This window comes from Nothobranchius furzeri, chromosome 11, assembly GCF_043380555.1.
Source record: "Nothobranchius furzeri strain GRZ-AD chromosome 11, NfurGRZ-RIMD1, whole genome shotgun sequence".
In the NCBI taxonomy this organism is placed as follows: Eukaryota; Metazoa; Chordata; class Actinopteri; order Cyprinodontiformes; family Nothobranchiidae; genus Nothobranchius; species Nothobranchius furzeri.
The window spans coordinates 40211934-40280848 of record NC_091751.1 but is presented as its reverse complement, the minus strand read 5'-3'; the positions used below and the strand labels follow the sequence as shown (position 1 = coordinate 40280848).

The 68915-nt window shown below is 42.3% G+C and overlaps 5 protein-coding genes across 5 annotated transcripts; 2 read left to right on the top strand and 3 right to left on the bottom strand.

Moving 5' to 3' along the window:
* Positions 1-9003: 9003 nt before the first annotated feature.
* On the bottom strand, positions 9004-26046 carry pip4p1a (phosphatidylinositol-4,5-bisphosphate 4-phosphatase 1a). The gene is made up of 7 exons (XM_015956075.3): positions 25831-26046; positions 22025-22218; positions 16134-16240; positions 14715-14820; positions 13077-13129; positions 11251-11341; positions 9004-9366 (listed from the first exon to the last, which is right to left on the bottom strand). Exons 1-7 carry the CDS (start codon positions 25946-25948, stop codon positions 9223-9225), a joined length of 813 nt encoding a protein of 270 aa, XP_015811561.1. The 5' UTR covers positions 25949-26046; the 3' UTR covers positions 9004-9222.
* A 3075-nt stretch (positions 26047-29121) lies between these two features.
* Positions 29122-31364, bottom strand: dnaaf6 (dynein axonemal assembly factor 6). Its single transcript, XM_015956074.3, has 6 exons — positions 31055-31364; positions 30875-30938; positions 30690-30792; positions 30395-30491; positions 30215-30300; positions 29122-29441 (listed from the first exon to the last, which is right to left on the bottom strand). Exons 1-6 carry the CDS (start codon positions 31142-31144, stop codon positions 29312-29314), a joined length of 570 nt encoding a protein of 189 aa, XP_015811560.1. The 5' UTR covers positions 31145-31364; the 3' UTR covers positions 29122-29311.
* LOC107383454 (MICOS complex subunit MIC26) lies at positions 31341-32554 on the top strand. The gene has a single exon (XM_015956073.3). The coding sequence runs from the start codon at positions 31539-31541 to the stop codon at positions 32151-32153; it is 615 nt and encodes a 204-aa protein (XP_015811559.1). The 5' UTR covers positions 31341-31538; the 3' UTR covers positions 32154-32554.
* Positions 32555-32619: 65 nt separating this feature from the next.
* eif3f (eukaryotic translation initiation factor 3, subunit F) lies at positions 32620-39595 on the bottom strand. Its single transcript, XM_015956072.3, has 8 exons — positions 39438-39595; positions 39153-39223; positions 33863-33942; positions 33537-33674; positions 33370-33461; positions 33152-33288; positions 32898-33011; positions 32620-32769 (listed from the first exon to the last, which is right to left on the bottom strand). The coding sequence occupies exons 1-8, from the start codon at positions 39547-39549 to the stop codon at positions 32692-32694; spliced, it is 822 nt and encodes a 273-aa protein (XP_015811558.1). The 5' UTR covers positions 39550-39595; the 3' UTR covers positions 32620-32691.
* A 599-nt stretch (positions 39596-40194) lies between these two features.
* Positions 40195-68571, top strand: kcnj9 (potassium inwardly rectifying channel subfamily J member 9). The gene is made up of 8 exons (XM_070541556.1): positions 40195-40352; positions 41723-42109; positions 43099-43312; positions 53846-54047; positions 55953-56145; positions 56783-56980; positions 63503-63633; positions 68171-68571. Exons 2-8 carry the CDS (start codon positions 41827-41829, stop codon positions 68435-68437), a joined length of 1488 nt encoding a protein of 495 aa, XP_070397657.1. The 5' UTR covers positions 40195-40352; positions 41723-41826; the 3' UTR covers positions 68438-68571.
* The last annotated feature ends 344 nt before the right edge of the window (positions 68572-68915 follow it).

Genomic DNA, 68915 nt, shown 5'->3' with positions numbered 1-68915 from the left:
TCTGTTTCAATGTAACCTTCCGTCCAACATGACTGAGACACTAGACTGTTTTGTGATTATTTCACTGTAAAATTCTTACATGCTGGACCTTTAATTTTGTGGGCATCATTCCCAACAATTACTCTAAATGCTATCAGATCACACACAATTTTTCATTATTTAGTGAGACATTTTCAGTGAAAACAATAGGCAAAACAACAAAATTTCCCATATTTCTCAGCTTGTGATGACTTGAGTTTAAAACTCTTGCATGGACAATGGTTGGTGAATGCCTTCCTTGTGATCTTGCAGCTCTGATTAGAGGTTTAATATCTTCCTCTATACCTCCTGATTGCTGCTACAGTTCTGTTTTAGCTTATTCTTAGTTTTTTTAAATCAAAATTAAGACAAAAATCTTTGTAACTTTTATTTCTACAGCAGTGTTTTTCTCCTTCTTTGATGCAAGTAGTGACAGCCCAGAGATCTGAAACTGAGAAAACCATTGTGTTCCCATTTTGTGTTATTACCACGCAGTTACGCTAATTAGAAACCAATGTATGCAGAATTTTCTTTCAGGTTTACTTATTTGCATGTTCGGAACCACAAGGAATTGCACTTTTGTTTTAAGGCCAATAAAATATATGTTTAACTCAGAACTCCTGCAGATATAGGGTATATATATATAGGATCCCGGCTTCCACACAGACCGCTCATGCGCTGGCTGGACCTCCGAACCGAACAGGTGGGACGGAATGTCGGACCGTCGGTAAAGACAGCTGGGATTTCTGCGCAGGTGTTTCCTTCTTCTGGACAGGAACTCGTGACTCCAGTTCACAGTGGAAACAAACAGCTGAGAGTCCATGAATCCTCTCAACACCTGCCACTAGGCCTGGCTATCATGCCCGGCCCAGCTCTCATCACCAGCTACCAGGCCAAGCTATCAGGATCCTTCTTCATCTGCTAGGCCTGGATCTATCAGAAACAACACCAGGAACTACCAGGTCCAACTCCAGGTGCTGTGCCTGGACCCAATTGAAATGTGCAGGATTTAACAGGGAGGTGGTGGATTGTGGTTGACTTGAACACATAAACTATAGTGGATGAGATGGCGCCGCCAAGGAAAATGGAAAAACTTGAGCAGGATATAGAGGAGATAAAAACATCAGTGAATTGAATACCTGGAGAAATGTCATCCTGGAGCAGACTGTTGGATGAAATTAAACAGCTCAAAAACATCATAGTGGAAAAAGACAAGCTTATTGAGAAGCTGGAACGAGTGGATGATCTTGAGCAATACTCTAGAATAGAGGATGTAGTAAACATCACTCGTATGCATGGGTGGTAGACTCAGATGGAGCTAGAGGAGAGAATGCACCACCAGAGGAACTACTAACATTGGAGCAGCTAGTCACAGACTTCTTCCATCAAAAAGGTGTCAACATTCAACAGGACTAAATATCAAATTGTCATACTATTCCATTTAAACGTGGTAAAAATAAAACCTAGACTATTATAATAAGATTCACAAGCAGGAAACACAAAAATGACTTACTGAGGCAGGCAAAAAAAATTGAAAGGAACAAATGTCTACATAAATGAACATCTAACAAAAAAAATGCTGGCATCGCTAGGGAAGCAAGCCTACTGATTATATTATTAATCATTATAATGATTAATAATAATTAATAATTAATGATGGGGCGACGGTGGCACAGGAGTTAAGTGCTCGCCCCGTAATCGGAAGGTTGCTGGTTCGAGTCCCGCTCAGTCTGTCGCTGTCGTTGTGTCCTTGGGCAAGACACTTAACCCACGTTGCCTGCTGGTGGTGGTCGGAGGGACCGGTGGCGCCAGTGCTCGGCAGCCTCGCCTCTGTCAGTGCGCCCCAGGGCAGCTGTGGCTACATTGTAGCTCATCCCCACCAGTGTGTGAATGTGTGTGTGAATGGGTGAATGACTGATTGTGTTGTAAAGCGCCTTGGGGGGTTCTAGGACTCTAGAAGGCGCTATATCAAATACAGGCCATTTACCATTTAATAAACCAACCAGAATCACATCTCACAGTGCTACGATCCTTGATGACATTTTCACAAACAAAAAGGATGATGTTATGAGGAGTGGGATACTGATGACAGATATTAGTGACCATTTACCTGTTTTTGCTATATTTAAATATAAACATTTGTTAAATAAAAATATTACTATAAATTACAAAAGAAATAAGTCCGTTAAAGCACTGGAAGCACTAAATAAATATCTTAATAAACAAAGCTGGAAAGAAGTATATGTCAAAGATGTCAACGCTGCATACACATCTTTTATGAAATTATTGATTGAATCATATAATAAAAATTGTAAGATAATAAAAAGTAATGGTAAAAGGAAAAGCCAGTCATGGATGAATAAAGGAATAAAAAATGCTTGTGCAAGAAAAATAAATTGTATAGGTGTTTCTTAAAATTGCAAACAAAAGAAGCTGAAGGCAAATATTAAAAATATACAAATAAATTAACAACGATAGTTAGGAAACAAAAAAAGAATTACTATGGTGAACTATTGAATAAGAATAAAGATAACATAAAAGCTACATGGGGAATAATAAATAGTGTGACAAATAATGATAAAACAAAATCAGTAATTCCTAATTACTTTGTCAAGGAGAATAAAGACATTCATAATGTTAAAGAAATCACTAATGAATTTAATGACTTTTTTGTAAATGTAGGTGTGAATTTGACAAGTAGCAAACCAATAATAGAAGACAAACTGAAGACAGTAGTTTAAAATGTTAATAGTATTTTCCTTGACGAGGTAGAAAAAGAAGAAATAAGGATCATCGTAAAAAGCTGTGGAAACAAGCAATCAACTGATTATGAGGACTTGGATATGATGACTGTAAAAGCTATAATGGAATCTGTTACTGATATGTTTACTTATATCTGTAATCTGTCACTTTCAACAGGAATTTTCCCTGACACAATGAAAATTGCTAAGGTGGTTCCATTGTTTAAGGATGGGGATAAACACAATTTCTCCAATTACAGGCCAGTGTCACTGCTTCCACAGTTTTCCAAAATAATAGAAAAAGTATTTGTATCAAGGTTGGATAAATTCATTGAAGAAAATAATATTTTAAATAATGAACAGTATGGTTTTAGGACCGAACATTCAACTGCAATGGCAATAATGGAACTAATAGACAAAATATCTACAGCAATAGACAATAAAAACTACTTCATCAGTATATTTGTTGACTTGAAGGAAGCTTTGATGTTATCGATCACTCGAGGTTACTTCAGAAATTACATCAGTAAGAGGTGTGGCGCATCAATGGGTTAGAAGTTATTTAAAGAATAGAAAACAATTTGTCCAACTGAACAGCACTAAATCAGAACTGCGGGAGATTAATTATGGTGTGCCACAAGGGTCGGTCCTTGGACCTAAACTGTTCATACTATTTATTAATGATCTTGTAAGTGTATCTAAGCTACTGTTTTATTTGCTGATGACACAGTATTGTTCTATTCAGGGTCAGATATTAATGAAGTAACTAGACTGATAAATGACGAACTGATAAAAGTTAACAACTGGTTTGACATAAACAGACTTTCACTGAATATTAAAAAAACAAATGTTATATTGTTTAATGACAGAGACAACAAGGACGTAACAATAAAACTAAATGGAATGGACATTCAAAGGGTGAAAGAAACGACATTTTTAGGAGTCATGTTTGATGAAGCTCTCACCTGGAAGTCACACATAGGTTATATCAGAGGTAAAATTGCCAAAGCCATTGCAGTACTACATAAAGTTAAGTTTTAACTGAACAGTTCTGGATTGCTGACATTGTATAACTCACTAATTGTTCCATACTTGACTTAATGTGCAGAAATATGGGGATCCACATGTAAAACTCCTACACAACCACTGTTTATTCTACAGAAAAGAGCATTGAGAATGATTAATAACAATCACTATAGAGATCCATCCAATCCGTTATTCATCAAACCTAAACTACTGAAATTTTATGATCTAGTGAATATGAAAATATTGCAAACAATGTACAAAGCTAAAACCAATACATTACCCACCAACATTCAGAAATAGTTTGAAAAAAAGAGTCGGTAATTATTTCTTAAAAGGAAGTGAAGTATTTAAAATAAACGAAATTTAGAACCAGAATGAAGGAGATGACTATCTCTGTAAATGGCGTGAGAATATGGAACAACCTTTGCAAAGACATAAAAGAATCAAAGTCACTAAATATATTTAAAAAATGTATCAAATCAAGTGTATTACAGAACTACAATAACCTAAATTCAGTTGGTGTCTGATTAGGTCTGTAAGTTACAAGAATATAAAATGAATCTATGTTTCGTTTTGTTTTGTTGTTTATTGAGAATTGTATGGAAGCATTAAAACATTTGGTTTGTAAATAGGGGCAGATTCATTCAAATTGTTTGGTGTTCATGTTTATGTATGTTTTTTTGTTGTTGTTTGTATATATATATATATATATATACATATGTATATATATATATATATATATATATATACATATGTATATATATATATATATATATATATATATATATATATATATATATATATATATATACATATTAACACTTTGAATGAAACAAATAAAATAAAGAAAAGAAGATGAAATATTAAAAGGCTCGGTATGTTTGTGCATTTGTTCTACTTTTCCTCTGGTGTTTATCTACCAGCAGGACTACATGAAGCAGGGTGGGAGGGGAGAAGCCATTAGATTTTACTGCAGATCTGAATCACTTCCATTAAATCTGCAGGATAAAGCGCTGGCCCTGGCAGGAAGCTGAGCAGCTCTCCGAGGGCCTTTCAGGTCGTTGCTTTCATTGTTTGTGTTGTGTTTGTGGAACTTCAATGCAGGAATCACTAAACTGATGCTCCACTGAAAGTGTCTTTGTTTAAGAGGTTTTAATACTCAAACGCATCTTCATCTACGGAAGTTTTAACAGGGAATTAGCCAAAGTTCAACCAGCTTCAGGTGAATTGCAGTCAGAGGAATTCAAAGTTGGATCATTTTTAGAACCAAACCAGTTATTTTCTATAGAATTGTTTAACTTTTTGACATTTAATCAAATGAAAATAAAATAGTCTCCCACCCTGGTTATGATCCAAGTTCTGTAAAATATTGTTAGAAAGCCCCAACCATCCCAATACGTCTTTTACACCCTCCATTTACTGAGCTGCAGTTTTTCCGTCATCGGAGATTCCCTCTGAATCCTGCCTCTAGCCTGGAAAATAAATGCCCTTCTTTTTAATGTTCATGATGCAAAATCCGTAAGCGGTCAAAGATAATTTATCGTCCTGCTGGTGTTTTAAAGAGTCATGTCTCCTTGCCGTAACGGCATTTAAAGAAGCAATTTGCCGCAAAGCAGTGAAGTTGTGTGCAAAAAGCATGAAACGGAAAGTGTTGCACTACCTGCTGTAACGGTTTGCTGCATAATAAAAACTCACAGAAGGGTCTGACTGCTATAATCTGATTTAGGAACAAATGCGGTGATTTAGATGAGATTTATCTTTTTTATGAGCGCTGCATCATCAGTGAAGCGTCTCAGAAAGGAAAGCAGAGAGAATAAAAGGTAGGAGCAGATTGGGCTCTAATCTGTAGCAAGGTATAGATGGATCATTTGGTAAATGGAAAATTGAGTCTATAAATTCACCCCAAAAGGGCCCCCAGGCAGTTTTGAGTGAAAGCGACTGTTGTGCTACAGAATGATGCTCTCTCACATAAAAACTAGAAGGCTTTTGGAGTCAGTTTTCCAGTTTTCCTCCCTTTCTTCCACTTTCTGGCCTTTTAGCCGCCCTGGTTTGTGCCACTCTCCAGGGAGCTGTGGTTTCTGAAAGGTTCCTCATTGTACTTAATCCCTCCATCTCTGTGTCCAGGCAAAAATATATCCGCATGAAAATCAAGAGGCTGAAAGGGGCCCAGCGGTGTGAGAAACGATGAGCTTCCTTTGAGCATCATAAAAAAAAAAGAGGATGAAACTAATTGAGCCCTACAGGTTCAGCAGAATCACACTTCCCTAGGCGGCAGCTTTTACGGCAAATAAATCACAGAAATGTTTTTTTTTTCTGATCTACGGATTAAAGTGTGTTAAAAGGAATATTTAATGCTCCCACATAAGTACATGACAAACTAATATTTTCCTTGTTTTTATTTAATGAATGACAAACCCTGATTTTCAGTGTTTAATAAAGTATTTGGAGCTACTTTACAACCTAGTGGAGTTATTACTGCCCTCTACATTCAGTGTGTTTGCTAACATTTTTACATTTTGGTTAAACTCCAAATCAACCCATGTTTTTGGTCATTTATTGTTCCAAAAGTACTAAATAATGAAAAATATCAACTTATGATTTTTATAAACTCACCCATCCAACTAACCAGCCCTCCATATCCATTCATTCATTAATCCTTCCATCCAACAAACCAGTCATTCATCCACCTATCCATCCTTCCATCCATTTATCCATAAATATCCATCAATGCATACCCATCCATCCAAACAGGGTCTCAGTAATTTGAGCAAAACTGTTCTTAGTTAATTTAATAGTAAAGTTTCTGTATTCGTGTTAACTTTCAGTTCAGGATTTTGTACAATTTGATTATTGGTTTTCAGAATTTTGTTACTGTATTTATTTTTTATCGTGACATAGGGCTGCACGATATTAGAAAAACCTGCGATATGCGATAACAGTGATTAATATTGTTATATTACTTGCGATAAATAAAAACTTAACTCACGAACAAAAAAATCTAAAACAAAGACTTAAAAAGACAACAACAAAAAAACTCAAAATTGAGAAAAACAAAAGATGTGAGGAAAGGGAAAAAGAAAATGAACAAGAAAAGGCGATCAGTGGATCCTGGGAAAAGCAGAATCAGCAGAAAGAGCAGAACTAAGCTAACTCAGGTGTTCGCTAACCAACAAAATTAAGTGCCGTCCGCCTCGGGGGCGGAAATCTAACCTATGAGAACCCACCCAATTAGTCAAATGGGTGAAGAGCTTTATTTGATTTGTTAAAAAAAAACATTATGCTTCTGTTTGACTGACAGAATGTATTATGTGTAGCAAACATTTGAGCTGACGTTGATTGCAATATTTATCTGTTCTTTGCGATATGCATATTGCGCATGTTGATATCGCGATAACGATATATTTACGATATATTGTGCAGCCCTATAGTGACATCAGATATTAAAGGTTCACATTAAGGTTGATTGTTTATATTTACATGTACAAAAACAATATATAAAAAAACTCCGGTTTTGTGCATCATGTCTTTATTTGAGTGTAAACAAACTCTGAAAAGAGCATCAGCCGTATTTTTGATTACTGGCATTAACATGATTTCATTTCATTTGCAGTCACTGATAAAACATGACCACTGCAGAAAAAAAGAAAAAGATCCGTTCATTATTACCTTCTAATTGCTCCTGCGTGTGCACATAGCTTCAGGCATCACATGGAAACGTTCAGACTTACTTACAGTCAGGTTAAAAAAACAGTAGTTAAATTGACCTTTTTTTCCTTTTTTGCAGTGTTTATAATAAATAACATGACAATTTCATACGAACATACGACCTTAGTTCAATCCAGCAGGATAACTGCCTCTCACCCTCGGTTAATGCAGTTTCTCACATCGGTTTAAGGTGCTGGGCACATGTCTGCAGGTGAGAATGGTAGCACTTGAAACAAATGTAATGGTGTGTGTGTGTGTGTGTGTGTGTGTGTGTGGGTGTGTGTGTGTGTGTGTGTGTGTGTGTGTGTGTGTGGACACGACCAGGCATCCAGAGGCTCATTGGGTTAGTAACAGATCAAACAGAAGAGATGCAAAATAAAACCTTATAAACAAATAAACTTACAATCGCAGCAGAAGCATGTAGCTGCAACAGAAATCATTTAGTCACTTTGTTCATTAACAACAAAAACATTCACAATCCAACAACAAAAAATACTGTACACAAATCATAGATCTCACCACAGCCAAAACCACAGACACCGAGGGAGCCTGTTTGTAGTGTTTGTTCGGGTTTATTTTGTCACGTCCAGCTCAGCCTCCATCTTCAACAGACCAAAAAACCTCAAACCCAAACGGAAGCAGTGCCAACAAATAAACAACTCCATTCAGGAGTTCTGATAGCAGCTGTAAATCTATGAAGAATTTCAAAATAAAAGCAGAAACTGGAGTTTGTGGCTTTAAATAGACCAACGTTAGAGTCTATCTTATATTATTTGGAATATTAAAGGTGATCCAAATGCAGACAGATCATCTGTACTCATCTCAGTAATAGGCATAGCTTTTTAAAACTTTGCTATTAATTATAGAGAAAAAAAAGACGAGAAAAAATAAAACTAGACGCCTAAACCTGTAGGCGGTTTGGGTTTATAGAAACGAGCTACAGATGAGGCTTCACAACAAAACACCTTTTAAGTCACTTCCTCCATCATGGAGACGAGGACCAACGTGTGAAGAAAGTGAGCTTTGAAGGTGGAGGCTGAGCGGCTATATAGAGCGTCTCCTCTTTGTTGTGTGGCTGTACATACGACTGTATGCTGAATCCTTCCATCACACCACCTTTTAAGGCTTTCAAGCTGATTTGGATCAAAGTCAGTCTTGGGAGAATAAACATTAAGTTAAAGGAAATCATAGCCTGCCTTCAAATATCTCTGAATTCCATTTTTCAGACACATTTCAACAGCTGCTTGGTCTCTCGACTCACAAAAGGAGGCTGAGATCTCTCCAGACGATCATTCTCTACTGGCATCGATTAAAAAGCTTTGTCTCACAGTTTAAGGACGTGAAATGCTGATTTGTTGCGTGAAATCTTGATGGAGTCCTTTCCAAATCAAAAATAAGTCGAGAACTAAGAATTGAAGCTTAGGAATGCAACAGACTGACAGAGATGCAGCAGCAGAGGAGTAAAGGAGGAAAAGAGGAGATAAAATGTTAAAATGGATCCCACACTGGCCACGAGATTAGAGTAGATCATCAGTACAGCAGGCTATAAGTGACTTCATAAGTAGATGTGTAGCAGTCGCAGCTGCCACCTTCAGGTTTGACTAAAAGGAAACGGGAACAGGAGGAGGAGAACATCTTGTTCCAGGATTTAGATTTAAATATATATATATTAATTCTTTTGATTTTTTTGAAGCCAACATTCCTCCTGCTGGGTGGGTTGGGAAGAGGGCTTTTATGTGAAGTTCTGGAGAGGCTGGCTGACCCGCATGCACAACCAGTAGAAGGCCCGGGCCAACATGACGAGAACCAGGAGCAGCATGACGGCCCACGAGGCGTAGATCCCCGGGTAGGTCTGAGCCTTCACCCATGTTCCAGCCTGCAACCATAACAAAGAGTTCAGACCTTCAAGCTGGAAACCGACACTGGGTGGGCGAGCTTTTGCTCTTCAGGCTCCACTCGGCTATGTGCTACCACTAGATATCAGACATGCTTACTCAGTTGAGGTTTACAGCGAAAATAAAAAACAATCATTTTAACAAAATCTTTGAGTGTTTTTATTCATTTTTTGTTGATTTTGTTTTGTTTGGACTTTGCTTTAACTAACAGTTGAATTCCTATTTCTTACATATGTTAATTGTTACGGTCTTTTACACTTTCATGATCGTTTTTCCATATTTTGCAGAACTTTGTCTAAATGCACAATATAAATAAAGTTATTATCATTATTAAATCTGGTTCTGTCATTAGTTTAGGGACAAGGACACGACAGCAACAGACGGAGCGGGGACTCAACACGGGACATAGACTCCTCTGCCACCGTCGCCCTATGTGATCTGGAAAAACTTGTTCAGGGTTGTTGTTTATAAAAAGCACTCTGCACCTCACCCAGATGAGTACTGATGCTCACCAGCTAGAACCAACAACAGTGAGGTGGAAGAGGAAGTTTAGCGTTAACCGTTTTTTCTACTTTTCCTCCTTTCTGTCCAAACCTTGTACATTTCTGAAGAAATGGTTTTGTTTGTTAAGCGTAAAAAGGCACCTAAACGAAATGTAATCTTGCTGAAACAGAATGAACGAGTCGCAGCATGGAAGCCATTCAGAACTGTAGCTGGAAGAAGAGCTAGCAGAGAGTCATGGAAACACATCATTTGTTCCTGTTTCTTTAGAGGAATATGAAAAACGAAGATAACCCAGTTTCACAAGGACAAAAGAGTTTTTGGGCCAACAAGAAGATTCCCAAAAAGCTATTAAGCAGAGACGGTGCATATTCAGATTAGTTTGCAATGAGCTCTCCAACATTCCCAAGACTAGTGGACAAAAGACGAGAGTAAGAGTAGAAAAAAACACAAGAATAAATAAAAAATAATTAAAAATAGTTTGTATTAGTTTTGCATCTTTTCATTTTTAATGATTAAATCAATTGAATATGGAAATTTAGAAAGACTAAACAATGAATCAGCTGATATTTAACAAAACATCTGAAAAGAAAAAATAAAAGACAATCGGAGAGAGAAAGTTTTTTTCTCCTTGGAGACAAAAGAAATGAGGGATGGCTCAAGACTTTTGCACAGCAGTTTACTGCAGCTGTTCATCTTTAGGAGCTTGTGTAATGCTAATATGTTTATAAATGTCTAAAGCATTTAATTCACAATATATTATTCTCAAAAGGATTAAAACCTCCTATAATAAACTATTTTCTTGAGCTTAGATTATTTAACTCTGTAAAATAAACATTAATGATCTACATAGAAACCCAGGAACGGGCTCTTGAGAAAATGTCTTTAAACAGGTCATCTGTAACCGTTCCACTGCTCACCTTATGCTGCTGAAATACCTCGTATGTCCACGACCCTAAAGCCCGTTATGGAGAGCCACTTAAACCATGAGCTATTTTAATTAGTCACTTTTTTAAGTTCATATGATTAAAAATATAATAAAGTGCAAACATTTGTCTTTAAACTGTTCTTATAATTAAAGCAGTGATATAGGTGAAACTAGATTAAGCTGTGGGACGTTTATTGCCAGTCACCGGTGCTATGCAATCATTTTTACATGGCACAGTAAATCTCTGCTCTTTGCAGAAGCTGATTTTTGTGTTCCTCTAGCGCCCTCCGCTGGACACTTAGCAGAAGTTTGGTTTTCATGATGATTTTAAGACTCCTGCAATCTTTATTTGCTGTTGAAATAAAAGTAAAACTGGTTTCTGCCATGTAGTTTCATCTGGATGAGAGTAGACGGTCCTGCAACAACGCCAACTCACCATCAGCCCAGCAGTGGAAACGCTGAATAGCAAGCAGAGTAGAAAACACCACAAGCTCCGCCTCCGGGGGTACCGCTGACCAATCGATGAGCTGCAGAAGGGAGGGAGGAAACCCAGTCTAAATGGAGATTTCACCATAGCACAATAGCACCAGATGTTTTAACACCAGGCATTTTCCCAATCAGGCAGGAAGCCCAGCTGTTGCCACTACCAAAGGCTTTGTTAGAGCCACCGTGAACAACTACAATCCCCAAACCTGTTCTTCTGCATGTCCAAACTACTTAGAATGAAACCAGCCATTAAAGACGGGATGGACGGTCTTTAGTTTCGTAATTGGAGACAATAAAAACTAGTCCTGATTGTGCTACGCAGCAACAACACTGTTAAATTCATGTTCCTGCAAAAACTCTTGACAAAATAACATGAAATCATTCTGAACGTTTAGATGTGAACAGCGTCACACATCAGCTCTGAAAAATACCTACAATGACATAAATAGCATTAATAAAAGTATTTTTGAGCTTGATTAGAAGAAACATTTAATTTTGAACGGAAAGAAAGAGAAAAACACTTTGCTGCATCTCCTCTGGGTCTCTGTTGCATTCTTTGAGGCATGGACTCCACAAAAGAAAAACAATGACTTTCATCCATCAGGTACCAGCTTGCTCATTTAGCAGCTGACAGATCAGCTTTGCAGGATGGAGCTTCATCGTGGACCACTTTTCCTATTTCTGTAATGAATCTTCAATCGCTCCGTTTCCTGGCCCTTTCACTGAGCTTTTCTTTCAGGAATAAAAGTTTGAACCCACTTTGCTTTGTGGAAACTGCCATTATAGCCATCTTTAAACATCTTCTCCACTGATGGAATGAGAAACTGTTTAAAGAATGCACCCGCTGCTGCAGACTGAGTAAAGTGCAATAGAAAATCGCTTTAATAGCTGCTAATATGGTTCCTTTACAGCAGATCATAAAGTCTGTGCACCATCTAAGAAGCTTTGTGATGCAGAAACTGACAGATTAAAAAAAGAAAATACAGAAAAGCTTTGAGAGGCGAGGAGAGATCTTGTCAAATTAAAATGAAGTTGAGCTTTGATTTTAGGTTACTACCTGCTCACTTTGAGTTAAAGCTTCAATCAATGCCAAATATTGCGAAGAAGAAAAAAAAAAGCCAGAATCATCTGTAACCCCGGCTTTCCACGGGAGCCGTCAGCAGCACGTTACTGCAGCAGCACGTCATAGCTGCTGATAGGAACCGCTGTGGTCAACAGAACCTTTTCCACTGGAGCCGTCAGCAGCGCGAGTCGGCCGCGTCTCAGGAGCAGCATGTCGCGGCCTTTACGCGCCGGTTCTATTTTCTACGTGCGACGCCTCTGAAACGGGTCAAGTTCGACATTTTTGGGGAAGAAAAGACAGGAAATCGGACGCGGAAATGGAGAGAAGCTACCGAGATTTTCAGAATAAAGAACGTACTGCCTTCCGGTTGCTTTACTTTAAAAAAGATTACTAACTGTGCGGCACCGTGAGAAGTTATCACCTAGCTAGCGGTCTCCTTTGTTTTTCAGGTCCGTATTGGCAATTATAAAACGGACAGAACATAAAACACAAACCATGTTGTAGTTTTCTCCTGCTTGTTGTTGTGTTTACTGACGAAGTCACTCGTGTGACTTCGTGCTCTGTCGGTGACAGCTGCTCCCCTGCTGCTTCACGTCTCGTGGGAAGGGCCAAGCAGCAGCTTACGCGAGCAAGACGTGCTGCTGCAGTAACGTGCTGCTGAGGGCTCCTGTGGAAACCCGGGGTAAGAAGGTCATTTCCTTAAAGCTACTTACACTTTCCTGCAGTGTGGGCATCTGGCCAGCGTCCGGTCTGTGAACTCTGTCCACTGGAATAATAAAAAAAAAAAAAAAGGGTTTAATTGGAGCCAAAAAGCTGCATGTTGTCCAGTCATCAGTGACCAAGTTGGAAATCGGTCAAAAGTGGTCAGTTTATGTTTAAAGTAACAGTAGTTTTTTTTTTTACTTGAAGCTAGAGCTTTAACATTGATCTCAATGATTTTGAGTGAGAAACTTGACCAGTTTCATTTTTAACACAGAGGAGCTGCTCAGTGCTACTTTGGTTTACAGGTTTTACACAAACTCTGTCTTTTGCCTTAAATTTACATATTTCCTATCAAAATTAAAAGCCAATGTGACACATGAATGTTAAACAGTCCAGTTTAGAAATGATTTAAGAGCCGTTGTTGCTGTTGAAGCTGCTTCATTATCGGTTTATGATGTGAAAATGGAAGTCAAGGTTAAGGATTTTCTTTTTCACTGCTTTTCTTCTGGTTTTATCAAAAGTGACTAAATCAGAGGAGGCTGGTTGAGTTGTGGAGGGGATTTAAAGGGCAAGTTGGTTTCCATGGAACTGAATGAAGCAGTGAAACTGATCTGCAAATTAAAGGGTAATGAAATCCTAAACTTTCAGCCTTTTGGAATAGCTGGTATTTGAAGAATAATTAAAACAAAAGGAACACATTATGTCTGAGTATTGTTTTTGTTTTACAAGAAGCACAAAGAACAACATGGATGCATGTTTGACTCCACCCGGGGCAGAGATCTGAATTTAAGCAGATGGCAAAGCTCCAGCTGGATTTAAACACCCCCACAGCACCAGTCAGACTTCCTCAGACCAGACCTACCTTTATCATACATTCAAACCATTTTCACCTGTCAGACAGATCAGATTGGTAAAAGAGCAGCAAGTCTCTTCTCGTCCCCCTTCAGTGCTAAATGATTGTAACAAATCAGCGGCGTGTAGCTGTGGTTATTGATCTGCAGCAACGTTTTCTTAGCCTGCAGCGTGGGTGTTTTTGGATTTTCAGTAATTCACTTGCAACAGTAAATTTAACAACAAAAACCTTGCAGACCTCCTGAAACTGTCACAGGAAACTTCCGCCAAAATCCCCTCACTTCGGTACCTTTTCTACTCAGACATTGAACCAGCGGTGGGAGATTTGGGGCGGGTTCTAGACATTTTGACCGGTTATTTGCGATGTTTTCTCAGATTGTTGGTGCTGAGCTGCTGGGAATAAACCAAGAAAGCTAAAAACTCAATTTTTCCTCATTTAAAACACCAAACTACATTAGCTAGCATACAAAATTGTTATACAGATACTGAGGTGCATTGTGTTGGGAATTATGCCAGGAAATGTGCCGACAACGGGTTGAGGGCGTAAAACTCAACATTCAGGTAAAAGCACCTTTCAGTCGTGTACATTCAACAAGTGTGTAGCTTGATCGAAAAGAATACTACATCCTATTCTACCTTTAAAGTTACATTGACCCTAGTTTAGGTAAAAAATACCCCCAAAATGTGTTTGTTGTTTTTGTTTTACTACAAATCAAAGCACCTGTGTCTTGATACTGAATCCTATATACATTTGTTTATTCTAATTAAATGCGTTTGTAACCAGAGTGCTGCTATACCAAGAAGGTGTTGCTGCAGTGTCCACAGGATACTCGGGCCCCAGCGGGCTGGGGGTCAGGACTGGCCGGACCAGGATGTACCGGACCCAGGTTTATTATCCTCTTACTGGAAGGAGACAAACAGAAACTCATGAATCATATTGTTCAGTCAAAACTACAGGTTTAATGGCTGCAGTCTGGAGCTACTGTCTGCAGCTCGGCCACAGTCAGACCGCTCATTATTAAAAATGGCACTTCTTTAAAAGTCAGCTCCCTCTAACAGACCGTAGCTGAGAATTCCCAATCAGACGGAAAAACTTGGTACTAATGAGGAAAGTTGCCTTAGAGTGACACAAAATAAAGTTACCGATTACTAAGATTTATGCAAATGTTTACATGGAACTAAAACCTGTGAGAAATTAGTTAAGCCAGTTTAGACATATCACATTCAAATTAAATTGCATACAACACTAAGTAAATGTCACATTAACGTTTATTTTACATTTAAAAGCAGTTAAAAATTCACAACGTTTAGCTCAAAGCTCACAGTTTCAGCATTTACTGAAAAAATACAATCCAAGAAAACTGATTTTTAAAGAATTTTAATGAAAATTAAAACAGTAAAGTTTAAAAAATAAGTTTAAAACGTTACACATTTAAGCCTGGGGCATAAATGTCTTGCACAGATACCAGACTGCTGCAGCATGATGCTGATGAGCTGCCAAAAAAGAAAATCAATTTTCTGCAACTGACAGCTTGAGGTTTCAATTATGTGTAAAATACTGAAGTGTTTCTTTCCTTAACTCATTTTTTTCCCATCATTTTAAACTGAAATTTATTGAGACTGACTGCTCAGTTTGAACGTATGATAAGATACATTTCTTTATTTAACTTGACTTTTAGCGTTTTATGTCCTGAGAGCACTAAACATGTATAAATACAAAATAAATGTTGATTTTTTTTTCCATTTTGCAAACAGGAATTTAAATTATTAATTAAAGCAAACACTACATTTAACACAGGAAATAACAGCGCACACACACACACACACACACACACACACACACACACACACACACACACACACACACACACACACACACACACACACACACACACACACACACACACACACACACACACACACACACACACACACACACACACACACACACACACACACACACACACACACACACACACACACTTCTCAGAGTGCAGAAACAAAACCCAGAATGTGGCTGCTCTAATGAGGATGCTACTTCCTCATCCAGCTTGCTGAACTCTGCACATAAACCGTGCCGGGAGCTCAGGCCTAACTGAGGGAGTGTTGTTCTCATTGCTCTCTCAGCTTTGCTCCTTTTTTAAGAGCAGATCGCAGCCTTTTGCTGCAGTCTCGCAGCGCTGTGCACTCACAGACAAACACAAAGAGTTTCTTACCAATATGGTCGGGGACAAGCAATCCTCTGAGAAGTGACTTTGCAGATGAGAAGACAGTTGCAGGGGCAGCGAACGTACTTCTTCCCTGCTGGGGCGTTCTTAATGGGCTGCAGAGGGAGACAGAAACACCCCAGAGATGAGAAGGGAGCAGAGCAGCGAATTTGAAAAAGAGAAGATAACGAGCCAATTATAAGTGATGGGTGAAGACGAACAAACAGAAAAGGAGGCAGAGAAACTGGAAGCCACTCTACACCAACTGTAGGTTAAAACGTGGATTCATCAACAGAAGGGTTTAAACGACGGATGGGCGATTTTCTCTGAGCTCATTATGAATCTTGCACAACGGTGAGAAGGGTTATGATTTGGACTCGCATCAAACCTTCAGAAATATTCACATCAAAAAGTAAACCACAGTGAAGTCCGTTAGAGCTTGTTAGCAAACAAGCTAACCCTGAGAACTAAGTAACAGTAAACATACCCCGCACTAACTTTGGGTGAACACAAAAATACAAAGATATTTCTTGAGGTGTAAAACCAAAAAAAAAAAAAAAAGATAAATATTTGAGATTCTGACAAATTTTCATGGATCCCATACTGACTTAAAATGAGTTGCATAAAATACATTGAACACTTCTTCCTAAATTAGAACTGTCAAATTAGCTTAGCATCTCCTAAAATACATTTCCCACTCTAAAAGTTAAGTTTCTTACTAAAAAGGATTGAACTTTTTTGGGACAGCTGTAGATCGGGGGTAGAGCAGGTTGTCCAGTAATCGGAAGGTTGCAGGTTAAATCCCGACTCCGACCAGAGAATTCTGCTGTTGTATCCTTGGGCAAGACACTTAACCTGCCTTGCATGCTGGTGGTGGTCAGAGGGGCCGGTGACGCCAGGGTTTGGCAGGCCTCTCCTCTCTCAGTGTGCCCCAGAGCAGCTGTAGCTACATTGTAGCTCATCACCACCAATGTGTGGATGACTGATTGTGTTGTTAATAACAGAAAGTATAGATTAACAGCTTAATCTCAGAGATGAGCAGAAGAGGCCAACATGTTATATGATGAGCACAACCCGTCTAATAGGTGTGCCGATCTCAAACTCAAAAATCTCTCTGAATTACTGCCAAGTGGCATTAAAAATCTGGCAGATTCATGAACTCACCCTCGATAAGCTCCAACTCACACCGATTATCCATGAGGACATTTTCTTCTTCCAGAATCCGAATTTTTACGTTAAAGGTGCATGAAAAAAGAAAGCAATCTTGTGGTCGAATTTGGGTACTGCGGTCAACGTATAAAAACAAAAGTCAGCTCTCAACCACTCCCCCTTCCCCTTTGCAATTTTCATTGCTGTAGCCAGTCATGGACCAGCGCCAGGAGATTCTAGATGACCAGTTAAAACGAGTCATAAGTAGATAAATCCATTCCACTATAAAACACAGCTGTTGGTACTTTTAAAAGTAGCTAAAAGATATTTTTAGAGCAAGCTATTTGCTTCTAATTCCCCATTAGCTCTGCTAGCTTAACGTAAGTTTCTAGCCCACTTTATCGAATATAAAAGTAAAAGCAAAAGGTGCCGTGGCCTCTTAGGGGTACAAGAAATAACTTCTGGGTTGCTCCTGTTTACTGGATAACATTTTGTCCACAACACTGCTGCTTTTGCCAGCTGGTATCAAATGACAAATGTCAGAGCAACAGTGAACATATATCAACTTAGTGAACTTGCGTATGATTGGCTCTGGAATAAGGAAGTTTGGAGGCGGGACAGACTATAAACAAAGTCTACGTCCCTCTTCTGCCTTTATAAATAGAAAAACTGACAACCTCCAGCCGGCTGAGAAGGAAATCTGTTATAACGTACCCTTCCTTCCAACACGATTACACTGTGAAATTTATACTTATTACACCTTTAATTCGAATTTTCTTAATTACCCAGTTAATGATCATTCTTACAGATTTGACATCAACCCTCAAACCAGGTCTATGATTCTTTACCTCTACAAGTAATATCATAAACGCATTTATTTCACTCACAATTTTACTATTTCACTGAATCTTTTTACTGATGTAAAAAAAAAACTGCCCTATAAAATACAAATTCACTGAAGATTTATGCCAACCAACATTCCTGAACAGACAAATGAATCTGTGCCATTTTGCAATAAACCAATGGACAGAATGTGCCTTATAGATGATTCGACGATCTCTGCTTTGGCAACTTGTCAACACAATAATATCCCTCACCACCTCACACCACCCAGCCCCTAATTGATCTTTTTTTTTCCTGTCAGTGGAGCAGAGGGGAACCATGGCGCAGTTGTTATAATCAGGAGCCATTCCAATTCCTTAGCAGGAGAAAGCCAGTAGCAAACTCATTTAGTGCACTAACCACTCTACTCCTCCATCACTCCTCTTCATTTGGAGGTCCCTTTGGATGCAAGTATCTGGGAAAATCAATGTAATGAAGAGACACACACACACACACACACACACACACACACACACACACACACACACACACACACACACACACACACACACACACACACACACACACACACACACACACACACACACACACACACACACACACACACACACACAGCTGCGCATCTTGTGTTCCTGCAGATTCACCACGTCTGCTATGATAAACAGCTGGTCCGCCCACATTGAACTTGTACTGTCTAATGAGGGAAAACTAAGCTGTGCTGAGGAGAACCATAAAGTAGCATTTACTAGAAAAACACCACGGCACGAATAAAAAAATGCACAGACTTACTTGTTTTTCCTCATTTTATATCTAGTTTATGTTGCACTAAAATAAATAACAGGTATATTTATTACAAATGCAGCATGACTCACAAAAAAATGATGGTCCACCTCTGCAGCCCTGCTTCAAGTGTGCATACATATGCTGCCTCCATCTGTAGCTTATTTGCACCAATTCCTGCAGCTGTGTGCAAATCTCACATCTCTTCTTCCAGCTGCACACGGATTTGCACGGCTAGTGAAGCGCCCTCGTGAAGCCCTTTGACCCCGTGACTGATTATCGTCAGTTACATGCCATGTTTTCATCAACGCAGCAGTCAAACGGTCTTAATCGTGTTTCTGTGGCCAAAGGCGTGATTAGGATTTGGTAAATAAAGTCACGGCTGGGTATCGGTTTCCAGAGACTTGTCACAACTAAACAGTCACTGAACAAAGGTAATAATGCAAAAACGTAAGTATTTCGTTGTTAAGTAATTGAATGATCTTGTAATTACTTCAAGGCATAATGAGTTTTATTGGACCTGCAGGCGTTGCTGAATATGGTAATTATATTTGTGTATCGGTCACATCTTAACACCAGCTCTAAATTGCGCATGGAACAAATTTGAATACTAAATACTCAATATTACATTACTGCTTGCATTACCATCTCATACTCAAACAGCAAATTATTTTAAATACCAAAGTACTCCTCTTACCAAATTCCTTCAGCTGCTATTAGACAAAAACAATAATATTAGATAAGTGAAAATTTCAGTCTTTTGTTCGACACAAAGACCAACCAGCTCTTGGCGAGCAGTACTCTGAGTAAATATTTAGTTTATATGCTGTAATTTCTGAAGTAAATGTTTACTTTTTGCATTAACACAGTACAGCACAAGAAGTTTTTTTTTTTTTTTTCATTAGATTTGTAGACCTTACTGAATCAAAGGTAGTCTGGCAAGCCATCCTATATATATGAACATTTAGTCTGGCCAGGACCAATAAAGAGAGCTCAGTCGTGGAGCGGGACCTACGGTTGTCTTTCAGACCGTTCCCACATGCTTTTGGACAGCAATCATGACATACTCACCACTATGGATGTCAGTCAACAGGTCAGTCTGCCATACTCCGTCGAAGAAGACGCAAATACATCTTTTATCTCATTAAAAGGACTTAAGTACTTCTATCTGCTCTTGACTCAAGACTAGCTCAAGTCTAAAAAGTCCCAAAATGTATGCCAAAGCTGTTTCAAATCTCAACTGTTCCACTCCCTTGCATCATACCGTCCAAACCGATAGAGCACTGTGATTGGCCCGCCGAACCAATAGAGGTGGTTTTCCAGGAGCACAACTCAGAGCAACTCGGACAGATGCAGCTCGGCCCGACCACTGTTCCCAAGAGCACAGTTCTGTATTTTCCTTTATCTCCCCTTTTTTAGCTCCTGCTCCATTGAGGTACCTGGCAAGGCCGAGTGGAGCCAGCCTCCTGATTCTGGCCGCTGATTGGCCAGGGGGCGGAGTCACTGGTTGCTCTGGAGGTTTTTGATTTCCGTTTTATTGCCTGCAGCCATTTCCTGGTTCAGAGTCTGACAAAAAGCCATAAAACTGAGCAAAATATCCAGTAAAGCCTATGTTTTCAGCTGAGTTGTGTTTCTGTGGGGCAAACAAGTTACCTTACACTGTTTACTAATCACTTCATGTTATTTTGCCATGAGGAAAAATCGTCCACCCCCCACGACTGCCGTGCCCCTGCAGAGCAAAATCATTTTGCTTCTACGATTGTCTGTCTAGATTTCTAGGCTAACACAAAGGTGGCCTTTTTTTTTAAAAATGCTTCAACTTAATCAAAATATAACACTAGCTCAAAAACAGATCAATAAGGAGTCTTGCAATAAAATGTATTTACAAACGTTTTTGTTACCCAGATCAATGCTGTTTGTTTCACTTTATTAAACTGGAAAAGACAAACCGGGTTGTCAACCGTTTTAAAACTCTGCTAACATCTGTAAGCAGCTGGATGTTGAGTTGCAGTTGTAGCAGGTTGTCATTAACTTCGATAAACACGACACCCAAACACACCTGTTAACCAGGGCTTTTCCTTTGCAGAAACGCGCGTTGCTCACCGTTGAGGCAGTGTGGGACGAGCTCCCCGATGCAGCCAAACAACAAACAAGTCTTGCTAGCTCAGAAAACTGTATTTAAAAAAAAAGGTGGTCCAAACCAGCCAGTAGGATCATGGGTAATGCCTCATATTTCCAGGTTACTGACCTCTCCCCGACTTGCCCCCGGAGAGGCAGAGGGGATTACTCTGTACTACTTTGTTGTTTTAGAACACAGCAGCCTCATCTGCAACTGCTGCACAATAAAAAAAAAAGTTTAAACAACTTATGTTTACATTAAAGGCTAATTCATCAAAGGGCTTTGCTAAACATAATGACATAACATCTAAATCAGGCATCAATGCAAAAACCTGCAGCAGACTTTTAAAACTACCAAATCTCCAAATATTGCATCTGATAAAAAGCAGATGCTAATGTTTATGCATCTGTCAGCAAAACATCTCATGAACCACAGCACTGATTTAGATTCAACTCTCAGAACATAATCACTGGATGTGCATCCACAACTGATTAGAGTCAACCCAATTCAAGATGGCCACTAAAGCTATACAACTTTAACACAAAAAGGGACAATACTGTCCATTTGAGGGATATTGAGCTCAAGCTTGAAGGATTGTGACACCAAGAGTAACATTATTTACAATATTTGAGAAAACAACTCCATCGTTTTTACACATAAGATGTTTAGTTTAAAATTCTGGCATGAAAGGCAGAGAGGGACATGCCTTTCTGTAAGGAATACCAGGACTTTCTTTTATTTACTACTTCCTTTTGTTGTTGTTTTATGATTGCTTGTTTGGACTTTGTAAAGTCAGAAAGTATTTGTTGTGCCTTTCACAATGAGTTTGAAAAACAACACAAAAGCACAGGGATGTTGCAAAAGGAAGTTGTTGACACAATAAATCCTCCCTTACAACAGATTATAAATCTAGTCAGTTCATGCCATCTTTTTTTAAATGACAACACCGACCGTTATGTTTTCAGCCTTGTTCGCTCTCTTCTGCACAGTGAAATCTACAGAAGCTTACCGTGGCTTCATTGCACACTCCACATTTCACCACGTGTTGGTGGGTCTTGCCCTCCACAGAGATGAGGCTTTGACACACCCTGCAGCTGATAACAGGAGCATTTCCACTCTCAGGGGAGGTGAGAGGGGAAAAGGGCGGAGGGTCCTCTCCTAGGAGCACCGAAGGTTGACTGGAGCTGGGGAAAGGAGGGAAGTCTAAAAAAAAAAAAAAAACAAGGAGTGTATGAGTAGTAACAGCAGTAACAAATGCAGAATTGTTGACGGTCACAAGAATTGTGCAGTAAACTGGAAAAAGACTCAATTCCCATGACAAGTGACCTATTATGGCAAACAAGATAATGAGATTTGCCCCCAAATTCAACAGAAAGAAGCTTTGGAAGAAAAAAAACTGCTGGAATGCTGAGCAGGATTGATTTAAACACAAGAGTCTAGGTATTTGTGAGAATTAAACCACAGTGCGGGACAGCTTCACCTAGAAATGATGCCTGCTCCTTTCGGTGTTTTTGAGAAAAACATGAGCTACAAATACATGCAATCAAAACTATACATATGAATAATGCCTTTAAACCTAAGCTTTAAACTAGGGATGGGATTATGATTAATTAGAAATAAATGCCACGTTTAAAAAATGCACGCATTTAATCAGAGCTTGCATTTAAAGCAAGGCGGAACCTTTGTCATTGCATGACTCCCTGGTAGACCGAATATCACTGACGCACACAACAATACACAGTGCTCTGCTAACGGCTACTAAAATGAAATAATATGAATAAACAGGCTTGCTTGGACTGCTGCAGTATTTGGGAAACACGTCAGCCTCTTCTCTTAACTTGTAAAAATAAAAACAAAACTTCCTGAAAACGACAATCTGAGATTGTCTCTGATCTCTGCTGCAGTTACCGACTGGCACAGACAGCTTTGCAAAAGTCGAGGTAAGCTAAAATTTAACATTTATGTAATATCTGTGCATTGCTGAAAGCACCAGAAAGACTGACGCTTTGTTCTTAGCAGTAGCTTATGAAAGTAGTCAGAAGAACAGCTGGGAAAATGCTTCATGACCTCACTACTCTGTAAACAGTCACAATGTGTCTTAAAGTAACAGAAACACTAAAATCTCTTTGATAACTTTCTAAACAATTATGTCAGTTTTATTGTGTTTTTCTGAGAAAAGTGACTGTCGACATCGCAGCGAGGTGTTGAAGCGGTCAGACATACGCTGATCGGGAGCTAAAGGGGCAGGGAGGAACGAAAAAGTTGTGATCAGGTTGGAGATCACACCAGATTTGCTGCTGCAGGCGTGAATCTGCAAGTCTGCAGCCATCACTTTCTTGACGTGACAGCAGGACTTCCCGTGCAAGGAAGGTCCGCTCACCTGTTCGCGATGAACAGGCGTCATTAATTCCTCGTCATGATATTTTATCTTCCTTTCATCCTCCAGTCATCCAACTGGAATCAGTTAGTGATTGTTCTTGATCTAAGGAGCTTTGAAAGAAAAGCGTCTGGACTTCTTTGAGTTGCTTGAAGACGTTTCACCTCTCATCTGAGAGGCTTCTTCAGTTCTAAGGTCAAATGATGGAGAGTCCCAGATTTAAACCCAGTGGGAGTTTCCCCCCGAAGAGGGAACAAAAGACCCCCGATGATCTTCTACATAAACACATGAGCCAAGGTGTGAGGGTGGGTGTAGGTCCTATTCAGCCAGAGTTTCGGGTGAGCTCATTGTGAAGCCTGGCCCCACCCTATCATGTGAATTCCTGAGGTCAGATGGCCCATGATATGCGTGGGCGTTGAGGCATCTGGGAAGGGATCTCAAAACTGGATTACAGATGGCAGACAGTTGGTTTCGTAAACCACCGCCTCTGTTCAAAGATGGTTGCTCACAGTGGACATAAATGGCTTCCTTTACTCCTCTTTCAAACCATCTGTCCTCTCTGTCCAAAATGTGAACGTTGGCATCCTCGAAAGAGTGACCTTTGTCCTTTAGATGCAAATGGACCGCTGAGTCCTGTCCCGTGGAGGTGGCTCTTCTATGTTGTGCCATGCGCTTGTGAAGTGGCTTTTTGGTTTCTCCGATGTAGAGGTCTGGGCATTCCTCGCTGCACTGTACAGCATACACCACATTGTTCAGTTTGTGTTTAGGAGTTTTGTCTTTCGGGTGAACCAGTTTCTGTCTGAGTGTGTTGCTGGGTCTGAAGTACACTGGTATGTTGTGTTTGGAGAAAACCCTCCTGAGTTTCTCTGATACACCGGCTACATAGGGGATGACAAGGTTGTTGCGTCTGTCTTTCTTATCCTCCCTCGCTGGTGTCTGGTCTTCTTTTCTGTGCATCTTTGCTGACTTTACAAACGCCCAATTAGGATAGCCACATGTTTTAAGTGATTCCTTTATATGTGTGTGTTCTATCTTTTTCCCTTTTTCACATGATAGGGTGGGGCCAGGCTTCACAATGAGCTCACCCGAAACTCTGGCTGAATAGGACCCACACCCACCCTCACACCTTGGCTCATGTGTTTATGTAGAAGATCATCAGGGGGTCTTTTGTTCCCTCTTCGGGGGGAAACTCCCACTGGGTTTGAATCTGGGACCCTCCACCATTTGACCTTAGAACTGAAGAAGCCTCTCGGATGAGAAGTGAAACGTCTTCAAGCAAATCAAAGAAGTCCAGACGCTTTTCTTTCAAAGCTCCTTAGACTACAATGACCTGGATGACTGAGAACCTTCACAGACATTTTGTTCTTGATCATTTCTTTAGTCCCGCTGTAACACTCAAAATGTGCCATGCGTGCTCTGGTATTAAAAGTTAGTACATTTAGATTCTCTGTCATATTTATGCCCGTTCTAGTCTCATTTTTAAGGACTTTTATTTCTAGATATGCTTTTACTACATTATGAGAAATAGAAATTATTTTTAAAAACACCCAATTATATAAACAAGTGAAACTGAAAAAAAAACTTGAATATGGTGCAAAAGTCCATTTATTTCAGTAATTTAACTGAACAGAGACCATTTAAAGGCTCAGGAACCAGCAGCAGGTGTTTTCTATTTGCAATCATAAATTTTAGTTGATTTGCGTCTTGTTTCATATCACACAGTGACATTTAAAGGATTAAAATGCTTTTTTTTTTAAGAAATCAAAACAGCTTGAGTTTACAGTAATAATATCCATGTCTAATGTTTGATTCTCGCCTCATTATTTTTCATTTTAAAAATTACTTTGAGGGCACATTTACCTGACAAATCTATTACAAAGCCTCTAATTAATTAGATTATTTTTAATCAAGTCCCACCCCACATCAGTCATTGGTCGCAGCATCCTTCCGCAGCATCCGTAGTAACGTTCTCAACGGTCAATCAAATCAGGTGTTTCTCGGACGCTAACCCACAACTAGCATCATACCTATCTGGTATGTAAGTACATTACGCATAAAAATGTTAAAATGCATGGGCACATTTCTGTTTAAACACCCAAAGCTAAACGGTTTAAAAGTACAGACAACGTCGTGACTTTAAGCGCAGGGACAGTTTGCCGGGTGCGCATAAAGAGCTACGGCTGACACATCTAGCTTCGTCAGTTAGCAGAGCTTCATGTAAAGGTTGTAAAATTGCATTATTTTCCAGCAGATAGATTTTGTGGGTGACAACTACATAAACGCAGACGACATTCTGATGAAGGACATTCAAAAACACACAGTTACTTATTCACTGACACAGCGGAGCTAGCATGCTAACCAGGACGTCCAGTCAGTGGAGCCTTAATGTATGCTCGGCTAGCTGGAGTCGGGTGGTGGACAGCTCTTTGAATACTCACTCTGGGGTTTGTTGGGCACACCGTACGGACCCGAAACGGGAGAAATCCCGCCGTTACCACTGCCGAGAGCACCATCCCCCAGGTCTGACAGTAACGGGGACCTCTCACCATCCGCCATACCGAGATAGAGGCGTAGGAGGAGGGAGGAAAGCGGGACAGAGATTGCAGACGAATACGGTGCTGTATTGTTGTGTCGGAAATGAAGGCGTCACGTGATCACGCCACCCAACACACCAGTGCTGCTGCGGTAAGGTGTCCGGGGGGCCTCAGCCCACAGGGGGCTGAAGCAGAAAGGGCCCCCTGCCTGATTCAGCTCCTTCATACAGTAAAATAAAGAAATTACTGCTTAATATGAATCCATTTAATCATATTTTAGTTTATTTGTTTTCTTTATTTCTTATAAATTTGAAAAAAAAAGACTGTTTCTGGCTAAACATTACTGCTTTTACATTTTCTACATTGACATCCATCTTTACTATGTTTTTTGTTAAATAAATACATTTTATGCAAAAATGGTAAACACACACACACACACACACCTTGTTTTACAATATTTGCTTATATTATTATTTTTTCACTGTTTTAAAATGGTGTAAAGACTAAGTCACCCCCAAATCAACTTGTTTTGCTGCTAAACTATATAAATGAGTGTCTAGTCATGCTGTTGACACATGCAGTTAATAATTTGGCACTTTAGTGAATTTTAGTTAAAATTTAAAGAGGGACTGCACACCATCAGAAAACACAACTCCACACCTAGTCAAGATTTGAAAAATGCTATAAAAGTGGGCGTTGTCAGGAGACATGGAATAGCATGACCAAGTTTGGGGAATTTCCATCCAGGGAGGGAAGGAGAGTGGGAGGAGACTGTATTGATGACATGAAATTGTACCAGCCCCAGTCAATCACAAATTTAAAATGCAGTAGCTACAGTTCAACCCACAGGGGGCAGCACTAAGATGTTTTTAGATCTAGATTCTAGATTTACTCAAGTTTACACAAATATGTAAAAAAATATGCACAGAAACAGATTGCATTTGCAAAGACCCAATTATACAGTTTATAAGCAGAAAACGTTATTGGGGGGTTTAGTTACACTTTAAATATTCTGCCTAAAACTGTCAGTGTTGCGCCCTCATCAGGTAAAAACCCTGCACTGCATTTGAATCAAAATCTGCCATCGCTATTGGCTAAGAGTTACACTATGACGTTAGCTGGTACATTATGATGTCACCATGTTATTGTTGAGTCTGTGTGGTTATAGCATAGCATAGCAAAGTTTATTTATATAGCACATTTAAAATGCAGCATGGGAGCTGCCCAAAGTGCTGCACAGGCTAAAACAAAACACACCCATTACAAGGAGCTAAAACAAAGGATAAAAATCTCAATTAAAAGCAGAGAAAACATGATGAATACTAAGAGCACAGTAAAACAATGACACAATAAAACACTAAAACGAGTCACTGTCTAAAAGCCAAAGTGTAAAAGTGGGTCTTTAAACGAGATTTAAAAACCGCCAGAGATGGAGCCTGCCGAACTCCAATGGGCAATGAGTTCCATAGCTTTGGGGCAGCATGGACAAATGCTCGATCCCCCCGCGATTTGAGTCTCATCCGCGGCGTGTGCAGCAGCAAAAGGTCAGCCGACCTCAACGAGCGGGTGGGCACATATGGAGTGAGAAGGGCAGAGAGGTAGGAAGGTGCCAGGTCATTGAGTGCTTTATAAACAAAAGTCAGTAACTTAAACTGCACTCTGAAAATGACAGGGAGCCAGTGAAGGTGTTCCAGGACAGGGGTAATGTGGCTATGTCTGTGTGTACCCGTCAAGAACCTGGCAGCAGCATTCTGAACAACCTGCAGCCGATTCAGGGCAGAGTCCGGAACACCAATGAGGAGGGTGTTTGCATAGTCCAGGCGAGAGGTAATGAATGCATGAATGACTGACTCCAAATGCCTCCGTTTCAGGATTCGTCTGAGGTGAGTAAGGCGGCGAAGCTGATAAAAACAAGACCTCACTACAGAGTTTATCTGTGGGGCCATTGTGAGTCCAGCATCCAGCTTGACCCCGAGACTCATCACACACTGTTTGGGGTTGAGGGTTAAAAGGTCACAAACAGGGTGAGAGCCATGGTGGTTGCGGGGGTCAAAAACAATAAACTCAGACTTCTTTTCATTCAGTTTTAAGAAGTTGGATGCCAGCCAGCCCTTCACGTCATCCATACATGCAGCCAATTTCGAGCCTGCATTTTTCTCGTCTATTTCCACGTATAGCTGACAGTCATCTGCGTAGATGTGGTAGCTCAGGCCATGCTGACTCAGGATATTGCCCAGAGGCAGAAGGTAGATTGAAAACAGCAATGGCCCAAGAACGGAACCTTGCGGCACCCCCCAAGGCAGTGGAAGACTGGAGGATGCACAGTCACCAATCTGTACAGAGATGGTACGGTTTGATAGGTAGGAGCAGAACCATTTAAGTGCCACCCCCGTCACCCCAACCCAAGACCCAAGCCGATCCAATAAAATATGGTGATCGACCGTATCAAAAGCCGCTGAAAGGTCCAGCTGGAGCAGCAGTACCGTAGACCCAGAGTCAGATGCCACCAGAATGTCATTTAGCACCCTAATCAAAGCAGACTCAGTGCTATGGTTTGGTCTACGTATTAGTGGCTCTGCCCTCTCGGTTTGCCAGGCAACAGCATTTGATGCATTTTTCAAACAGATGGTGGGAGTGGAGTAAGAGTCTTGTTAGGGGCTAACTTGTTCTTTTAAAGTAATTCAAGTAAATAAAAAAATTGTAGTTAAATAAAATAGTATCTAAAGTAAATTAATTTTGAAAAAGGTTCTTTAAACTCCTAAGAATATATCTTTGGATACTGTTAGACATTTTCAATATTTTCAGCTGTTGACCCTTTTCCAAGGGTTGTTGTTATTTCGCTTTAAAGCCACAGCCCAGGTCTAAACCCAAAAGATAAACCAGTGTTGTTTTTGAATATCAAACATCATAAAGATATTTAAAACTATATATGTAGGGCATATAGCTGCACAATTTATTACCATCTCCTTACAAATAGGAAATTGACGGGTAGAAGACAAGAATTAAATGCCATACATAATAAATACACCTGCTATTAAAGTGTTTACATGGTAGCTATCCAATGATTAATTTCACTTGCTTCAAAAGACAAAGCTGAGCTAAGATTAGCTGAGACTTCTGCATCTTTGCAGGTTGATTCTAACAGGTTATTTTTTACCATCATTAAACAGACTTATTGATAAAACTGACAGAAAACATAATTCAAAAGCATTTATTATCATTTCTCATCATAAAAGAGGACAATTGCTCCAAACATACTCTAAATATGTTCACAGAAAAGATTTACTTTGATCATTCGTTTTTCTTTTCATTGTGTAGGTAGGATACAGTGTATTTTGTGTTACGTTTGTGTTTCTCTGAATTCTTGAATCATTGTTGTTGTTTGTCACTGCATGTTGATGAAGTCCGTGGGTCGCTTCATCAGCAGTGTCACCTTCAGTTCCTGCTTTTCACTAAAGAACTGGGCCTTTCCCTCTTGACTGTGGATGGGATGGGGCAGATGGAGGCCCAGTTTGCTGAAAAAAAGAGAAAAGATGGGATAAAAAAAATACAGCTGGATGAAATGTTGAATTAATGAAGAAGGCACAAAAAGCAAAATGTCAACAGCTGAATGAAATGGTACTGAAAACTTAAAGGTGTGGAGCACTCATTTAAATTTGCAGTGGTGTTTAGTAGAAATGAACGCCTTGTAAGTTGTGCTCTGGGGAAGAAATCCTCAGGTGCACCAATTTTAGGAAGTAGAGGTGAGTTACATCACAGCTGAGCTTCAGACAGTAGGATTTGGACCCTTCCTGATATCTGGACAGCTCACCTATTGGATAACAGCAAAGCGACTCTACCACTGACTCCAATGCTGATGTTTTATCTGATAACAAAAGCCTGGAGGAGCTTCTGCTGTGTGGTGTAGTTGCTCATGCTAACAGTTAGCTTCTACTAGCCAAGACGTTCTCTGCTGTTTCCTGGGTGTTGAACCAACAACAGCCTTCCCCGTCATAAGACAAGATATGCGAGTGCGTCAATGATAAGTGACCGTGTGACGTAGAGCTGTCAGGATTTTCTAGTCATTTCAACTGTTTTCTATCAGAAGCTAAAGCAGGAGATTGGTGTAGGAGACTATTTTTATGTTCAGCCTGCATGAAAATCTTAGAGTTATAATCAGAAATAAGATTAAAAAAATTTCAGTGTTTCACACCTTTAATCAAATACCTAGACAGGGGAGCTTCAAGACTGAACTGCAGCTGCTCAGTCACCGGAAAATGAAAGTGAACATTTTCAAATGATCTCTTACTATTTTGGTGTTCGCAGATCAAGAAACGTTTCTTTAAGATCTAAAAAGACATCTGTTGCTTTAGTGTCTGGTAGTTTGATTTTCACCTGAATGTGGGAGAAAAGTATTTATGAAGAAACTGAATGTCATAGCCTTTGTGCATTTTGATTTCTTCTGTCAAATAGAAGTTTGATGACATACCTGCATTGCCTCACAGCACATGGACGATGGATTCTTCCTGCTTAATCCTAAGAACAGGTCCTCGGTTCCCACATTCTGCTTCAGGATAATTTCATATCTGCACACAGACATAACAAAACTGCCTTTCTTGTTCTCAAAATGTCCCATCAAATGAAGAAAGGGCCTGCCTTCTTTAAATTCGGTGGTCCAGGAGGTAGACCAGGTTCAACCCCAGCTTTATCCCAGCCACTCTGCCATTGTGTGTTAGAAAAATGCTTCACCCACCCTCCCTATCCAACTATTACTATTGTCTTACTCTGGTTGAGGCCGTGGATCTACCACATCATCATAATGGGCCCCCTCAGCCACCTCTTCTTCACTCCAGATTGCTTTGCAGTTCTTCATGTTGGAACTTGAAGCTAAACAGCAAAACAGGCTGAAATAGTTTGTGTACTGCTATAATTCAGAATAAATGTAGAGAACTACAAGTAAACAACTCACCTTCATCTGTTTTTGGCGGAGGTCCGATGTGTCCAGGGCCAAGCTGTGCACAGGCATCCGCATTCTGGTGAAAATATAATTTCTAGTATTTTAGCTCAAATCTAAATATAAGAATTATGCAGGCAGTTAGTACAGTCGGTATGAATTACTACAAAACGGTTGTGAATTTTAAACTTTTACTTTATAGTTTTCATCTTCCTCCTCCTGTTTGGATAACAGTGCAGACAGAGCCAGTAGGTCCTGCGCAGATGATCCTCCAAGATACGCCATTGGGAAAGCTTAAATCCTTTCAAAAAAACACCTCAAACCACAACATCTACAAATGCAAATGCTTATATAACAAACTTAGTTTAGAACTTCAGCTTATAACCGGCTAAACGGACGTTTGAGAGGTCAGTGTTGACGGTTTCTGGCGACGAGGCTATCCGGTTGCCCTGGCAACCACCAGACACTTCAAGAAACGGGGAGATGGGGATTTCTATATCCTGTATTTGCTATTGTGACTACAGCTGCGTAAAAATGCTATTTAATGTTGGCTATAATTTTCCCAATTGAATAATTTCATTTTATGTATATACCTGATGTTACATTTGAAAGTTTCGCGGTTCGTCAAATTTCTCAAGAAGGCGTCACGTGTAATGCCCCTCCGCAGTTGCCGTAGTGAATGCATGGCCTTGTTCAAGGTGACAGACAGAGAGCCATGCCGGGAGCGCCTCAACTGCCACCTTTCACCGTTTTTGCTGCTGGGGCTGCCGGTGGCGGAGAAAAGGAGACAACGGCGCCGTTGAGCCTGGACGAACTGTCTCTGTACGCGGCTCCTCAGCAGAACCGTCGGTATGCGGAGCCCGAAGCCGGGCAGCTGGAGGAGCGTGTCGCCACCTTCAGGAAGCTAGCAGAGCCATACTCGGCTTGGTGTTCGGGCACCTTCGACAAAATTAAACCCAAAGTTCAGAAGGTCGTCCAGTTCGGGAGTGACGCCTACGCTTGTCTGCAGAAACCTCCGAAGGACTTCTATCCTCGGGCGGGAATCATCGGCTTTGCCGGAATGCTCGGCTTGTTTCTGGCCAGAGGCTCCAGGGTGAAGAAGCTCCTCTACCCGGCGGGTTTCATGGCCGTAAGCGCCTCCCTTTACTACCCAGAGCAGGCGGCAGCCATCGCAAAGTCAACCGGAGACTCCGTCTACGACAGCGCGGTGCGGAGCTACGCTGCGCTAGAGAAGATCCTGAAAAACCCTCAAAGCAAGGATGCAAACGGGGACAAATCTAAACGCAACCCGTAGGCTTATGTTCAGCTGCTCAGCAATACCAGCCTGGTGGTGACAGGACTGGCTTTAGGGCTAGGGTTAGAGTCCCTCTCTGCACTTTGCTGTTACTCAGGCCGGCCATGCCCTGTCACATACTGGACCTGCTACTTGAATAATTAACCTCTGATTGTATATTTAAGTAAAAAATGAATCTGTGGGGCTTTGATTAAAAATCAGGTTTTAACACATTTTTCTGGTTTGCTTTGTGAAGTTTGAGTAGAGACCAAAGAAAACGAAAGCTGTTCTGGTTCTGTAATAGGAACCTGACTTATGATTGTTTTTGATAAGTTAAACTACATCTTGGAAATCCCAAAACCATGAGCTGTAAAACAAGCAACATGTTTTAAATGAATAAATGATCATTCTTTTGAATACTAGTTCCCATTTTGCATGTTTTGTTGTCACAAACTCACCTAAGGCAGTGCCAATGAAAACAAATAAATGACTGGTAACATCTTTATTTCTCTCGGCCAAAATTAAAAAAAAAAATTAAATATGATCTACAGAAATGTCCTCAGAGCAGCACCAGCTTCTCGTTTAGGGCAATCTGTGCTTGGGTCAGGTTGGACAGGTAGGTCACCATCAGCAGGTCCTGCAGCAATGACAGTATTTACATGATTACACCAGAATAAGCAACATATTTACAGTAATGCAAAGGGACAATAGAGGTAAGGCAAATGCAAGGTCTAACTGAAGTCAGTACAGTTGAGGATCTCTTACGTTGATGTTGGAATTAAGCATGTTCTCAAAGTCCTCAGCTGAGATGGTCGGCACCTTGTTGACCAGGTCCATGAGGAAGCGGCCCACGCTGTTATCTGCTGTCACTTTTCCTGACTGAGACAAACCAACCTTAATCTTACAGCCATGATCAGCGTTTTAATCAACACCAACTAAACGTTTTCTACAATGACTTAAAACACTAAATTAATTAGTATAAAGGTGTAAATAATAGTTTATTTTTAAAGTTCACTCACCAGTACGTCCTCGATGTATGCGAGAACAGTGGTCAGCATGTCCTGTATCCTGGCTGCAGCACCACCCACCTGAGACAGGTCAGAGGTCAGGCCCTTGGTACGTGTGGTAGCCAAACGTGTCCTCTGTAACAGATCCACTGGAACACACACGGAGTATGAAGTACGGTTAAAATCTACTAAAACGAGGCCGTTATTTTATTTATTCTCGGCACTCTTACTTCCTATCCTCTCTGTGTCATAGTGGATGTACTTGACAGTCAGTGGGGTGAACATAACACCAACTGTTTTTCCTGGTACACCCATCTGGGCACTAAAAGACACACACACAGGGTCACTCTCACTGTTGATCACATTAAAAGATTCATGGACAGGAAGCTCAGATGACCTGACGTAAGCGCGGATGTTCATTTTGCCGCTTTGCAGCGCCGTGTCCACTGTCAGGTGAATGGGGTTGGTGGCCTCACGGCTGTAGTACTCGTGGATGAGAACAGAGTGTTCAGTGATGTCGAACCCTGTGGCATACCTGTCAGGAAGAGTGCATTTGTTCAAGAATTTGGCTTCTCTTTAATATAAAATATATATATATATATATATATATATATATATATATATATATATATATATATATATATATATATATATATATATATATATATATATATATATATATATATATATATATATATATATATATATAAGCAGCGGACATACCATCCAATGATGACCTCAGTGGGTGACACCCTCTTGTGAAGCTCATACATGTTCTTGGCAAACTCCATGTCCACAGCAACCTGCCATCAGAGAAAATAATGACCAAATCTTTACTCAACAGCCTTTGGAAAGAATGTTATTCCATTTTCTTCAACTTATCCAGAGTCGGGTCGTGGGGGCAGCAGCCTAAGTCGAGAGGTTCAGACTTCCCCCTCCCCGGCCACTTGGGCCAGCTCCTCCGGGGGAATCCCAAGGCGCTCCCTGGCCAGGCGAGAGACATAGTCCCTCCACCGTGTCCTGGGTCTACCTTTAGGTCTCCTCCCGGTTGGACGTGCCTGGAAAACCTCACCAGGGAGGAGTCCAGGAGGCATCCTAATCAGATGCCTGAGCCACCTCAACTGGCTCCTCTCAATGGGAAGGAGCAGCGAATCTACTCTGAGCCCCTCCTGGATGACCAAGCTTCTCACCCTGTCTCTAAGGGAGGGCCCAGCCACCCTGCAGAGAAAACTCTTTTTGACCGCTTGTATCTGCGATCTCGTTCTTTCGGTCACAACCCAAAGCTCGTGAGCATAGGTGAGGGTAGGAACGTAGATTGACCGATAATTCGAGAGCTGAGCCAGATGGCGAAGCTCTCTTCACCACGACAGATTAGTACAACGCCTGCAGCACTGCAGGTGCAGCACATATCTGCCTGTCGATCTCGCGCTCCAACTTTCCCTCACTAGAGAACAAGACCCTGAGATACCTCCAGAGCAAGTCACCCCCAAATCAACCCTTTTTTTGCTGATAAACTACATAAACGACTGTCTAATCATGATGTAGACACGTGTTGTTAATATTTTGGCACTGTAGTGCATCTTAATTAAACTTTAAATCTTCTGCCTATAACTGTCGTTGTGCCCTCTTCAGGTAAAAACTCTGCATTTGAATTAAAATCTGCCATCGCTATTGGCAAAGAGGTACACTATGATGTTAGCTGGCACACTATTATGTCACAATGTTGTTGTGAGCCTGTGTGTGTGTATTTGTTAGTGGCTCCGCCCTCTCGGTCTGCTAGGCAACAGCATTTGTTGCATTTTTTTAAACAGGAAGTGGGAGTGGAGTAAAGCTTGGTTTATGCTTGACGCATTCACTTTCCGCTTGGTGATGCGGCTCGCGGATGGAACGAGCTTCACAACTTGCAGCTTTTATGGTTCATGCGGCTCGTCTCTGCGGTGAGTCAATATTCTCCCAAACTGAACGGGGCAGCATGGAGCTCTACGGCATGCATCCAACACTACACCATAGTAGAAGTAGAAATTACTGTTTACAACATGGCATTTCAGCATTTTTACCAGCGTCCTCGTCTTTTCCGACAGTGCGAGCTATTTCTCTCCAAGAGTTATTAACAACATGTTGATCACGGTGATCTCTGAGAGCTGAATCATACAAATGTCTGTGTTTACGAACCTCTGCCATACTAGTTCTTGCCGGTCCGCCATGTTTTTCCGCGTCCGTCCGTCCGCGTGGTTAGAAATTTTCCGAGGTGCGCATTGCGGAAATTCTGGGCCGTGCGGAGGCGCGGTGGAGGGGCGTGGTTGTTAAAATGACGCAACTTTTCCGTGCGGACCTCGCGGACGCATCAAGCATAAACCAACCTTAAGACTCTGGTTGGAGGTGACTTGCTCTTTAAACTTCTCCACTTGAGGCAGGACCTTCTCCCTGACCCGGAGAAGGCATGTTGATTCACAATAATTATCTACATGGTCACAGTAGTAGTATTTTTAAGAGAAATTATTTTGAAGATAAATTTAAAACTTTTTTATTGGAACAAGCATATGGTTAGGCTGTATTATTTCTAATTGATATCCTCCTTTTATAGATATAGTTTTATTCATAGATAAGTGCTTACAAATGTTTCACTGTTAGCTTAATTTTATGGCCGTGTATGGATGTGTGTGTAAATGTTTGTGTGTGTGTGTGTGTGTGTGTGTGTGTGTGTGTGTGTGTGTGTGTGTGTGTGTGTGTGTGCATGTTTAAGTTTGACCTCAACCATCAAAAGGAAATGTGAGTTCATGGTAAAATCCAATGCTAAGAGAAGAGAGCGATAATATTGTGAACAGAATTTCATGAGATGTTTTTGCCGAACCGTTCCTGGACTACAAACCTCAGCAGACAGAGCAGCTGTTACATAGAAGAACCAGGTCACATTTGTTTTCTACATAGCAGTTTATCAAGGCAGTAGTGGTGATGATGCTGATGGTACAAGTGGAAATAATGATGAGGGCAGCACAGGTCATATTATTATTTAATGACAATATCGGTTGTGATACACCCACGTTATCTTATGACACTATCAACACTACATGTAGGGATTTAGGACAGTTGTTTGCAGCTTGAGTTTGTCATTTGTTGGAAGCCTTTGCATTATTGCTACTGCTCATGTCAATATTACCATGTTATTACATTTTCAATACTGCAACATCAATAATCATCTACACCGTACAGGGGTCCTCAGTTATAACGGTCCGAGGGCTACTCACAAAAAAGACCCAGAAGCAAGAGGGCCGGATTTTTGGGGGGGGGGGGGGGGGGGGGGGGGGCTGCTGTTTGGATCGCTGGCTGTGATGCACATAACACACAAGCTTGCAACATAAAGAAGTACCTTTCTCAGCGGCCTAGAGGTAGAGTGTCCGCCCTGAGACTGGGAGATCAGGGTTTGATTCCTGGCCGGGTCATACCAAAGACTTAGAAAAAATGGGACCCAATGCCTCCCTGCTTGACACTCAGCATTAAGGGGTTGGATTGGGGGGTTGAACCACCAAATAGTTCCCGAGCGCGGCTGTGTCTGCAGTTCACTGCTCCCCCAGGGGATGGGTCAAATGCGGAGAACAAATTTCGCACACACACCTGTGTGTGTGACAACTAATGGGACTTTAACTTTAAGAACACCTGTCCCTCTCCAGCTCAGCTGTGTGACTGCACTAACCTGTCCTGTGGGACCCTCACCATGTAACCCTCATGTCCATGCCGTCTCTGGAGGAGCAGATCATACAAGATCTCCCGTAACTTAAAATGAACCAAAGCCTCCTCCCAGTTTCTCTTTAAGCTGAATTTAACATCAGTTTATCATCATTAAACAAAAGAATAAAGTGGAACAATAACTTCTATCTTCTATTTCTCTCTCCTTTTAACTTCTCCGTGTCCCTAAATAAAAGAGACAGATGATCACGCTGCAGCCGCCGTCACTCACCCCGCTCCCTCCCCAAGGCCAGATCTCTCGACATCACAACACTGACTGAGCGCTTCGAAGAGAAATAATAATGAAATTATGAAAATAATAATGCGTGTTTGGAGGAGTGTCCTCCGACCCCCTCATCTCAGTCGCCGATTGAGCGAGCAGAGTGCGCCGTGCGACAACCCGCTCAATTAACATAATTCACGGCCCAAATCCAACAGAACCAATTGGGCTGATTCGGTTCGGTCTCAGGTTACAACTCCAGCACTCAGCCCTGCAGTACCACATAAAGGCGGACCAAAGTTTCCTACCCGGTAAATGTGGAGAACACCCACTTTGACAGATTTGGATGCTGGTGCCGCCGTTAAAATAACAAAACCACATTCCACTATAATTGATTAAGGTACTCTTCTATGACGCAGAAATAGTTTATGCCCGCATCTCATGCATTGATTATGAGTATTTTCCTCAGCTCTATCTATGCTACACCTCCCGGTCGGCCATCGCGGGTGGGGGTTTGGGGGCCACAAAGAGAGGGCTCGCCGGCCGGACGTGGCCCGCGGGCCGCCATTTGCGGACCACTGATCTACACACATGGTGATATTACCTCCTTATCTGGATCACCTACGTATGTAAACATCCCACCAGTTAACTAAATATATTCTAATGTTACTTTTATATCAGATACACTAGCCCACATCAAAACAATAAAATATGCAGTAACATTTATGCATATTTATTACTAGATGGCTGTATATCACTTTATACCAAAATGGGCAACATTTATTCTGAAGAATTTTTCCCACAACCTTGAATGTGTGTAAATTGACAGAAAATACTTTAATGTTTTTATGCATTCATTGAGAAGATAAGGTGTTTTTCACCGTTCTTAAAACAGTTGAAATAAAGATTATTCTCAAAACTAAAAACTTATGTACACTTGACATTTCATGGGAATAATGCAAATACTCATACAGATAAAGATCATTCTTTCAGCATTTCCAGAAGTTTGAAAAACACCTTGTGTCACTTAGTTATTACAGTAATTTCTACTAAAACCTAACATTTAAACTAGGTAATTTGTTTATGTTTATGTATTTAGCAGACACTTTTGTCCAAAGCGACTTACAAGTTATAATCGGCATGTTGCCCTTGAGGCTAACAACAACAAACAATTTTCAGTCAGTCGTAGGTGGCAGTGAGGCTGCATGATGAATCACGGAGAGGAGGGAACACGGAGTGGACAGGAGAGAGGAGGACGGGTGCAGGGAAGGTGCTAGTTTAGAAGATGCTCTCTGAAGAGCAGGGTCTTCAGGAGTTTCTTGAAAGTTGAAAAAGAAGCCCGTTCTTGTAGTGCTTGGTAGGCGAGTGTGCTCTTTTTGGCTGATTGAAGACCAGATGTGCCGTTGCGTTCTAGACCATTTGAAGAGGTCTCACAGTACAGACTGGAAGACCAGTTAGAAGGGCATTGCAGTAATCGAGGTGGGAGATGACAGTAGATTGCACCAGGAGCTGGGTGGCATGTTGTGTTAGGTATGGTCTGATCTTTCTTATGTTATACAGCGCCAAGCGGCATGAACGAGCAACAGAGGTAACATGATCTTTAAAGGTCAGGTGTTCATCAATCTCAACACCCAGATTTCGAACTGCCTTTGAAGGAGCCAGAGATAGGAAGTCATTTTGGATTGAGATATTGTGCTGTATGGATGGTTTTGCTGGGATGACAAGTAGTTCAGTTTTAGAGAGGTTCAGTTGGAGATGGTGGGATTACATTATTATGCACTGCTACTACTTGCCCACTTAATCAGCTTCAAGTAAAAATATAAATCTTTAACCATTTTAATTTTGGCTGTCAAGTTATTTTACCGAATATGAGCTGTAAACGATAAACAATGAATGTGGTAGTATCAACAATCCATTATTTGGCTCAACTCCTGTAACACACTTCCGTTTTTCTGTTACAATCCCAGTGATCGATGCAAACTGCCAGCTAGCAGCAGAAATACAGGGTCCCAATGCAGCCTGTGACAATCAAGACTAGAATACAATGAATTCGTGCTTTTTGTAGCTCACCTCATCTTCGGACTCGTTGTGAGGGACAGAGAAGCAGTTGGTCACCTCAATAGAGTGCTTGTCAATAGTACCTAGAACACACCAGATAGAAATGAGTGTCTCGTTGGGTTTCCTGGTGAATCAGCATTTACGTTCAGCTCCAGCGGTTACCAGATGCGGTTTGATTCAACACTGAACCGAGCCAACGTGCGCTAGCAGATTAGCTGAGGAGTTAGCTATAGCATTTTAGCTAGGAAAATTAAGTCTCCTCCCCCGGCTGGACAGATATTTCAGGTTTCTGCTTACCCAAGAGAGTTCCGATCACTCGACTTGCCCCCTCATTCCGACGCTCGTAAGAGTCAGAGATAGAAGCAAGAACGACGGGATGAATTTTCACCACTGGCCCGAACACCGACATCTTGGAGAAAGAGGACGTACCACCGTCCACAGCGACAACATACACCGCCACCTAGAGGCGGGCGGGCAAACTGCAGCTATTGAATCCTACGCTAATAAACAACTCGTCAACAGTGACGACCCAACAGGTAAACACCTGTTTCTGAAAGCAAATAGAACATACTCTTTTTGATTTTTCATGGTTTAGGGCGTAACTTGTATAGTTTTGCAACAATAAACGCACACAAAACAACAAATGCAACTGTTTATTTAATTAAAGCTAAATGTCACACATTTATGATTAAATGCAAAAACTGCAGTTGCTGTGGGGTCAGCAGGTGGGTGGAGGAAGACCGTCCCCCTTCTGTTGTAGAGATGAGATGAGCCTGAGCGAGGAAGGGTTACAGGGGCTGGACTGATGATGACAGCGTCCTCCGCCGCTCAGAGGCTGCACACCTGCCGACTCCATGAGACGCACAGATGAGATGATGGAGCTTTTCGCGCTGCCGGCTCATCCTGTTGCCACCATTTCGCACATCCTGGCACATGTTTTACAGACGCCTCTGCGCAGTCGTTGAAGTTAAAATGTGTGTTTTCTCACCGGATGACGTTTTTATTTACTGCGATTATTGAGCGATCGTTTTCGAGGCGCTTTCTTCCCCTTCTCCGGGTCGGTTTCCCGGACCGGCTCGCTGGTAGCTATAAAGAGCAGAAATGGGAGTCACCGAATCAAGGTTGCCAGCACCGGTTCGTTCATGGACCAGATGGTTGTTCATAGGATAAAACATCAGCTCGATCAATGCCAGAAGTTTCCACACTGAGCGGGTAGGTTTTTATTCATTCTCTGCTGGTTTTGGCACGAATCCGCTCTCTGGATCGTTTGGTTTCTGTTGCATTGTGGCTGACTCATTGACACTGTCAAGAGGCTATTTCTGATCCATCCATCAGGGGTGATGCGTCATCTTGATCTATCTCTCCTCCTGCATGGACGCACAACATCTAGGTCTGTGGAGGACCTGGACTCCATTTTACTGTGCAAATGATTCAGGAACACCATGCCTCACTGCATGTTTAACTCTGAGTCCTCTATGGGACTTATGTAAGAAATCTCAGCAGGCTCACAGAATAAATCCAACACATTTAACATCAAGTGCATGCTCACACACACACACACACACACACACACACACACACACACACACACACACACACACACACACACACACACACACACACACACACACACACACACACACACACACACACACACACACACAGAGCCCAAAGCTTTTTGTGAAACTAGCATAATTAAAGTGGCTCTAATGTGCAGCTGCTCTCCAGGATTAGGTTGCCTCTCAAAGGAGAGATTTATTCTGTCCTTGTGTTTCATAAAAACACACATTAACTAACAATAAATGAACAACATAATAATTTCTCTTACGCTGTATAATAAATCAAGTTTGTGCTGTGTGTTATTGCAGAAAAGACAATTTTAGTCAACAATTCCATAAACCCTAAAGGCGTGGGAAACTCATTTAAGCAACTGGTAGGAATGAGTGCCTTGCAAGCTTTACTCTGGGCAAAGAAAGCCCAGAAACGCCTGGATCAGCATGGGCAAGTCTGCCTAGAGGAGAGCTCAACATGGCAGGATTTGGGCTCATATTTCATAATATTTGGACATCTGGCCTCAGATTGGATGACAGAACTGTGACTCTACCTCTGACTTTGTTTGCTCTGAGACATGGATGTTTTATCTCCACAAATAACACAAGCCTGGGGGAGCTTCTGCCATATGGTTGATTTGCTAATGCTAACACTAACAGTTAGCTTCTGCAGGCCAAGATGCACTCTGCTAATTCTAGATGCTAAAGCAACAACAGCCTTCCCCGTCCAGAGCCAGGATGGGTGAAGCTACCGCTTGACGTAGATCTGCCAGGCTTTTCTGATCCTAGCGTTTCACTGTCTATTTTCTGTCAGAAGCTAATGCAGGAGATAGGTGTAGGAGACTATTTTCATGTTCAGCCTGCATGAAAACATACAGAGTGACCCATTATAATCAGAAATGGTCATTAAAAAATGGTTTTCCAGTGTTCTACACTTTTAAGAGAAAACAATAGAAAATCTATTTTCTGTCAAAACAACAAATTGATTCCATGATTTAATTCCATCACTGTTGTTCTCCTCTTTCCTTCCAGGCTTCAGTCAAGCAAACAAATGGTCCAATCAATAGCAACTGGACACAGTCTAACATAGGGAGGATATCAATAACACGCTAATACACTTCACACACGCAGAGGCCATGGCAACGGAGAACTCTGTCTTCCCTTCACGTCCCGACTCCTTGGCACTCCCCGTAGAGGACAAGGGTGACGGTGAGGAACCGGAGGTGGCCTCTACAGGAGTCTTCAACCTGTCAGAGGAGCTGGGACACGTCGTCACCACTCAGACGACAACATCCCCTCCCGCCTTGACTAAGGTCAACAGGTCGTTCCAGTCCAAGCTGGCTGAGCGGGAGGCCAACGCCAATCAGCAAAGGAAGAAGACCCAGGGGACAGAAAAAGAGAGGGGACGGTTCGGGTGGGGTGAGTGAGTCGGACATCTTGTCCTGGTTTAACCTGCTTCATGACTAAACGAGTGTGCATGAAAAGGCGTCGTTTTACTCAACCTGAATGTTGCGAGCACATCACCGTGGACTATTTTTGCACTCAACTCTCTCAGGAACTGGAAAACATTTTCCCCTAAATGCTGACTCCTCCTCTAATTTGGTCCATGCTGCAGAGCTTCACCCCTCAGTGATTTTGACACATTTGCACACCTCTGCTGAAGTCAGGAAATCCAGACTGTCAGGATCCTAATGGGAGAAACGGGTAAACATCCAGTATTCTGTTCGGAGTCATCCCTCATTTCTTCCTACTTTGCTGCCATGGAGCCAGACTGTCTTGTAATCTTCTAAAGCAGTCTTGATCAATTATTCTCCAGGCTTTCAGGAGGTTTATCAAAGTTTTTCATTGATTGTCAGTTGCTTAATCACTCTTCTCAATCTTTCAAAAACGTTGGGGATTCGTTATCTCTGAAAGCAGGTTTGTTGTAGAAGACTAAATTAATTCAAAATACCAGAAACGGTCCACTCTGCTAACATATACACAACAAGTGCAACATTAGAGGTTATGCAAAACAAACGTATGGAATTTATTCATGTTACCAGAAAATATGAACAGATCTTTCCGAAACGTCTTCACATGAAAGAGCAGGAATCAGTTGTTCTTGTAGCGTTTCTTCTTCAGGTGTTTGATGATCCATCACACTTCATCTGTTCTCCTCTCCTCACCTGTCTGTTTTCATTTCTGTTATCCTTTCTTCTTTTTCTAAGCAGTTTTCTCCCTTGGCACCTCCATTCATTCATCTTCCATTCATCTGACTAAATCCTCCTATGAATTCAAAGTCGCATCATCAGACAGAAACGTAGGAGACTTTGTATGTCCTTGCTAAATGTTTTTGAAGGAGTTACTCTAACTCAGGATGAAACTAAAAGACGAACTTCCGTGTTTGTGTTTCTTGTTCCTTCCATCAGCCCGGACTCGACGTAAGAGGCAGCGCTATGTGGAAAAGAACGGTCGCTGCAATGTGCAACATGGCAACATGCGAGAGACCTATCGCTACCTTACCGACATCTTCACCACACTAGTGGATCTCAACTGGCGCTGCTCGCTCTTTGTCTTCGTCATGGCCTATGCTGTCACATGGCTCTTCTTTGGTGCCATCTGGTACCTCATCGCCTACATCAGGTGAGGCTGGAGTGAAATCAGTGCATGAAGTTACTGATTACAGAAGGTACTGTTGATTCTTTTTTAAAGAGCAAGTCACCCCCTACCAGAGCCTTACTCCGCTCCCACTTCCTGTTTGAAATATGCAACAAATGATGTTGCCTGGCAGACTGAGAGGGTTGAGCCGCTAACAAATACACATACACAGGCTCACAGTGGCATTGAGACATCTTATGGTACCAGCTGACATCACAGTGTACTTCTTAGCCAATAGCGATGGCAGATTTAAATTCAAATGTAGTGCAGAGTTTTTACCTGAAGACGGCACAACGCTGACAGTTTTAGGCAGAAAATTAAAATTTCAACTAGGAGGCACTAAAGGGCCAGATTATTGAGTACACGTGTCTTCAGCACAATTAGACACTCGTTTGTATAGTTTGAGCAAAAAAGGTTGATTTGGGGGTAACTTGCTCTTTAAATAAAAAAATTAACAGCAGAAGAACTTTGTGAAACTTTCAAAAGTTGAGCTAAAGCAATAATACCCGAAACACAATGGGAGCATTTATCATAGTTTACATGTACGTTAGAAAACGGAATTATTAAATGAAGTGCATTCGACTCTGCAGTGGTAGGTATCAACCTTCACCCTTTTGTGTTGGCATTCCTCTGGTTAGCCTGTAGCAACACACAAATAGTAACCAAACGCTGGTGTGAATGATGGAGGCGGAGAAAAAGCAGAAAGCACAATGGCTGAAGAAATGGATGAAAGCAATGCAGCAAGGTACATGTGGTGCATACTGTTCTGTTTGATGGTGTTACATGTTAGATCCAGTGGCGACGGATGAATTTTTTCATAGAAGAGCATATTTTAACAAATGTAGATGTTGTGGCACATGCCAGCCGAGCCACATATTCTCCAACCATAACCTGACGGAACCTCGGATGTAAAACGAACAAAGCTAATTTTATGAAGTCAAACGTGTAAATTCAGTCTTACCGTTGTTGGTTTATGGTCGTAGTAATTTGTGTTAAAGTACAAAAATCCACTTTTTTACCTGCTGGAGAATGTTTATGAGTCTCTGATGTTACATTCCATCATTTTCTGGTTTTTCATATTAAAAAACTTCATGAGGTGTACTTCAGCTGCTCAACAACAAAGGACGGTGGACTGTGGACAATTTCCGGTTCTGTCCTGACCTGAGCTGAGACTCTGCCCTGTCGGTCTTCTGTGGATGTTTTTGCGGTCGATATAGAATAGAAGAGCCAAAGACTCCTATTGTATTGTAATGGAGGGGGGAGGGATCCAGCGTGCCTGCGCCAGATACAGCGTAGGTCTATGGGAAAGATTTCTGCGGCTAAAAGGAACAGGAAATACACCACAGGACGATTTGGTCATGGTAAAAGTGTGAAATAACATTTTAAACTACACTGAAATGCAGATGAAATTGAGCACATATAGTCTGTATGATGTATAGATTGTTTAGTTTAATTTTCATGTTTTTTTCCCCCTTCTTCTTGTGAGAGTGGTGGGGCGGCCCCCTAGCGCCCCCTATGGTACGAGCCGCCAGAGTCTTGAGACAATGATATTATCAGATGGCCGCATCTGTGCTCTTGTCACTCCTGGAAAGGCCCAGGCCAGTCATAGCTAAGCTAAACAGGGTGTGGTTAACATGCAGAGAACTTCAATTAAAGTATGCCATAATTTAATCCATTCAGGGGACAGGGAGAGCGGCTGTGTGGCGTAAAAAGTGCCATTCAGTGACTAGAAGGATCGTCTTTTAAATGAAGCTCTTTAGAAGACAAAGCAGAGTAAATCAAGGTATTGTGGGAATTTTCAACAGCATTTTCTGGTGTTGGGAGTTTATAAACGGAGGTTTTAAAGCAGCGTCAACATTGCATATTTTATTCTGTTTTAAGTCTGCTTCGCCAGCAACTCTTCCAATTTTATAAATGCTGGTTGTTAGGCAATGTCTGCCATAAACTGTCTTACAGAGTTGCAGCCAATCAGCACGAGTCAGCCACAAGCCCCGCCCAGTGGTTCTACCGTGCCATTTCTGAGTGCATACCTCAGTTCAGGTACTTGGTTGGTCCCTGAAATAGGCTGGGAAGTGCTCTTTTTGGGTTGGGCTGGTGAAAAGGAGATAAACCCATGTTTGGAACGGGCCAATGGTTCCCAGCTGGGAAAGGATGGTATACTCCTTCCCGGTTGGGAATGTGTCTTTTCCTGAAGTGAATGAGTGATGGTGGGACGGTGGATGTTTGGGGCTTTATCTTCTATAATGTCTTTAGTGACAGTCAGGTCAAAGGTGAACTCTCACCTATGATCGTGAGATTTGATCATGACCAAAACCAGATTCCACCTGCATCAGTTGACCTTTTTTGTTGCATGACCATGTTTAGCCGTAGCAAGAAGACAAGGAGCTCCATCATTCAGGTGGAGGCTGCTTCTCCAATCATAATGGAGTCAGCTGTGGTTTCATGTTCATTTCACGTCTTGTTTACTGTTTTTGAATCTGCAGCTTTTTTGCATTTGTTTCAACTCCACATGCACACACACACACATTCCTCACCAGTGGCAGTTGTACCATTAGGCATAGGTCGGCGGCTGCCTGGGACCCCCTTGTTGGGGGACCCCCTAGCCCTGACCGCCGGCACCCCTCTGTTATTGCCACAAAATTCTTATTACCAACCTGCCGCCGCTGACGGGATTGGACATGCGCACTTCTCAGTACCATAATTCCTGAACCGTTCAAGATATAATTAAAATTCAAAAAGTGCTGAAAAGATTCAAAATGGGGCTTTTCGTGCATATACAGTACATTACGGTAGCCCCGGGATTCCCTGTTTTGAGCGCAACGAATCACAACACAGATAAAGAGACGTGCTGAGTTTGTCATCCAAAATGCTCCATTTTATAACTTTTGAATGGGTGATCAGATTAAAAAAATTCCAATGGTTCAAAAAAGTACATAGAAGCAGCTTTCCAATGATCTATAGCAGTGGTTCCTAACCTGGGGGTCCCGACCCCCACAAGGGGGCGCAAAAGCCTCTCAGTGGGTCACCAGGACCTCTCCACTTTAACGCCGGGGACACACTGGCCGCGGAAGCGCCGCGAAAATGGGGCCGCCTTCATTCGGCGCCCTTGTTAAGCTATTCTATAGACCACATGGGCCGCCGAAGCGCTGCGAATTGCCTTGCGCCGGCGCGCGCCGGCGCCCCAGCCCACGCCGTGCAGCGATCATTTCAGCGTCGGCTCTATTTTTTTCGCGAGCCGCGGGTGAATCGCGTCAATTCTGGCAGGAAGTCAAACCTAGACATAAGAGGCAGGCCGGTAAAGTTAACAAAATAAAGCATTTCAAAATAAAATTCCGCAATAGTCAAATGTGTTCGTAATCAGACACTGCAGAAAAACCACACGAACACACACACACACATCGAACTTGTGTGCATGTGTGACCACGTGAAGGGGTGTGTGGTTTTGGGTGTCTTTTCACCGGAGCAAACAGGACAGAGAGGTAGAAAGTCTGAGGCAAGCAGTTAAGATGGATGACTTTAAATTAATTATGGAAGTTGAGAAACACAAGGAGCTGTACGACCCCCGAAAAACATGATTATTTACGTACCCATTTCGGAAGAAACTGCTAGGATACAGCTGCAGAATTGGAGCGGGTTCCAAGAGATTCAACTGGCAGAAACAACTCATACCATAGGTTCTCACACACACACACACACACACACACACACACACACACACACACACACACACACACACACACACACACACACACACACACGCACATGCGCGCACGCACACACGTAGAGGAAAATAGCTGAGAAAAGGCAGAGAGGAAATGGAGGACACCAAGTGTTTAAAATAAAAACTACAGCTGAGCCGAGGCGCGCCTCGACTGGGTCTGATCTGAACTGAGGAGCGGCGAGCAGCGGCCGAATTTCGTGAGCGATTCGCTTCTCGGCGCTTCGCGGCGCTTCCGCGGCCGGTGTGTCCCCGGCGTAAGGGGTTAAAACTTCATTTATTACTTGTTTATAGCCTACATTTTGCTCACATTTTTTTTCATGAGTGAAAAGTTTACTGATATTAAGACAGGAAATAATTAGTACAGAAAAAGTAACACACTTTTAAGAACATTTTGCTCAGCTCACTGTTTTATTTTCAAGTGTCAAAAGTTCATTAAAGATAGGACTGGTTGATTAATCACAGCCTTTACAGTAAATCATCTAGTATAAACAGTAATATACACATTAAAGTACATTTTGCTCAGTGTATTTTTTATGTGTCAAACGTTTATTGAAAGGAATGATTGATTTATCAGTGTTTACAAGAAACAATGTGTTCAGAAAAGTAATACAAACTGTCAAGCACATTATGCTCTGTTTGGTTTTGTTAATGACTTTGTTCTGTACTGGAGCCTACTATTACTGTTATCTATTGAATCAAAGCATATTAAAATGTGCTTGAACAATTTTATCATTTCTTAATAATGTTTGTACTGGAAGAAAGAATGGGAGGGGGTCATCAAAAATTTTACTGGTAAAAAACGGGGTCCCTTGGGAAAAAGGTTGGGAACCACTGATCTATAGCATGAAGCAATCAGAGTTATGGAAAATATCGCTACCTACGAGGGGAAATCCTGCTGTACAGCCTTGAAACGGAGCACAGCGCCGCGGTGAAAGCGGATAATGGAACGGGGAAGCTAATTAGCATAAAAAGCCGGCATGAAATTATGGAAATGCCTCAAAGAAAATCAACACAATCTATTAGATGTCCCAGAAGGCTTATATCTGAAGACAGTGACCACGAAGAAGGAGAGATCTCCAGTGAACCAGGATATGAATGTTTGTTCAGTATTTATTTTTAATTTTTTAATTTGAACAACCCTCAACTATTTGCTAATTGTAAGATTCAGCTTCATTCCAGCATTATTTATCTTTTTACAATAAATAATTATTTTTGCAAAACAAAAGTTTTTGGTGTAGCAGTGCATGGTGTGCAAGAGAAGCACCTCATGGCAGTGTGAGGTGTGCAGGACTCTGCCTGCAACTGGAGAGAAACTGTGTTAATGTCTACCACATTAATAAAAACATCTGAAAGTTTACAAAAATAAATGGTCTTTAAAACTGCTAAAAAGATGCCAAGGTTCAAACTTTTTAACAATAGATGCATTTCAGTTCAAAGTTTAAATTGTTTGCCCAGTAATTTTGAAGTTCCTGTTCAGTAATAAATGTAAAAAAATCAAATTAGTTTTTTTGATTTTTTCACCTTTAAGCTGATTTTTAAAGGCTTTAATAGAAATAAATTCTAAATACAAACCACACACTGAAAGCTGAGGTTTTTCTGAAAAAAGGAGAAGAGTTACACATACTTTGCACTTTTTATTACAATTTTACAGCCATAAGATAAAAAAAAAACCAGGTGACCCTGTTATAATTATGGTCATAAGAGGGTTATTAAGATGGCGATGCACAAACAGGAAGTGATTGGTAGTCATTCCACTCCAATCCAGTTGTTGGCGGTAATGCACCATATTGTTGTTTGCCAAGTGCCATAAGACCACAAATAAGAAGAAGAAGAGAGGCGGGAGCGTTCGTAACAAACCCAAAGCGATAGTCAAAACATTAAGCATGACATGAAGTTATCCTAGTGGCTCTAATAAGAGAAAGAAGCAGCATGCTTCATAAAAGTTTTTATTTTCACTTCTGAAAGTGATGTTGTTTCTCGATGTAAACATCAAAAGGAAGCAGAAAGGAAAGACAATGGAAAATGTTTAAAAGGAGGAAAACATGGACCAAAATGGAAAATAGAAAAAAAAAAATAAATAAACAAAGGCAAAAGCACAGGAGCACTGAAAGGAAAAAGAAAGCAGAGCAAATATCGAAAGCGCTCAAAGGGAGGGAAATACAGGGAAAAGGAGGAGGACTAGTAAAAAGGGAAAATAACTCATGTCAGAAGAGGGGAGAGTTTCGCAAATCCAGTTAAAGGTAAGATTGTCAAAAATTTTGTGTAAGGGGCCCCATGTCTGTGTTTGCCTTGGGCCCCCAAATTGCTAAATCCACCACTGCTCCTCACACTAAGAGATTTACATGAATCTAGGCCTACAGATTATCAGCGACACACGAGAAATAACCCAGAAGACCCTAGGGGGTCTGATATAAGCAATCACACACAGCTAATTGAATGTTTCCATTAGATAAATCTTGTTCCCCATTGCACAGAAAAGTGAAACCAATCACAGAAGCTGCATGAGATTTAGAATATGTTAAAATGTTGAAACATCTTTAATTTTTAGCAGGGTGAGTCACTTATTGTGGCAACGGTTCAGCTTTTTTATTAAACTATATGAATTTTTTAAATACTGAACACTCTATAAATCCTAAAATATGAAATAATATTTAAAAAATCGGTGTTAAACTCCACTATTTTGTCAAATATACAACAACTACTGTATATAATAATCAAATTGAATTGATAATTATCTTACATTATTTTATTAAGGAATAAAATTGGCCCTTCCCATTTGTAGATCCTCCATCAGAGGGCAGTAGACATGTATAGGACTACGTTTGGCAGGTTTCAGATGAAGGTATGTCACGAGCGTGTGGCGAGGTGAGCTGAGGTGAGGCAAGGATCCACACGCGGGGAGGAAAACAGGCAGGCAGGTGAGAACTTCTAACATTGATTTATTAGAGTCACACGCTGGAACACTGAAACAATGACACGACAGGGAACACAGAACAGAAGGGGTTTAAATACAAGAGGAGCGGGAGCTATGGTGATTGGGAAACAAGAGGCAGGTGGGAGCAATTAACGGAGAACAGACAAAACCTAAGAGTAGACAGGACAGGGCGTGACAGTACACCCCCCTCAAAGGGCGGATCCCAGACGCCCACAGGAACAAGGAGCAGGGCGGGAGGAGGGGGACCCGGAGGGAGGGCCCAGAGGAACTGAGGGACCACAGGAGAGGCGGCAGGGATCAGCAGAGTCAGGAGGCCTGCGCCTGCTGCAGATGAGGAGGCGACGGGCCCTTGGAGGTCGGCGCCTGCTGCAGATGAGGAGGCGACGGGCCCTTGGAGGCCGGCGCCTGGGGCAGATGAGGAGACGAGGACGAACCCCAGGGGGCCTGCGTCTGGGGCAGATGAGGAGGCGACAGTCCCTTGGAGGCCGGCGCCTGGGGCAGATGAGGAGGCGAGGACAGGCCCTTGGAGGCCTGTGCCAGGGGCAGATGAGGAGATGGGGACGGACCCTTGGGGGCCTGCGCCTGGGGCAGAAGAGGAGGCGACGGGCCCTGGGAGGGTGGCGCCTGCGGTAGAGGAGCCCTGCAGGCTGGGCCGGGGACACAGGCAGGACCGGTGACAAAGTCCCTGCAGGCTGGACCGGAGCGACCTTCAGAGTCACCATCAGAACCGGACATGGAGGAGACGTCAGACCAGACGCGACGTCATCGGACGAGCCGACTTCAGGAGTGGAGGCGGCGACGCCATCGGACGAGCCGACTTCAGGAGTGGAGGCGGCGACGTCATCGGACGAGCCGACTTCAGGAGTGGAGGCGGCGACGTCATCGGACGAGCCGACTTCAGGATTGGAGGCGGCGACGTCATCGGACGAGCCGACTTCAGGAGTGGAGGCGGCGACGCCATCGGACGAGCCGACTTCAGGAGTGGAGGCGGCGACGCCATCGGACGAGCCGACTTCAGGAGTGGAGGCGGCGACTCCATCGGACGAGCCGACTTCAGGAGTGGAGGCGGCGACGCCATCGGACGAGCCGACTTCAGGAGTGGAGGCGGCGACGCCATCGGACGAGCCGACTTCAGGAGTGGAGGCGGCGACGCCATCTGACGAGCCGACTTCAGGAGTGGAGGCGGCGACGCCATCTGACGAGCCGACTTCAGGAGTGGAGGCGGCGACGCCATCAGACGAGCCGACTTCAGGAGTGGAGGCGGCGACGCCATCAGACGAGCCGACTTCAGGAGTGGAGACGTCGACCCTTGGATTGGAGGCGTCGACCCTTGGATTGGAGGCGTCGACCCTTGGATTGGAGGCGTCGACCCTTGGATTGGAGGCGTCGACCCTTGGAATGGAGGCGTCGACCCTTGGATTGGAGGCGTCGACCCTTGGATTGGAGGCGTCGACCCTTGGAATGGAGGCGTCGACCCTTGGAATGGAGGCGTCGACCCTTGGAATGGAGGCGTCGACCCTTGGAATGGAGGCGTCGACCCTTGGAATGGAGGCGTCGACCCTTGGAATGGAGGCGGTGTTGACTTTCATCCGCTTCTGGTCCTCTGGCTTCTGGACCGCCGGTCCCCGAACCGCTGACCTCTGGGCTGGTAACGTCTGCTTCTGGGCCTGCACCAGACCCATCTGCTTCTGGGCTGGTACCGTCTGCTTCTGGGCCCGCATTGTCTGCTTCTGGGCCGGAACCAGAACCGTCTGCTTCTGGGCCTGCACCGTCTGCTTCTGGACCCCCCCCCTGGAACAGGCCTTGAGTGAACGAGCAGTGCTAGTGCTGAAGACAGGGAGCGCAGAGCGTCGAGTCGGAGCTGATTAGAATGGGCGCTCTGTTGAAGCCGGACCAGCTCAGCCCGTTGACTGGCCAGTTCAGTTGGCTGGACTGTGGGTGTGGCTCCACCTCCCACAGATGACAGAGGAGCCGAGTGGACCGGAGGCGGGACAGCTGGTTCAGCCGGAGCCGCGAACAGTTCGTCCAGCTGGAGCTCAGCGAGCAGGTGGTCCAGCTGGAGCTCAGCGAGCAGATCGTCCAGCTGGAGCCCGCGGAGTTCAGCGAGCAGATCATCTAGCTGGAGGACTTGGAGTTCGATGGTCTGACGAACCTGGGCTGTTTCAACCTGTAGACTGGCGTGCTCCGCCCACATGGCTGCGAGCGCAGCTCCTCCTCCTGCAGACGCTGATTCGGCCGGAGACGGGACAGCTGGTCTGACCGGGGGCGTGTCCGAACTGGCTCGCCGAGCACGGCCAGCGGTGGGCTCGCAGCTCCGTCCTGAAGCGCAGGGCTGCGGTGGATTCCGGCGTCTCTCCCCACGCCGTGGACCAACCCCGGGGGAGCAGAAAGCCAGCCTCGTGCCCTCGAAGCTGGAGCGATCCCGGAGCATCTCTCCCTCCAACGTCCCATCCGGTTCCGGAAGGGCGGCGAGGAACGCCGAGGCAGAAGGTCGGGGACGCCGTCTGCGGCGAGGCGGAGCTGGAGCTGGGGAAGGAGAAGCCGGTCGATAGTCGGCGGAGAAGAACTGGAATAAATACTTCCATGGGAGGATCTCCCCGCTGGACCCTTCAGGTGGTCGTGTCATTCTGTCACGAGCGTGTGGTGAGGTGAGCTGAGGTGAGGCAAGGATCCACACGCGGGGAGGAAAACAGGCAGGCAGGTGAGAACTTCTAACATTGATTTATTAGAGTCACACGCTGGAACACTGAAACAATGACACGACAGGGAACACAGAACAGAAGGGGTTTAAATACAAGAGGAGCGGGAGCTATGGTGATTGGGAAACAAGAGGCAGGTGGGAGCAATTAACGGAGAACAGACAAAACCTAAGAGTAGACAGGACAGGGCGTGACAAGGTACTAATCCTGATACTCCATCTGGTGGCTTTAAGGTCGGAAGTGGTTTAATTTGAATTTGCGATCGTAGTGGGTTAAGTATACTAAATCAAAGTTATCCATGTCTTCTTGTCTAGTCCTTTTAAGAAGATAAATGGTCTACCTCCTGGCTGCAGCCCCTTGTTTTGCAGCCTGATAAAATAGTGACATCAGCTTATGACGCTTATGGAAGGTATGATTGATTATATTTTCTAAACGATCAAACTATTAATTTAATCATTGCAAAGTGCATCTATACGTATGTCCACATTTTAAAACATTTTCCCTTTCAGGCCCATATCTGAGCCAAAAAAGCTGATGACCAAGCAGTATAAATATTACCGCATGTTTCATCATGATGAGGTTCCTCTCCACTAGACGTGTCTGATGTTTCTAATTAGCTAACATGGTCTAATGGAAAAGTTATGACCTTTTTACATCCCTTCCAAACAACCTTTAAGTGTGCCAGAACATTTTCTGCATTGCTTCAATCCTTCGGTCACCAGGATGGCTCAATAAAGTCAAAGATTGTTTAAAGTGCTTAACACCACTTTCATTAATTAGCCCTCCCTCTGCAGCTGGAGCTGTGATAATGAGAGGCATTAGCCTGTGTAGAGGTATTTGAAAGGAAATCTGCAGACTTGTAGGGACTGAAATATCCTGATGATAAACTGGAAGATGTGATGAAAACAGTATTAGACTTCTGCAGCATGGAGGGAACGCAACGGCAGTGTCGGGTTAATCACCTCGGAAAAATCCCAGCAGGATTTATTCTGTTTGTGAAAGCAACCCAAAAAGGAGAGATGAGTCGTTGTGTGCATACTTCTGCACATACGGTCTAAAAATACAACTCCTCTCACTCCCTGTGTGTAATTTTCTTTTTGACACCCACTTTCTCACCTCTCCCCGCTCTTCCATTTCTCACACTATCTCCTTTTCTTCCCAAGGGGCGATCTGGACCATCTGGGGGATGAAAACTGGACACCGTGTGTCAACAATGTCAACGGTTTCATCTCAGCCTTCCTCTTCTCCATCGAGACAGAGACCACGATCGGCTATGGGCATCGTGTCATCACCGACCAGTGTCCGGTGGGCACCATGCTCCTGCTGCTACAAGCTATACTGGGATCAATGGTCAATGCCTTCATGGTGAGTAGAGAGACTGGTGGTAAACTAACAGGGGTCGGTCATTTTAAAAATAATTGGAAATGAGGATTAATATGATATTTTAGATTAAGTAATACAAAAAATCTGATAAAGGAATTTAAATGTACAAAATCAATGATGTTAACAAGCAGCTACATACATCTTCAATTCTAAAGTTAAAGAGAAAACACAAGCAGATGATTTAAGGTCACCTGATTCGGAGACTTTCACTGATGTCCCTCAGGTCCAACATGGAATGAGTGAATGAAGGGAGTCCCAATGGTTGCTTGGTAACAGAGCATAAAGTTGATCAGCAGCGACTTCAAAGAGTACAGTAACTGAATCAAGCTTTAAAGGTGTCAAACACTGAAAAAACATTTTTAAGATTATTTCTGATTCTAATGAGTCACTCTGTTTCATGAAGGCTGAACATGAAAGTAGTCTCCTACACTTATCTCCTGCATTAACTTCTGATAGAAAACAGATGGCGAAACTCTAGGATTAGAAAAGCCTGACAGATCTACGTCACACTGTCACTTAACATTCATGGACTCACGACGGGGAAGGCTGTTGTTGGTTTAGCGTCCAGGAAACAGCAGAGAACGCCTCGGCAAGTAGAAGCTAACCGTTAGCATTAGCAGCTCCACACAGCAGAACTCCTTCAGCCGTGTGCTGTTTGTGGAGATAAAACATAAACGCTGCAGAGCAAACACAGTCAGTGGTAGAGTTGTGTTGCTGTTAGCCAATCAGAGGCAAGATGTCCAAATATCAGGAAATAAGACTCCTACCGGCTGAAGCTACTTTCTCCTCCAGCTGAATTATCTGTACTGATGCAAGTGCTTCTGGGCTTCTTTCTTCCCTCCAGTACGACTTACAAGGCATTCTTTAGTACTAGAGACCACTGCAAATGTATTGATTAAACGAGTGTTCAACACAATTTAGGTGAGCTAGGTACAAACTCAGGAAGTGACATAACATAGAAAAGCAGCCGGAATTCATAAAACGACACATCTGCTCCATCGTTCAGGGGCTTGTATAATCATCTTTAACAGCAGTAACTAAGTCTTCTACCGTATAATCACTTTCACATCTCTGGAGAGAAATCTTGGCCCAATTTTCTATACTATGCTGTTTCAGTTCATTGAGATTTGCTGACATTTATTTTTGCACAGCTCTCTCTAGGTCAGGTGAAGTGGAGGTCTAGACTTTGTCTGGATCATCGCAATCTTTTCATTTTCAGTTTTGTTCTGCTGGTTTGGGATCAATGTCTAGTTTTTTGAGCCGTGTTGGGTCCAAGCTTCAGCCATCAGAGAGCAGGAATCACGCTTGATTCTCCTACAGTTGACTCCATGATCAAGTCAGGAACCGCAAGGAGCCTAAATCATCAAAATTCCACCGCCATGCTTTACTGTTGAGGTGTTGGGTTTGATCTTCTCCAGAAGTTGAACTGCAGCTGTGCTGGTGTTAGACTTAGCTTTAAAATAACATTAAAAATCTTCTACATATTCTTAAACTAATTGTTTTAGTAATTTAGAAGGATTTCAGATTTAACTGAGTACATGCACCAACAATCCTATTTATGAATGCTCTGGTTCTGGAAACAAGCCATATTCACAACGAGAGGACATGTGGGATGTGTGCAAATTAAAACAGTTTCAGTCCGAGGTTAATTCAAGTGTTGGCGCAGCTTGAAAGCTGGAAATAGCTTTATTGAGAAATGAACGTGCTCCAGCCTGCATCAGCATCCTCTGACTGTTTAGCTGATGTGTTGGTTATAAATATTGAATTAGAAGGGCTGCTTTGAATTTTTCAACAAGCCTCTGATGCAAATACCCTCTGCTTTGTGGTTTATGAATTTTGATCACGACCCGTGTTTGTTTATCTTTCCCCTCCCTTCCTTCTGTCCAGGTTGGCTGCATGTTCGTGAAGATCTCTCAGCCCAACAAACGAGCCGAGACGCTGGTGTTCTCCAAACACGCCGTCATCTCTCTGAGAGACGACAAGCTCTGTCTGATGTTCCGGGTGGGCGACCTTCGCAGTTCCCATATCGTGGGAGCCAACATGAGGGCCAAGCTCATTAAATCCAAACAGACTCAGGAAGGTGAGACAGGTTCAGAGCCGACTGGATTTTTGACCACACTCAATGTTAATTTCACTACAATCGCATTGATTTCCGTTCTTTCCTATCGATTTGATTGTTAGTTTTTTACAGTTCTGAAATGCTCGTTTTGATTTAGGCTAATCGCAATATTATCTTTAGAATTTTTAGCTGCAAACTAATCAGTAACAAGTCTGGCTGTAGGCCTCATTAAGCACTAAAAATCTCAGCGTAACACCCATGATTTCATTTAGAAATGTGTACGCAAATAAAACAATGCAAGATTTTGTACAGTAAGCAAAAATATAAAAAGGCACAAACAAATCATTTAAAATGATTTGTGGTCTGATTTTCTGAGCTGCTTAAGCACAACCATGGGAAATGTTATGGTTCCTCTGTAAGAACATCCAATGATTGTGCTCAAATTAGCTGGTTAGTTGTGGTACATTTGCAAAATCTTTTTGAAAAATAAATCTTCAAATTTCTAATCAAATTGAAAATTGATCATTTACAATCTCCTGCTTGTTTATCTGTGCATCTCCACTGGAATAAGGATATCTGTAAAACATGGTGGAATAAAATCTGATTTCTTTACTTTGGATATGATTTGATCACCTTCCACTTCTATTGCCTTCTCCAGGTGAGTTCATCCCTCTGGACCAGACAGACATCAGCGTTGGCTTTGAGACGGGAGACGACCGCCTCTTCCTGGTCTCGCCGTTGGTGATCTCCCATGAAATTGACACCCGCTCAGCTTTCTGGGACATGTCCCAGGCCCAGCTGGAGAAGGAGGACTTTGAGATCGTGGTCATTCTGGAAGGGATGGTGGAGGCCACTGGTGAGATGAAAGATGAGAAAGAAGATATCAAAAATAGAATGTCAAAGATTAGAAAAGGAAAACAGAAAATTGTTGGGAAAGACATTTTCTTTTACATTTAAATGATTAAAATGATGACAAAAAATGAAAAGAAAGCTGCTGAAATACCTCTGATACATACAGTATGTCATTGATAATTAATAATTTCTGATTTATTTCAAGTTAAATGAAAATTCCAATCAACCGTATTTTTTACAAAAAAAAACGTGTAGAAGTATTTCTATGACACACTTCTAAATCATGGGCGAGACACTGAAGCAAACATTTTCAAATTACTTAAGATTATAAATATTGGAAATTGGAAAAATAATGTAAATTAGAGAAATCCAAGAAAGTGTGTAAATATGCCAAAACTTACCAAATGGGGCCATTTTTTATTAAATCTTATTATATCATCTATAGTTTAAAGGGACTTTACGGAGTTTTGAATTTTTATGCTCGCGATTGCCCCCTCAGGCCAAAAGCGTAACGGCAGCTTCAATAGTAGGCTCGTGCACGAGGTGCACATGCTGTACGTGCACACTCCTTAACGAAAATAACAGCTGAGACAGTCCCGTGTGTGTGTGTGTGTGTGTGTGGCACGGAGGACAGAGGAAAGGAGAACGCGCAGCTAATTAATTAAATAATTTGGTTCTGTACCTTTCTCTTCAGCTCAGCAGACAAAGGTTTAAGATGGGTCAGTCCGTCAGCTTCACAGAGCTTCCCTTCCCTTGCTTGAAAAATTGTTCCAAAATGAAAGTTGAACCCGCATCTTTTTTATCTGTGAATTCAATGCCGTTCGGCGAGCCTCAAATAAAAATTTGGGCATCTTACTATAAAAAATATGCCATTAATGTAAAAAATTAAATTCTAAATAAATTATGGTCACATCCAGAATCAAACCCAGATCTTCTGCACGAGAGTCTGGCATTTTACTGGGTGAGCTAAAGCGCCAGTGATGTCCTTTGTAACTTTTATATAATTGATGACAGCTGAAACAATGTTCAAAGAACGGTTCGGAGCGAAAATGGCTATTTTGTTGCTAATTAGCAGGAAATCTCTAGAAGAAAGTTCTACAGAAAGTAGCTAAGGGTCCTCAGAAATGTAGCTAGGTTTGTCACTAGGCGTTAGGAACAGCGACAAAGTGGCACTGCCTGTCTCTCTGCTTTTAAAGCTACTGATAGCAAATGCTACGGGCTATGCCTGAGCGTGAACGCACATGAAGCAGCCTGCTCAACCCGAGCAGCTCTCTTTTTCTGTGATTTTACAGAAAAACAGGCAATCACAGTAAAAATGCCAGGGCTCATTCTACAGGACCAGGGCATTGCATGAGAATGTATGAAGAAGAAATTTATTATTTCTATACATGTTTTGGCTGTCAAACGTCCATAATGCCCCTTTAAATACATAGTTTGTGCTTTTACTATTTTCTAATAGTTTCTCTACTTTCGTGCTATATTAAATAAAACCGCAATGTAAATTACCTTAAACTAACGCAGAGCAGTTTTCTGCTTCTCTGCCCTACTGGTTGAAAGTGGATTTACAACTGTCGTAAACATCCTTGCAACAGCCTGCTGTAGCTAGTGCTAACAACAAGCTATAGCAAACACCAGCCAACTAATAATAAAATAAACCACGACTTGCAAAGATCCACACTGTCGGAAAAAATATTATACTTTACGAGTCCAGTAACAACAAAGCCAGGTCACCATCAATCTGTGATTTTATAGCCTCCTTTAGCCCCTTCAAGTTAGTGTAGGCCACGTCGATGTTCACTCTGGGTTTAGCTCTTTGCTTTGCCTCCAAACGCATTACTCTCTTACTTTTACTTCCAGGCTCCGCCATGATGACAACAGAAAAAACAAAATTTTACTTTTTCTTTATCTTGTTCTTTTTTTTTAATTAAGAATCAGCAAACTGAAAAAGCTAAAAGCTAGCATAATAGCTAACAGCTCTAAAGCAGTAAAGAGCACCCCCTATAGGACACTTAACCACTCCACAAAACTATCATGTGCGATTTTTGGTTAGCTGCAGAGTGGTGCCAAATATGAAAGTGGTCAAGTTTCTAACTCACCAATAACTGACATCAATGTTAAAGCTCTAGCTTAAAGTTTAAAAATATATTTAGTGTTACTTAAAAATCATTATTTTTAATTGAAAATGATGCTTTTTAATTTAGTGGATTTTTGTCTTTTTCCAGGAGATTTTGTTGGGATTAGAAAACTTTAGGTTTTTTTTTTCAGTCTGCCTTTTAATGAAATAAATCCTTCTCAAATCTTGATGAATCATCACTTAAAAACAGTTGTTAATTTTTTTTGGAATAACAACTGTAATTATATATATATATATATATATATATATATATATATATATATATATATATATATATATATATATATATCTGAAGCAAAGTTTAAAAATCAACTGCAAGCACTTTCAAACAGACTTAAATCTGCACCGAAGGGCCTTGAGTGTCTGTTAGTGCTTGTTTTTGTCTTCTTAAACTTTTGCTTTGCACTGTCTTCCTTTGGAAAAGAGAAGGAAACTCATCCGTGGGTAATCCTGTTGTCTAGTAGCTCCGGTATGGGCCAACTGAAAACAATAAGTGCAATCAGGGGCTGCAAACGAGATGTTTCTCCCCACCCTGAAGACACTCATCAGGTGATCTAGGTCTCAATCATTGCAATCAGCTGCTGCATGAACACCTGTTTCCAACTAGTGGCACAGCATAAGTTTGGTGGCATAACTGAAGCGTTAGCGGAAGCGTCAGCCCTTGTGTCTCAGCCCCTCCGATGTGAAGACACTCTGGGGTAAAGACATACGTGTCTACCTGCGCGTGTCCACAGAGCAGGTACACAGACCAAACAAACTCGACCCAGACTGCTCCATCGACACCTTGCAAAATGCGCCATCATCTTATACCTGTGATCACTGGCTTCAGAGGAAAGTAACACACAGCAAACTGCTTTTGCAACCTTCAAAACCTCCGCTCACTAAAACCAACTCCCCCAAAGACATCCATCTGTCTATGGGACTGTGGAACTGCCAATCAGCTGTAAACAAAGCAGACTGCATTACCGCACATGCAAACCACCTGTCACTCGATGCACTGGCTCTCACTGAGACCTGGATCAAACCATGTGACAATGCTACCCCATCCACACTTTCTCCCACATTTCTCGTGCATCTGGTCGAGGTGGTGGAACGGGCCTGTTAATTTCCAACAAATGGATATACAGTGAGTTGCTACCAATCACTAAATACAACTCCATTGAATACCATGCCATCCAGGTAACTGTACCAAAAAAATTCTTTTTGGTTGTCATATATCGCCAACCAGGTCAACTCAGAGACTTTCTTGATGAACTCGACACCCTGCCCTCCTCCATTCCTGAGCACGACTGTCCCACAAAGGTCCTTGGAGACATGAATATTCACCTGGACAATCCCAGCTCATCAGGCTTCCTGTCACTAATGTCATCATTTGATCTAAAACTAGTACAAAGTCCTCCAACTCACAAAGCTGGAAAAGCACTTGACCTCATTTTCACCAGAAACTGTGCCATAGACACAATCTCTGTCACACGGCTGCATCTTTCCGATCATTACTTCATCAATTTCAGCACGACTTTACAAGGGAGGTCCACTGCTTCCTCCCCAGTGGTCTCATTCCGCCGCAACCTCCGCAATCTGGCACCCAACCACTTCTCTCTTGTTGCCTCCACTCTTCCATCTCCCAGCACATTCTCTGCTTATGAAGTGAATGATGCCACCGAGTCACTCTGCTCCACACTCTGCTCTTGTCTTAATAACTTGTGCCCTTTAGCCACTAGACCTGCTAGATCCTCTCAGTCGCACCCTTGGCTAAATGATACCCTCCAGTCTCTACGCACCAATCTTAGAGCTGCGGAATGGAAATGGCGCAAAACAAAATATCCTGGTAATCAATTGAAATTTCATGAATTACTGTCCCCATTCTCTGCCAGCATCACTGATGCAAAGAAAGCTTTCTACACTGACAAAATTCTCAGCTCTACTGACTCTCAGAAACTATTTTCGACATTCAAAACTCTGCTCAACCCTCCGTCTCCACCTCCTACCAACAATCTATCAGATGACACCTTTGCCTCATTCTTCACTGACAAAGTGGCAGCTATAAGCAAACAGTTTACTCAACTGGCTACTCCTGAACATTCACTACCACAAACTCCTTCTAGCCCAACCATCTCAGGCCCTACTGCTTCATTTTGCTCTTTTTCCCCTCTCACTGAGAACTGTGTCCAAACATCTCACGTGCAGCCGCCCTACTACATGCCCACTTGACCCCATTCCGACTAAGCTGCTCCAAGCTGTTGCTCCTACAGTAGCCGCAGTAGTCACACATGTGATCAATGCTTCACTGACATCTGGTACATTGCCCACCTCTCTCAAGCATGCTCAGGTTAAACCGTTGCTAAAAAATCATCTCTTCCTCCAAATCATGTGGAGAACTACTGACCTATCTCTCTCCTTCCTTTTCTGTCCAAAATCATTGAAAGGGTGGCTTTCAAGCAGATCACAGAATACCTCTCACAAAACTGTCTGCTTGACCAATCTGGGTTCAAAAAGGGCCACTCCACTGAAACTGCTCTGTTAGCAGTGACTGAATCCTTAAAAGAAGCTAGAGCGACTGCCAAATCCTCAGTGCTTATCCTGCTTGACTTATCGGCTGCATTTGACACTGTCAACCATGGCTTCCTTTTGTCCACACTCTCTAGCATGGGCATCACAGAGAAAGCACACGCCTGGTTTGAATCGTACCTCACAGGACAATCTTTCAGTGTATCTTGGCTTGCACAATCCTCTACCATGCACCATCTTGCCACAGGAGTCCCCCAGGGCTCTGTACTAGGACCTCTTCTCTTTGCCATACACACCACCTCTCTGGGTGAGATCATTCGATCACGTGGCTTTTCCTACCACTGCTATGCAGACGACACCCAGCTCTATCTGTCATTTCCACCGGACGACCACACTGTCTCTGCACGAATATCAAACTGTCTCTCTGACATATCAAAATGGATGAAGTCCCACCATCTCCAACTCAACCTCTCTAAAACTGAATTACTTGTCATCCCAGCAAAACCATCCATACAGCACAATATCTCAATCCAAAATGACTTCCTATCTCTGGCTCCTTCAAAGGCAGTTCAAAGTCTGGGCGTTGTGATTGATGAACACCTGACCTTTAAAGATCACGTTGCCTCTGTTGCTCGTTCATGTCGATTTGCGCTGTATAACATAAGAAAGATCAGACCATACCTAACACAACATGCCACCCAGCTCCTGGTGCAATCTACTGTCATCTCCCGCCTCGACTACTGCAATGCCTTTCTAACTGGTCTTCCAGCCTGTACTGTGAGACCTCTTCAAATGGTCCAGAACGCAGTGGCACATCTGGTCTTCAATCAGCCAAAAAGAGCACACGTCACCCCTCTGTTCATTGAGCTCCACTGGCTACCACTAGCAGCACGCATCAAAGTCAAATTGCTAACACTAGCATACAAAGTCCGAGATGGTACCGCTCCCATCTATCTGAATCCTCTTGCAAAGGCTTACGTCTCGGCCTGGCCGCTCCGGTCATCACAGAATCGTCGGCTAGCAGTGCCTACACCACACTCAGGACAATCCAGACTTTTCTCATGCCTCGTTCCACAAATGTGGAATGACCTACCAAGCACTATCAGAACAGGGGCTTCCTTTTCAATTTTCAAGAAACTCCTGAAGACCCTGCTCTTCAGAGACCATCTTCTAAACTAGCACCCTCCCTGCACCCGTCCCCCCTCTCTACTGTCCACTCCTTGTTCCCTCCTCTCTATGATTGATGTCAAGTTGTTGCCTCAAGGGCAACACGCCGATTATCACTTGTAAGTCACTTTGGACAAAAGCGTCTGCTAAATACATAAACATAAACATCATATATATATATATATATATATATATATATATATATATGTATATATATATATGTATATATATATATATATATATATATATATATATATATATATACACATATATATACGTATATATAAGTATATATATATTATTAGAAATGGTTAACCTATAAACAAATGTATTATGTTAATTAAACCCAAACGTTGCAGCATGTTTAGATTTTCGTAATTCTAAATAAAAAAAAGTAGTGTGGAAAGACTTCATTTCTAATCTGCATTCGCCACCTCTTTCACCATTCTAAGGGGAAGATATAATATTTCCTGTTGTGTTTGAAAGCTGTTCGTGCTCGGTGTTCATGAGGTAAAGGTGACCTCTCTGCCTACTCCAAATATTGATTCCTTTAGTCAGAGGCTTTGTTACAATCAGGCAGCTCCCGGTCAGAACTCTCCTACAGAGACTTTTCACACCAAGCATTTCACCTCAGAGTTTGGTTTTGCCACCAAAAACATTAAATCCTGTTTATCTCTGCTTGTCTGGGGGGCTTGTGGGTTTGTTTTCTGTGTGCAGGGATGACGTGTCAAGCGAGGAGTTCCTATCTGGCGGAGGAGGTGTTGTGGGGTCACAGGTTCAGCCCCATGATGTCACTGGCCGAAGGCTTCTTTGACGTCGACTACGGAGCTTTTCATCACACGTTTGAGGTAGTTTTCCTTGTGATAGATCTGCAGCCGACTTTTAGAGTCATTTCATTTGCATTCTGTCATCAAAAACAGAGCACAGTTTTGAGTTGGAAATAACATTTTCAAATCAGAGGTAAATGTTTTCCACCCTCTGAAAAGGGAAGAGAAGACTGGAAACCAATTTTTCATGGAAGAAAACTGGAACAACTTGTCTTTTTGCCCTATTCCTGTCCCCACCTACATGCATAACCAAGAGCTGGATTCTCTCGGTCCCCTGAGGTTACTGAAAGGCATGCTGGGAAATGAAGGAACTCTTCCTGAAGAATTTAAACCAGTAAACATTTCTTAGCCTTAGATGCTAAAATATGATGAGATTAAAGCTCAAGTTTCTTATGAATTCTGTGAGTGAGGCTTTAAATTTATTCTGTTGCTTCACATCTCATTTTTAAATGGTCACATCATTATTACAATATTCTTTTAGAGGTTGTAATAGGATTTGCTCATGAAACACAGCTAGTAATTTACCAGTTAGTTGTCACTCTAACCTTTGGAACTATATGGCATCGCATCCAAAAGAAATGAGATGTATTTGTCTGTGTCCTGATTGTGAACTAACTGCAGCTGTCATGGTTGCTAAGCAACCGAGCATCCTTCCTCACCTATAAATAAGAATGGAGGAAACTGGTGATGCAAAAGAAACTATGTCGGCTGTTGACCAGAGAGTTTTAGAGAAAGGATTAAACAAGGAGCTTGCAGGAAAAACACGACCTGGCAGCCATGTCTGGCCCCCTTTGGAAGGGACAGCTCTTTCCAGACCATGGTTCCTAATAAGAAGCTTTAATGATGCTCCTTATGGTCTGAGCGTGAGCTTCTGGTAACCATTTGGGGATGTGAGGCCTTTTGGTTCCTTTCTGATAGTTGGAGAAAAAAAAAGAGTAGATTGATCAGTGTGTCTGGTTGTCATTCTAATTGTCTTTGCACACCACTGGACTGTGCCAGGACAAATCAGAGCAACAATCAGAGCAACAAACAAAGTGACGTATTAATCACTATGGAAACCAGTCAATGGAGCAGTCTCCAATACACTATCAAAGGCTTACCTCCATCTGCACATGTCTCAAAGACAAGCTGAAGTCTAAAGTTGATGCCAAAGCCGTTTCAAACGAGTGCTGTTCCTGAGCCGACACCATCTTTGTAGTTTTTCTCCATTGCAGCTCTGGCACTAAGCCCACTAAATATATCTTTACAAAGTTTGAGGGCTCTGATTGGACAGACCTAAAGTTCTTCAGGCCAACGGTAGACCTGCAGAAGCCACAATGGAGCGTGTCTAGACCGACCTGCAGGTTAAAATCTTGTTGCTCCTCCTACAGCTGGTCCGGATTTCTAGGCTATAAAATCACAAGAGTTTGTTTCCTTTCTTATTGCATTTTCACCAAGTTATGAGCTACAGGGTAGATTCAGCTAAAGGAATGCTACAGTCTGTCAGAAAGCTCCCTCATTACACCCATGTGCAACATTCAAAGGGAGAGTCACTAGGAATGCCGGGATATGCAACAAATCAGAAGCATTTGCTGCTCCTCCATCATCCTGGAAGTTTCAGGAAATCTCAAATGTTTTCTAGGGTTAATTTCCACCCTGGAAATTGTTAGATAATTAGCGTGATTTCAGAATGTTGACCTGTGTCATGTTCCTTTGTCTTTCGTGTTTGATTACATCTATCTGCTTAAAGCTACAGTCTGGAGTACTTTTAATCCAATGGTACCATCTAGTGGCTGACAAATGCATCGCACCTTAAGCCATGATTTCCACTTCCGTATTTATGGCTGGGCGGGCTTAGCATAAAAAATACACATTGTCTACATTACAGGTGCTGGCCAGTAAATTAGAATATCATCAAAAGGTTGAAAATATTTCAGTAATTCCATTCAAAACGTGAAACTTGTACATTATATTCATGCAATGCACACAGACCAATGTATTTCCGATGTTTATTACGTTTAATTTTGATATTTATAGGTGACAACCAATGAAAACATCAAATCTGGTATCTCAGAAAATTAGAATATTCTAAAGGCCAATGAAAAAATGTTTGTTTCTCTAATGTTGGCCAATGGAAAAGAATGAACATGAAAAGAATGTGCATGTATAGCACTCAATACTTAGTCGGGGCTCCTTTTGCCTCAATAACTGCAGTAATGCGGCGTGGCATGGACTCGATCAGTCTGTGGCACTGCTCAGGTGTTATGAGAGCCCAGGTTGCTCTGATAGTCGTCTTCAGCTCCTCTGCATTGTTGGGTCTAGCGTATTGCATCCTCCGCTTCACAATACCCCATAGATTTTCTATGGGGTTAAGGTCAGGCGAGTTTGCTGGCCAATCAAGGACAGGGATACCATGGTCCTTGAACCAGGTGCTGGTGGTTTTGGCACTGTGTGCAGGTGCCAAGTCCTGTTGAAAGGTGAAGTCTGCATCCCCATAAAGTTGGTCAGCAGCAGGAAGCATGAAGTGCTCTAAAACTTCCTGGTAGACGGCTGCATTGACCCTGGACCTCAGGAAACAGAGTGGGCCAACACCGGCAGATGACATGGCACCCCACACCATCACTGACGGTGGAAACTTTACACTGGACCTCATGCAACGTGGATTCTGTGCTTCTCCGCTCTTCCTCCAGACTCTGGGTCCTTGATTTCCAAAGGAAATGCAGAACTTGCTTTCATCAGAAAACATAACTTTGGACCACTCAGCATCAGTCCAGTCCTTTTTGTCCTTGGCCCAGGCGAGACGCTTCTTGCGCTGTTTCATGTTCAAGAGTGGCTTGACACACGGAATGCGACACCTGAATCCCATGTCTTTCATGAGTCTCCTCGTGGTGGTTCTTGAAGCGCTGACTCCAGCTGCAGTCCACTCTTTGTGGATCTCCCCCACATTTTTGAATGGGTTTGTCGTCACAATTCTCTGCAGGGTGCGGTTATCCCTAGAGCTTGTACACTTTTTTCTACCACATTTTTTCCGTCCCTTCGCCTGTCTGTTAATGTGCTTGGACACAGAGCTCTGCGAACAGCCAGCTTCTTTAGCAATCACCTTTTGTGTCTTGCCCTCCTTGTGCAAGGTGTCAATGATTGTCTTTTGGACAGCTGTTAAGTCAGAAGTCTTCCCCATGATTGTGGTGCCTTCAAAACAAGACTGAGGGACCTTTTAAAGGCCTTTGCAGGTGTTTTGAGTAAATCAGCTGATTAGAGTGGCAGCAGGTGTCTTCTATATTCAGCCTTTTCAGAATATTCTAATTTTTTGAGATACCAAATTTGGAGTTTTCATTAGTTGTCACTTATGAATATCAAATTTAAATGTAATGAACATTGGAAATACATTGGTCTGTGTGCATTGCATGAATATAATGTACAAGTTTCACGTTTTGAATGGAATTACTGAAATATTTTCAACCTTTTGATGATATTCTAATTTACTGGCCAGCACCTGTATATCACAGTGCATGATAAAAAACAGACTTTGATGGATTTCTAAAAAAATCATGCAAAATTCACGAAAAGGGAAAAACGCTGGGTTGTAGCGAAATTGTTAGGTTGTTTTCTGCCACATCAGAGTCATCCGAGTCGTCATAACAACTAATTTTCCAATTAGTCTAGAACCTTTGCAGCAGCTTGTTGATGACTGACACATTGGAGAGGAAGGCCTTGTCCATGGCGTGGGCGAGGCAGCGCTTAGGGGATTAACACATGATCTAGGCAGAATCTTGAGACTTTTGGGAATGCTTATGACTTGTGGTTAAGGGTAAATGGTAAAATAGCCAGTATTTGATATAGCGCCTTCTAGAGTCCTGGAACCCCCCAAGGTGTTTTACAACACAATCAGTAATTCACACACATTCACACGCTAGTGGGGATGAGCTACGGTGTAGCTACAGCTGCCTTGGGGCGCACTGACAGAGGTGAGGCTGCCTAGCACTACTGGTGCCACCCATCCCTCCGACCTCCACCACCGGCAAGGGGGGTTTAGTGTCTTGCTCCAGGACACAACGACAGTGACAAACTGAGCAGGGCTCGAACCTGCCACCTTCAGATTACGGGGCGAATACTTAACTCCTGTGCCACCGTCGCCCACAAGGGTCCACTTAAACGAGATTCACAAGGAGGAACCATGCGGACTGAAAATCCTTTTTGTGCAGTAGATACACAATGGGCCAAAAGCACCACCCTAGGACCAGGAAAACAAGTCTTAGGAGTAGAACTGATCTTCTTAGTAAAATCAGTGAGGTGCTTCAGATACTGAATGCCTTGCCTCCATGTGAGAAGATGTACATGTAGAATAACTGGAGCTCCCCGGAGGGATTATGTCCCTTCTTTTCTGGGAATGCTTCAGGACAGAAGGGAATCTGGGTTTTCCTCCTGAACCTGCTACATAACCAAACCAAATCAAACGGATAGTTGGAGTGGGACCAATTCATCCAATATAAAATATAACAATTCAGTGATATAATGAGATGATTTTCTGTGCTGATGGTTATATGACTCATCAAACCTTAATCTCTCTACACCTCCTAAGGTGGACACACCCTCCTGCTCAGCGCGAGAGCTGGCTTTGGCTGCGGCCCGGCTCGACGCTCACCTGTACTGGTCCATCTCCAGCAGGCTGGATGAGGAGCCCACTCTGGCAGAGCAAACGCCCAAGCAGGCGGACAGCAGCTCAGCCAACAGCAAAGCAGGCGAGCCGATCTTCACGGTCGGGGAGATGACGGACATCCAGGAGCAGACAGGACTGGGGGAGCTGAACGGCAGCATCACCACCGATCAATCTGAATCAGAGGCCTAGAACCGAGAATGTTTACAGATGGATCACCACCACATCACGGTTACATGATGATTTCTTTTAGGAACGACAAGTAGTTTAAAGAGCCACAACTCAACTGTAAACATCCTCTTCTGTTGCCACGAGAAAACTTTATTTCCTGATGTTTCTCTTTTATTTGTACATTCCTGTTTGTCACAAATGTGGTGTCTTCTGGGCCTGTTGCTCTGATCACCGTTGCCTATATCTACTTTAAATGACAAGACTATGCTTTGGATGGGGTTGACAGCAGGCCATCCTGCAGACAAGAAGAATGTTTCACAGGTGATGAATCGTCTGAGAGATGCGGTTTTACATGAAGCATTAATTATATCGATTGTGAAACACAACCCTACAGAGAAAACACTAATAATTGCTTTATTCTCAACTGCACACTTTTAGGTAATAATGAGATAAAGTGGAATATCACAGTTTTTAGATGCAAAAATGAATATATGTTGTA

Bases quoted from the DNA above. Each gene is read 5' to 3' on its own strand.
- pip4p1a (XM_015956075.3), bottom strand. From the start codon at position 25,948: ATGGCGGATGGTGAGAGGTCCCCGTTACTGTCAGACCTGGGGGATGGT. The intron at 16,241-22,024 runs GTAAGCTTCTGT...CTCCCTCTGCAG, and splicing joins GAGTGTGCAATGAAGCCACG to CCCATTAAGAACGCCCCAGC. The intron at 13,130-14,714 runs GTATAGCAGCAC...TTATTATTCCAG, and splicing joins ACTGCAGCAACACCTTCTTG to TGGACAGAGTTCACAGACCG.
- dnaaf6 (XM_015956074.3), bottom strand. From the start codon at position 31,144: ATGGCGTATCTTGGAGGATCATCTGCGCAGGACCTACTGGCTCTGTCT. The intron at 30,793-30,874 runs GTGAGTTGTTTA...TTTGCTGTTTAG, and splicing joins TCCGCCAAAAACAGATGAAG to CTTCAAGTTCCAACATGAAG. The intron at 30,301-30,394 runs GTATGTCATCAA...TCCCACATTCAG, and splicing joins TGTGCTGTGAGGCAATGCAG to GTGAAAATCAAACTACCAGA.
- LOC107383454 (XM_015956073.3), top strand. From the start codon at position 31,539: ATGCATGGCCTTGTTCAAGGTGACAGACAGAGAGCCATGCCGGGAGCG.
- eif3f (XM_015956072.3), bottom strand. From the start codon at position 39,549: ATGTCGGTGTTCGGGCCAGTGGTGAAAATTCATCCCGTCGTTCTTGCT. The intron at 33,462-33,536 runs GTCATCTGAGCT...TGTGTCTTTTAG, and splicing joins AACATCCGCGCTTACGTCAG to TGCCCAGATGGGTGTACCAG. The intron at 33,012-33,151 runs GTGAGTGAACTT...GGTTTGTCTCAG, and splicing joins CATACATCGAGGACGTACTG to TCAGGAAAAGTGACAGCAGA.
- kcnj9 (XM_070541556.1), top strand. From the start codon at position 41,827: ATGGCAACGGAGAACTCTGTCTTCCCTTCACGTCCCGACTCCTTGGCA. The intron at 42,110-43,098 runs GTGAGTGAGTCG...TCCTTCCATCAG, and splicing joins GAGGGGACGGTTCGGGTGGG to CCCGGACTCGACGTAAGAGG. The intron at 54,048-55,952 runs GTGAGTAGAGAG...CCTTCTGTCCAG, and splicing joins CAATGGTCAATGCCTTCATG to GTTGGCTGCATGTTCGTGAA.